We start from the raw sequence: 72089 nt of genomic DNA on the forward strand, positions 1-72089 counted from the left end.
CCCTGCCTAGGTAAACTCTTTCGCCTTTGTCTTTCAACTAGTACCTTTCCTTCTTGCTGGAAGTTTGCTCTCATTCAGCCAGTCCCAAAGAAGGGTGACCATTCCCAACCCTCTAACTATCATCCAATTGCTTTAACATCCTGTATCTCAAAAGTTTTTGAGTCTATTCTGAACAGAAAAATTTTAAAGCATCTTTCCTATCACAATCTTTCTGATCGTCAGTATGGGTTGCGTCAGGGACACTCCACTGGCGATCTTCTCACCTACCTTTCACACTCCTGGTCATCCTCCTTTTGGGACTTTGGCGAAAGCTTTGCCACTACACTTGACATCTCAAAGGCTTTCGATCGAGTCTGGCATAAATCTTTAACTTCCAAACTGCCCTCTTACGGTTTCTATCCTTCTATCTGTGCCTTCATCTATAGCTTCCTTTCTGGTCGTTCTATAGCCGCTGTTGTGGACGGCCATCGTTCTTCTAGATCTATCAACATTGGTGTTCCTCAGGGCTCTGTTCTATCACCAACTCTCTTCCTTTTATTCATCAATGATCTTCTAAGCTGTACATCTAATCCTGTCTGCTCGTACGCTGATGATTCCACCTTTCACCTTTCCATTTGATTTCCGCAACATCCATCTCAGCAGTTACTTCAACAAACAAGGGATGAGGCAATGGCACACCTAACGTCCGACTTGGCTCGTATCTCTGACTGGGGTAAAAATAATCTTGTTTTTAATGCATCAAAGACTCAGTTTTTACACCTATCAACCCAACAAAATCTTCCACAGGAGTACCCACTAATGTTTAATAATATCCAGCTCAATCCTGCATAATCGTTGAACATCCTTGGGGTTTCATTTACTCGGGACTTATCTTGGAAAGATCATATTGCATCTCTTGTAAAATCTGCTTCCAAGATATTAGGTGTGCTAAGCCGACTCCTTGCCTTCTTTACCCCTGCACAATTGTTGACTTTATACAGGGGTTTTATTCGCCCCTGTGTGGAGTACAACTCTCATGTGTGGTAAGGCTCCCCACGTACAGCTGTTCTCAATAGGGTGGAGTCAGATTCGTGTCATCAACTCTCCTCCTCTTAGTGGCTCCCTTCAACCTCTGTCTCTTCGCCACATTGTTGCCTCTTTATCTTTTTTCTATCACTACTTCAATGGTCACTGCTCCTCTGAACTGGCTGCTTGCATCCCTCCACCGTTACTCCCAGTTCGTCATTTATGCAACAGGTCAACTCTGTAACTGTCTCCCTCTATCTGTATTTCCTACATCCCAATGATCTCCAGTCTTTCAAACGTAGTGTGTCCAGGCATCTTGAAATGAATGGGTCATGAATTTTGCTTTGTTTTGTATTTTTGTTTTTTTCTTGGAAGGAATGTTTTGCGGGCTCAGCATTTGGTTCTTTCTTCCTCGCATTAAAAAAAAAAAATCCACATCCACACCACAATGCTCCTTCACTTCCTCATTTGTCAGTCTGTCTCTCCATGTAACTCCACATGCTCCTTTCAGATAACTCATTTCCACAGCTCTCACTCTTGACTTGCATCTCTCCAATAATGTCCAAGCTTCACTTCCATATGTTAGAGTTGGTATCACAATACTTTCATGCAGTAACTTTTTCACTTCCATGCTCACTTCCCAGTTTCTTATCACTGCCTTCAAGGAACCAGAAAACTTTCTTCCTTGCTGTACCCTTTCAAGCACTTCACCCTCTAAACTTCCATCCTTTCTCTTCACACTACCCAGGTACCTAAATGTACTCACATTTTCCATATCCTCCTCATCCAGCCTCACTGTACATTCAGTGACTTCATTTCACTCGAAGACCATAACTTTACTCTTCCCTACATTCACCTTTAGGTTCCATTTCTTACACACACTTCAAAACTCATTCACCAAGCCTTGCAGCTCCCCTTTATCTTCACTTAACAACACAGTATCATCTGCAAACAACAATACAGGAAGTTTCCAAATGCTGCTGTCTTTCATTAGGGTTGCTCCAACATTCACTACCATACCTTGTATCTCTTTTATAACTACATGCATGTACAGATTGAACAACCATGGAGACATGATATATCACTGTTTCAGTTCAACCTTCAAATAGGAAAATGAACTCAGTTTACTATCCACATGCACTGCAGCCTTAGCACTCTCGCACATACTCTTCTCAGCATTCAACAACTTCCCATTTACTCCATTGTATATTCTTAATATTTTCCATTTTCCTTGTCTGTCCACTCTTTCATATGCTTTCTCCTAATCCATGAAGGCATACAACATTCTCCTCTCTAGAAACTTTTCCGTGAAGGACCTAAGGATGAATATCTGATCAACACACCCTCTTCCCTTCCTAAAGCCTCCCTCTTCTTCTCCAGCTAATTCCTCTGTTATTTCCGTAACTCTGTCAACAAGTATCCTGCCGTATATTTTCCTATTACACTCAGAACACAAATGCCCCTATGATTACCACACACTTCTTTTTCCCCTTTTCCTTTGTACATATATATGTTTGTTATATACACCAGCAGGATATACTGAAAACCGACTTTTAAAAAGGTCTCAGGCAGTGGAAAGAATGCTGGGCGATATGTGTCAAGTCAGAAGGGGCCTACTTGAGGGAGATTAGAGTCCTAGCTTAATGAGTTAGTTGTTTATTTTTTAAGAGCCTACAGTCAGATACTTTCTGAACAGACCGTGTATAATCAACCCACCCGTTCCCTACCTACCAACAAGTGGCTTGGCGGATGGTTGTTGCCCGTCCTCGTATAGTCCAGCAGCTAAGGCCAAATTATTAGGTCAGCCGTTCACTTTTTCAGGAGAGCACCAAATTTTGAACAGGTGTAGAATGGACCCATATGATCATTTTTTTAGATGGACCCCCCCAGATTTGGGCCTCCTGGTGGTTACCATCTTGGATTTCGAAATGGCTGCCTAGCAACCCGTATTTTCTTCAATAACTCCAAAAATATGATAAATAGAAGCAAAATTCCAATGGCTACCCCTATGTTTTCAGGGGCTGGCAGTCCAGTGAGGTCATTTCTGGACCTGGCAGAGATTGGCCATCTCAAATCCATATGGCTGCCGGCTGAAATTAGTCTTTCGTTATAATGCAAGACCATAAAAGATACAGTAATCTTCCCATTATCCAATGTAATACAGCCATAGGCATGTCCGAGAAGTGGGCTCATCCGGTAATTGGGCCTTTGCCTCCTGAACTGGTACTTATGGACCCTAACCCAGCCTAACTCAGAAAAACACCTACATAACTCCCTACCGGACATGCATAGCACCTATTTAAGGCCCTATTCACACAAATCACGTACATAAAAGAGTGAAATAAATGCAAAGGAACCAGAGAATGAGGATTTAGAGGTGAGTTGGAAAATATTTAGCAGTATTCGGGTACTTACAACAAGTCCATGGCCATCGCGATGAATAGCCTGCCTCCTCTCAGACTCACAGTAATAAGGTACACTTGAAGCACCTACAGTAATCCAGTGTTGCACTGCACTTAATCCTTTTCACTCTGAATTCTAATTTCTTAACACTGCGCATTCTTTTCTCACTTGTGCTCTACTTGAAACTCACCACTGTTGCACTCTGCACTTAAGCCTTTGCACTTTGAATTCTAATTTCTTAACACTGCGCATTCTTTTATCACTTGCGCTATACTATACTTGACTCTCACCACTGTTGGACTCTGCACTTAATCATTTGCACTCTGATTTCTAATTTCTTAACAGTGCGCATTCTTTTCTTACTTGTGCCCTACTGTACTTTACTTTAAACAATGTTGCAGTCTGCACTTGTCTTTCCACTCTGAATACTAATTTCTTAATACTGCGCATTATGTTCTTTACACTGCACAACACTGTAAATTCCCGTGTGGTCTAGTGGCGCGTTTTTGCTCTTTATTCACTGTCAGAGTCTGGTAACCATAGGGGTATTTGCCTTCTTAGTGTGACTGGTAAAATATATGGTAGAATACTCATTGATAGGGTTAGGCATATGACAGAGGAGCTAGTTGGAGAAGAACAAGGGGGATTTAGGAAGGGAAAAGGGTGTGTAGATCAGATATTTGTTCTAAGATGTTTAGTGGAGAAGTATCTAGAGAAGGGAAGGAAAGTGTATGCTGCCTTCATGGACTTGGAGAAAGCTTATGACAGAATAGATAGGCAAGGTATGTGGAAGGTATTAAGAATATATGGAGTGGAGGGGAAATTGTTGAGTGCTGTGAAGAGTATGTACGAGGGAGCTAGGGCTACGGTGCGAGTGGATGGTGAGCTGAGTGAGTTCTTTGATCTCAGTGTGGGACTGAAATAGGGTTGTGTGATGTCTCCACGACTGTTTAATATATATATGGATGGGGTTGTAAAGGAGGTGCAAGGTAGGGCAGTGGATGTGGGGGTGGCCCTAATGAATGAGGGTGAGATTTGGAAGCTTCCGGTGTTGCTGTTTGCTGATGATACAGTATTGTTGAGTGAAGATGAATGGGAGTTGCAAGGTTTGGTGAATGAATTTGGGACAGTGTGTAGGAGGAGGAAGCTGAAAGTTAATGTAAACAAAAGTAAAGTTATGGTGTTTGAGAGGAATGAAGTCACAGAGTGTGCAGTGAGGTTGGATGGTGATGATATGGAGAATGTGAGTGCATTCAAGTACTTGGGTAGTGTGATGAGTAAGGATGGAACTTTGGGGGATGAAGTACGTGAAAGGGTACAGCAGGGAAGAAAGGTTGTTGGTACACTGAAAGCAGTGATGAGAAATAGGGAGGTGAGTATGGAAGTTAAGAAGTCACTGCATGATGGTATTGTTATCCCTACCCTGATGTATGGAAGCGAGGCATGGACCTTGCGAGAGGGGAACAAGTCAAGAGTGAGAGCAGTGGAAATGAGTTACTTAAGAGGAGCATGTGGAGTGACGTGGAGGGACAGGTTGACAAATGAAGAAGTGAAGGAACGTTGTGGGGTAGATGTGGATGTGGTTGAAAAGATTAGGAGAAATACACTGAGGTGGTTTGGACATGTGGAGAGAATGGAGAATGAAAGACTGACTAAGAGGGTGTATGTAGGTGAGGTGGAGGGAGGGAGAGGGAGGGGTAGACCGAGGATGAGGTGGAGGGATGGAGTTGAGAGGTATATGAGGGAGGGGGGGGTGAGTTGGGGGGAGGGGAATCAAATGGTGGGTGACAGAGTGACTTGGAGGCGTTTTGTCTGTGGCCACCTTTTGCGGGATTAGGGCGTCAGGCTATAGATAGACAGAGTCTGAGAGTAGGTAATGCAGGTGGCCTAGGGGCGCGTTGCTGGGGGGTGGTGATGGACTTCCCACTGCAGACGATTCTTAAGACAGACACAAACTCATGTCCAGTGGCGACTCCACTGTGCCTCATGTGCTGGGTTGTGGCTCAGAGGTGGAAGGCCTGTCTTGGGGAGGCAGCGGTGTGAAGCCAGGACTGGGCACAGCAGGGGTCATGGGCCTAAAGAAACTGTCAGTGGTTGATTGATGTAAGGAACGGCAATTCTGGCGATTGATAATGAGCTGCATGAAAGCACGCACTTCCTCCACACATCCGAAGAGCCCCATCTCCCTGTTGCAGTCCGGGTGTTCCAGGTAGTCGAGAACAAACTCAGCGTGCTCCTGGAGTGCGCTTAGCTTGGGGATGGCTGGAGTATTGGCACACTGAGAGGAGTCCCCATCATGGTCATTGTCCTCGTCAGAATCTTCAAGCTGGGTACTTGTACCTGCAACTGAAGATGCAATCTCAGTATCAGACATGATCTGATACCCAGAATTGCCCTTGTCGTCATCCAACCACTCTCGCACTTCTTACGCATCAACATTGTCGCCAGCCGCATGGAGATGTCCATGGAAGTCATCCACATCAAAACCTTGAAAGTAGTGCACCACATCGACTCCGAGAAGCTGACGAGACCAACCACTTTCCAGTCTTGTCAGAGACTTCCCGCCATGCACTGGTCCAGTTGTAGATGGCTGACTTGATGTTGTAGCGGCAAAGGATTTCCAAAGTCCGCTGGCCTCGCGTGTCCTGTCCCTCCCTGCGCTCGTCCTCGTCCTCAAGAACAACCATCACATCGTCCAGGAACATCCGACTGTACAGCCTCTTCGTTGCCACAATCACTCCTTGGTCCATTGGTTGGGTGAGAGCAGTTGTATTAGGTGGCAAAAGCACCCAATGCAGCCATTCTCAGCCACCAACTTCTTGTCAGACGGATGCGCAGGTGCATTGTGCAAAAGAAGGAGGGCCTTTACCTGGTCATGTGGGATTCCCAGTTTGTTCATCGGGTAATGGATGACCTCCTTGATGAAGCGCTGGTCAAACCAGTCTCTGAAGATCTTGGCTGTGAACCAAGCCTTCACAGAATGGTACCAAACGACAGGAAGGACATCCATCACCCCACGAAGACACTGAGGCTGCTTTGCGCAGCCAACAATAACGAACTTGAGCCGGTGCATGCCGTTAGCATTGGCACAACACAAAGCAGATATCCGTTGCTTGATTTTTTTTTTTTTTTTTTTTTTTTTTTTTTTTTTTTGTGAGGAAGAAGAAACTAAGGCAACAAGCCCGCAAAACTGTTTCTTCCAAGAGAAAGACAAAATACAAGAGAGAGCCAAATTCAAGATCCGATCATTTCGAGATGCTTGGACACATTGCGTTTGAAAGACTGGAGATCATAGGAAGCAGGAAATACAGACAGAGGGAGACAGTTCCAGAGTTGACCTATTGCATAAATGAAGGACTGGGAGTAATGCTTAACTCTTGCATTAGAGAGTTGGACAGAAAAGGGATGAGAGTTTGCTGCTAGACGGGTGCTATGCACCCGTCGTAGAGGTGGAGGAATGCATGCAGACAGTTCAGAGGAGCACTGACCATTGAAGCAGTGATAGAAAAGAGATAAAGATGCAACAGTGCGGCGAAGAGACAGAAATTGAAGGGAGGCAGTAAGAGGAGCAGTGACCAATGAAGCAGCGATAGAAAAGAGATAAAGATGCAACAGTGCGGCAATGAGACAGAGGTTGAAGAGAGTCAGTAAGAGGAGAAGAGTTAATGAGACGAAAAGCCTTTGACTCCACCCTATTGAGAAGAGCTGTATGTGGGGAACCTCCCCACGCATGTGAGTTGTACTCCACACAGGGGCGGATAAAACCCCTGTATAGTGTCAACAATTGTGCAGCGGTAAAGAAGGAACGGAGTCGGCTTAGCACACCCAATCTCTTAGAAGCAGATTTTACAAGAGATGTAATATGATCTTTCCAAGATAAGTCCCGCGTAAATGAAACCCAAAGCATGTTCAAGGATGATGCAGGATTAAGCTGAATATTATTAAACATTAGTGGGTACTCATGTGGAAAATTATGTTGGGTTGATAGTTGTAAAAACTGAGTCTTCGATGCATTAAAAACAATCAGATTATTTTTACCCCAGTCAGAGATACGAGCCAAGTCAGACATTAGGTGTGCCATAGCCTCATCCCTTGTTTGTTGAAGTAACTGTTGAGATGGGCGTTGCGGTAACCGAATGGAAAGGTGAAGGGTGGAGTCATCAGCGTACGAGTGGATAGGGTTAGATGTACAGCTTAGAAAATCATTGATAAATAAAAGGAAGAGAGTTGGTGATAGGACAGAGCCCTGAGGAACACCAATGTTGATAGATTTAGGAGAAGAACGATGGCCGTCTACAACAGCGGCTATAGAACGACCAGAAAGGAAGCTATAGATGAAGGCACAGATAGAAACCGTAAGAGGGCAGTTTGGAAATTAAAGATTTATGCCAGACTCAATCGAAAGCCTTTGAGATGTCAAGTGCAGTGGCAAAGCTTTTGCCAAAGTCCCAAAAGGAGGATGACCAGGAGTGTGAAAGGTAGGTGAGAAGATCGCCAGTGGAGCATCTCTGACAGAACCCATACTGACGATCAGAAAGATTGTGATAGGAAAGATGCTTTTAAATTTTTCTGTTAAGAATTGACTCGAAAACTTTTGAGATACAGGATGTTATAGCAATTGGACAATAGTTAGAGGGTTGGGAATGGTCACCCTTCTTTTGGACTGGCTGATCGAGAGCAAACTTCCAGCAAAAGGAAAGGTACCAGTTGAAAGACAAAGGCGAAAGAGTTTACCTAGGCAGGGTGTAAGCACAGAAGCACAGTTCTTGAGAAAAACAGGAGGGACCCCATCAGGCCCATATGCCTTGTTAGTATTGAGGCCAGTGATGGCAGAATATACATCAGCTGAAGAAATTTTTATGTCAGCCTTGAGGAAGTCAGAGGGGGGGAAGTGATGGAGGAACAGCACCGGAATCGTCTAAGGTGGAATTGGAGGAGAAAGTTTGCGCAAATAGATTTGCTTTATCAGTAGAAGAAATAGCTACAGAACCATCAGAGTAGAAAAGAGGAGGGAAAGATGATGAGGTAAAGTTGTTAGAAAGGTTTTTGGCAAGGTGGCTGAAGGAGCAGGAAGAATTGAAGTTGGAGAGTTGAGAGCATTTAGAACGTATGAAATTGTTTTTAGCAGAGTGAAGACCAGACTTAACACAATTCCAGGCAGAAACATATAAAAGATGTGATTCATGGGTGGGTTGGCTCTGGTACCTTTTGTAGGCCCTCTCCTTGTTGCGGACAGCATTAGAACAAGCATGATTAAACCAAGGCTTTCTTGCATTAGTCAGAGGATATGAGAAAGGAATGTATGCTTCCATGCCTGAAAGAATAACCTCTGCAAGGCACATGGCACACTCAGATGGCTCCCGGCCATGACAGCAATAATCATTCCAGGGAAAATCAAAGTAGTACTGCCTGAGGGCCTCCCAATCCGCAGCTCCAAAGTGCCACAGATGACGTTTCTTTGGAGGGTCCACAGGCTGTACCAGAGCGATAGGACAGGTTAAGGTAATAAGGTTGCGATTGGAGGAGCCCAATGGAGAGAAAAGATTAACAGTGTAAGCAGAAGGATTAGTTGTAAGGAAGAGGTCAAGCACATCCACCGCAAACTGACCTTGAACCTACACACAGAATTGCTATGGGAGGATTGTCTGTCTTTGCTTTGTGTTTCCACCTCTACCAAGTGAATTTTTGGGGCAAGAAGTAACTGGCAACTCCTTTGGTGTTGGCAGGAGGTGGTGAAACACTCAGCACATTAGTGCTTGCCCAGAAGCTCGAGTGGGAGTATATATTCCCGCGTCCGAGCTTGCACCTCCCTCTTTTTTTCGTATGCATTACTGTATGCCCTGTTATTTCCTAGAGTTGAGACGGGAAGAGAGAGAGAAATTGAGGAGATGGAAGGAGCACTTTGAGGATTTTTTGAATGTAGAGAGTGAGAGCAGTGTGAGTATAAGTGGTTGGGGAATGGCTGGGAGAAGAAGAGATGAGAGGAGGGAGGAAGAGATCAGTAGGACGAAAGTAGTGGAAGCGATGAAGAAGATTAAGCTGGGAAAGGCCCCAGGAATTGATGGAGTGTGTGGTGAAATGCTTAGGTATGGGGGTGAGATTGTTGTGGAGTGGATATGGAAGTTGTGTAGATTGGCTTGGGAAGAGGGAAGGGTTCCAGAGGACTGGAAATCAGGTATAATTGTTCCTCTGTACAAAGGAAAAGGGGAGAGAGAAGTATGTGGTAACCATAGGGGTATTTGCCTTCTTAGTGTGACTGGTAAAATATATGGTAGAATACTCATTGATAGGGTTAGGCATATGACAGAGGAGCTAGTTGGAGAAGAACAAGGGGGATTTAGGAAGGGAATATTTGTTCTAAGATGTTTAGTGAAGACGAATCTAGAGAAGGGAAGGAAAGTGTATGCTGCCTTCATGGACTTGGAGAAAGCTTATGACAGAATAGATAGGCAAGGTATGTGGAAGGTATTAAGAATATACGGAGTGGAGGGGAAATTGTTGAGTGCTGTGAAGAGTATGTACGAGGCAGCTAGGGCTACGGTGCGAGTGGATGGTGAGTTGAGTGAGTTCTTTGATCTCAATGTGGGACTGAAACAGGGGTGTGTGATGTCTCCATGGCTGTTTAATATATATATGGATGGGGTTGTAAAGGAGGTGCAAGGTAAGGCAGTGGATGTGGGGGTGGCCCTAATGAATGAGGGTGAGATTTGGAAGCTTCCGGTGTTGCTGTTTGTTGATGATGCAGTATTGTTGAGTGAAGATGAATGGGAGTTGCAAGGTTTGGTGAATGAATTTGGGACAGTGTGTAGGAGGAGGAAGCTGAAAGTTAATGTAAACAAAAGTAAAGTTATGGTGTTTGAGAGGAATGAAGTCACAGAGTGTGCAGTGAGGTTGGATGGTGATGATATGGAGAATGTGAGTGCATTCAAGTACTTGGGTAGTGTGATGAGTAAGGATGGAACTTTGGGGGATGAAGTATGTGAAAGGGTACAGCAGGGAAGAAAGGTTGTTGGTACACTGAAAGCAGTGATGAGAAATAGGGAGGTGTGGAAGTTAAGAAGTCACTGCATGATGGTATTGTGATCCCTACCCTGACGTATGGAAGCGAGGTGTGGACCTTGCAAGAGGGGAACAAGTCAAGAGTGAGAGCAGTGGAAATGAGTTACAGGTAACTCGCACGGAACACGAGGGTTTCGTTCCTACCGTGCTGTGTTAGGTGCGAAATCGCGTATATTTAAACTACTCCGTATTTTGCTCCCTAGACCCCCCAAATGTGTTGTTTTGCTGTTATCTGTCACTAGAAAGCACTTTAAGTGGTTAGAAGGTTTATTTAATGTTATAACTCACAAATACAGTACTCCTGAGCAAAACTTCAACACACAAATACTGTACGTAAACACAAGGAAACATTCCGACGCCGATCATAGGTAATAAATTAGGTTAACTGGTACCAGTGCTTTAACTTAGAAGTACATACCAGAACAGTACATATTTAACTTAGAAATGCAGTACTGTGATATCGAATGATTTCAGTACATAATCTGTTAGGAATAGCTGGAAAAAAAAAAATGTTATGAATACATTTTCACCTTTTTGATATATGTTTATGGTAGTTTCGAGTTATTTTTTACGTTATCGTTGTGCCCATGCTTGGAAAAGGGAGCGAAAGAGTTGAATTTTCAGTCCTAAATGAGAAAACTGCACGTCCTCCAAGGCTACACTCTGCCACGGGAGAATAAAGTGGAGGGTCAGTCCGATTAGCAATAAGGAAGTTGTGTCACAACTTCCAGCTCCCACACCACGAGAATGGCTAAAAATAGAATCGTAATGCAGTTTCAGAACTAACAATAAGTCTAATTATTACGAATACAGATACAAAGCAGAAATAAATACGTTTACAGACAGGGAAAACGTATTTCTTCCGTCATAACATGTTCATCTTTCTCAATCATTTTACGTTCATCTTTATCATTTTACCTTGTTATTTTCGCAATATATATTGCTGTCTCGTAAACAGGGTGGTTGTTTGTGTTTTGCAAGGGAGGAAAAAGGTTGTATTTTCTGTCTGGGTCGAGATAATGGGTGTAACTATGTGTGGTTAGGCATGGCCACGAGCGAAAAAATCGTACATCCACTCATCACGATAGCCGGTGGTGAACTGACAGAGCGACAGATGATACATGAGACGGTGAAGTCAAGGTCATGTCCCAGATTTTCGTTCACTTCCCGAAAGTTTTCACAGTTTTCTACAAGTTGCAAACCATTACAGCAAACCTGAGCAAATAGGTAAAGATACCAAGACAAAAATGTATTTTTCTCTTATTATAAGTCTTTAACGAACAAACAAACAAAAGGCAATATTCCGACGCCGATCATGGGTAATCATATAAATCAGGTTAACTGGTTACAAGGCTTTATTTAATGCTTTAATTGCTTACAAGTACATACCAGAACAGTAAATATTTAACTTACAAATACAGTACTGTAGAAAAGCAGTACAGTAAGAGTTTAACGAACAAACAAAAAAGGCAATATTCCGACGCCGATCATGGGTAATCATTTAATTCGGGTTATCTGGTTACAAGGCTTTATTTAATGATTTAACTTTATTTAAGTGCTTACAAGTACAGTACATACGAGAACAGTAAATATTTAACTTACAAATACTGAACAGCACTGTGGAAAAAACGAACAAATAAAAAAGGCAATATTCTGACGCCTATCAGGTAAACTGGTTATAAGACTTTATTTCTTGCTTTAACGTTATTTAATAGTACTTTAAGTTGCACATAAACTTACCAGAACAGTACAGTTCTGTAAATATTTAACTGACAAATACTGTGCTACTGTACTCGGGAATGTGCCACTCACTGAATAATTTCCCGCTTAGATCGTCACGTAATCAAAACAAACCGCGCGCTGCGGTGACGTTCGAGGATTTGATCTTTCAAAGGCCTCTCCTGCGTTAATTTGTAGTTTTCATAATGGTTTTTTAATCTTACGTTGTCTTATATGTATCCCAGCCCTTACCGTGTATAATTGCGAGCGCGTTCCGTGAGATCGTGTTCCGTGCGAGTTACCTGTACTTGAGAGGAGCATGTGGAGTGACGTGGAGGGACAGGTTGACGAATGAAGAAGTGAAGAAACGTTGTGGGGTAGATGTGGACGTGGTTGAGAAGATTAGGAGAAATACACTGAGGTGGTTTAGACATGTGGAGAGAATGGAGAATGAAAGACTGACTAAGAGGGTGTATGTAGGTGAGGTGGAGGGAGGGAGAGGGAGGGGTAGACCGAGGATGAGGTGGAGGGATGGAGTTGAGAGGTATATGAGGGAGGGGGGGGTGAGTTGGGGGGAGGGTAGTCAAATGGTGGGTGACAGAGTGACTTGGAGGCGTTTTGTCTGCGGCCACCCTTTGCGGGATTAGGGTGTCGGGCTATAGATAGATAGATAGAGTTGTCATGCCTGGAAAGCACTGCTTAATGGATAAGAGGGTCTGTATCATTGCACGGAAGCAGGATAATGTCCCTATCAACACAATTTGTGAACATACTGGACGCTCAAAGTTGGCCGTCACGAAGATTCTTGCTGCAGCTCGCAGCCTGCCACCTGATGTCGTACCAGAGCACAAGCATGGCGATGGAAAGAAGAGGACGACTTCCAGAGGTACAGATACGCTTCTGAAGAGGAAAGTAATCAAGAATTCTTGACTGACAGCAACAGAATTGAAGAGAATGCATCCCCAGCTGTTACAAGTCGTCTCAATTCCAATTACCCAGCACCGCTTGCTGAAGGAGCTGGGTTTGCCAAGCCACACCACAGCCAAGAAACCGCTTCTCACTGACCGCATGAAGAAGCAATGCATTCAGTTTGCCAAGAAGTATGCACACTGGGCATCGGATGAGTAGAGAAAAGTTGTTTTCCAATGAAAGCACATTTCAAGTGTTCCAGGTGCGTTCTGCCAAGATTTGTCGCCTTGCCTCCCATAGTCGATATGACCCTGCTTACACGGTGCCGACTGTTAAGCACCCACAATCAGTAATGGTAAAGGGGTGTTTTTCAGGTGAAATGGGAAGGGGAGGCCTCTACTTTCATCCTAAGAACTTGATGATGAGTGGTGGCCAGTACATTCAAGTTCTGAAAGATCATTTGTTAAACTTTTTTTATATTAATGGGTGCAACTTTTTCATGCATGATTCAGCTCCATGTCACAAGTCAAGAAAGGTGCCAAATGGCTTAAGGATAATCGGATTGAGTTCCTCGACTGGCCTGGCAACAGTCTGAATCTAAATCCGAAAGAAAACTGCCAGGCAAAGATGAAGAAAATCATAGCAGAGAAGAAGACACCCAATCTGGACAACATCAAGACTGAATTGACACATGTTTGGTGCAAAGAAATGTCCTCAGATTACTTTAGAGATCTAAGTGATTCCACGCTGAAACGCATCCAACTGGTCCTGGAAAACAAGGGAAACATGATTCCATATTAACCCAAGGTGTCCCAACAACGTATGGATATGTTGCCACGTTTTGTCACAGTGACACCTGACAACGTATCCATACGTTTTGCAATTGCGAGGTCCATCATTTGCACATTTTTCAAGTTTCACAGATGATTTTTGGTAGGCATGTGTGGGAGACCTTCCTCTACACAACTCCAGGTGGGAATAATGCCTGGCCCCACCTGACCCCCCTCCCCCCCTACACTCCATTTTCTCGGCAACTGACCTGTTAGCAGTGACCTGGCCAGTAAAGATATGTCGCACCACGGTCTCTCCAATGACGAAATTCAAGGCGAAAGTGATTCCCGAGGTGGAGGACAAAGGAAGAAACAAGGCAGAGGAAGAAAGAAGCAGAAGTGATGAGACGGTAATATTGTAAAAGAAGGTGCCATATGTTGATGTGTTTGGTGAGTGAACAACGCTTATATTGCCTTTATTATTGTCTGTAAACCAATATACTCTTGTACTACAAATAAGTTTGTACCTAATAATTAAATATCTAACCAACTATGAATGGTTTAGAATTGTTACCCCTCCCATAGAAAACATTTTCTGTAGAGCCTGGCCTGAGAGAACACAGTACCTAGGTGAAGGCACTGTTAGCTGTACCATATTTCTAAACTTGACTGAGCACATTCTCACTGAATTTTCAGTGTTTCTCGTAAAAAGCGTAGATTTTAGCCAAAAAAAAAAAAAAAAATCAAAAATCTGCTGGGATTTGGGGGTCATTGGTGAAATTTGCCAGGATGCTTTGGGTTAATGAATGGCATTTCGTGAATAAACATTGTGATATACTATGATTTCTGTGTTTTTTAATACCTTGTGGGGGGAGGTCCTAAGTCAATTTGTGGTAGTTGTATGTTGGAGCTCTCTCCAAGGCAGTCAGGGATACGGGTAGGGTGCTGTACAAGCTGCTCTAGGTCATTAAGGATAGAAAAGATGTAGGCTTGTTCACCAGGTGGATCAGTGACAGGAGAGGAGAGCCAAAGGTGGTGGTGAACATTGAAATCTAGAATGGAGATTTCAGAGAAAGGAGAAACGGATAGAATGTGTTCCATCATAGAAGTAAGATAGTCGAAGAATTTTTGATAGTAGAATTAGGGGATAATTAAACAGCACAGATACATTTAGTCAGAGAATGACAGGAAAGCCGAAGCCAGAGTGTAGAGAATTCAGAAGTATCAAGTTCAGGAACACGAGAGCAAGATAGGTTGTTGCGTAATACACACGGCAGCCACCATTGGCTTTGAAATGAGTATAGAGGAAGTAGGAGGAAAGGGTTTGCTGTCAGTTTCTTCAGACAGCTGAGTCTCAATATGGAAGAGAAGGTGAGGTTTAGAGGAGGAGAGGTGGTGCTCAACAGAGCAAAAGTTAGAGGAAAGGCCGCGAATGTTGCAAAAATGAGAAGAAGTAAGTCAGACAGTGGATCCAGGCAGCTCAAAGAGTCGTCACTGGGAGAGGGGCGGAAGGTGGGGTCATTCATGGTCCCCCCCCTTCCCCGGGGACTTCGAGGCATGGTTGTGGTACGCCATTTTTCTTTAATTTTGAAAAGGTAGTGCATTGTGTACTGTGTATGTAGATTGATGTTGACAGAGAAAATTGTATTGGAGAGCATGCTGGCCTACTCTGTGTTACTGAAACAGAAAAAGTTCAGCAAAGGGGGATGGTCACCTGAGGGCTGATGTAACGGGAGCTCCAGCTCTCCCTGTCTTCACCTTTCCATCTACCTTTTTTTTTTTTTTTTTTTTTTTTCAAGGAAGAAGGAACCAAAGGCCATGAGCCTGCAGTAACAGTTCCCTCCAAGAGAAAAACAAAATACAATAGAGAGCCAAATTCAAGATCCGATCATTTTGAGATGACTGGACACACTGCGTTTGAAAGACTGGAGATCATAGGCAGCAGGAAATACAGACAGAGGGAGACAGTTCCAGAGCTGACCTGTTGCATAAATGAAAGACTGGGAGTAACGGTTAACTCTTGCATTAGAGAGTTGGACAGAAAAGGGATGAGAGTTTGCTGCCAGACGGGTGCTACGCGCCCGTCGTAGAGGTGGAGGAATGCAAGCAGACAGTTCAGAGGAGCAGTGACCATTAAAGTAGTGATAGAAAAGAGATAAAGATGCAACAGTGCGGTGAAGAGACAGAGGTTGAAGGGAGTCAGTAAGAGGAGGAGAGTTAATGAGACGAAAAGCCTTTGACTCCACCCTATTGAGAAGAGCTGTATGTGGGGAGCCTCCCCACACATGAGAGTTGTACTCCACACAGGGGCGGATAAAACCCCTGTGTAGAGTCAACAATTGTGCAGGGGTAAAGAAAGAGCAGAGTCGGCTTAGCACACCCAATCTCTTGGAAGCAGATTTTACAAGAGATGTAATATGATCTTTCCAAGATAAGTCCTGAGTAAATGAAACCCCAAGCATGTTCAAGGATGATGCAGGATTAAGCTGAATATTATTAAACATTAGTGGGTATACCTGTGGAAGATTTTGTCGGGTTGATAGGTGTAAGAACTGAGTCTTAGATGCATTAAAGACAACCATATTATTTTTACCCCAGTCAGAGATACGAGCCAAGTCAGACATTAGGTGTGCCATAGCCTCATCCCTTGTTTGTTGAAGTAACTGTTGAGATGGGCGTTGCGGGAACTGAATGGAAAGGTGAAGGGTGGAGTCATCAGCGTATGAGTGGATAGGGTTAGATGTACAGCTTAGAAGATCATTGATAAATAAAAGGAAGAGAGTTGGTGATAGGACAGAGCCTTGAGGAACACCACTGTTGATAGATCTTGGGAGTACTGCCCTGCTCGACTGGTGCTACAGTCTACTCCTACTGTAAAACTGCATGCAAAGGGAACTGCAGGTACTACAAGGCTAACTTGCCGTGTACGTCATTATGTGACTGCAATGGACAGTGTTTTAATATCTGAATTTGATCAAAAAGACATGCAATGGATGTTTGCCATTGTATCAGAGTTATAACAGAAACAGGCTTCAGCAAGTTGCCATCTTGAATTCCAAGATGGCCGACCTCTTCCACATTGGCCAGTGATTCCATTGGATTGGCAGACCCTGAGAACATAGTTAGTCGTTGGAATTATGTTTGTGTCATAGTATTGCAGGTATGGAAGAAAATAGGGGTTCAAAGGCAACCATCTTGAAATCCAAGATGGCCGACCTCTGCCGGGTCAAAAAATCATTCCATTCAATTGCCAGAGCCTAAAAGGCTGGGGTTCACCATTGGAATTATGTTTCTATCATATTATTGGAGTTACTGAAGAAAATATGGGTTGAAAGGCAGCCATTTTGAAATCCAAGATGGCGACCACCAGGGGTCCAAAATTTGTGGGGTCCATCCCAGATAATGATTGTATGGGTCCATGCTGCACCTGTGCAAAATTTGGTGCTTTCCTGAGAAAGTGAACAGTTGTTTGCCTTGTGCACTGGACTGGTGAAACCACTAACTCAAAGACAAACAACCACCCCTTATGGGTTTATGGTTTGGCTTTGGATAGAATAGGGGGCAGGGTGGCTCAGTGGTAGAGCATCAAACTAGGGACCAGGGGGTCATGAGTTTGAGCCACGCCCTGTAGCTGCCTTGACGGAAGGGGTAGCACCTTCTTATTACCTATCAGGGCTGTATGATCTAATAAGGTCTAGCTCGAGGACACATTTCCCTTTTTTTAGATAGATAGATAGACTCTCCTATCACTGTTTCTTAACTTTGCATCATCCCATAACTACCTGGAAGTCATTACTATCATCTAGCTTGGTCTTATCCTTGACCACCCTTGTTTATAAATTACCTGCCATGCCTGACTTTTCTGCTGCCTCTTACTCTTTACCATACCAGCCTCACTTTCCCACTCTTATAACCAGTTCTTTACATGAATGACCTCACCCTTTCTCCAAATTTCTGTACCAAGCCTACTCGCTAAAGTGCAAATTATTTTTAAGACAAGATACATGCAGAATGAGGGCTCATTGGGCAGTGTTTTCAAATTCATAGAGACTCTTGTCTAATGGTAGCTCTTGTTTCAGGTCCACAGCTGAAATCGAATCTGCTAAGCAGACCTAAGCAATGTGGTCATCAGGGAGCTGCCTGAGTAATATATACTGTACATGGTAAAGTGTTGATAGATATATAGGCACATGTTGTGTTGTCTCGGTACAGTACATCCAACGTGAGGTACCCCTTCCAAATGTGTGTGGCTTATACTCTCGGTTCATAATGTCTTTCATTGTAAGAAGTATGAATCATTGGATGAGTGGTAGGAGTTGATCCAGGATCATTTAGCTGTTGTGATATCCTTTGCATTTACTGCTGTGCAGCTGCTGCGGACACTGGATAAGAACTGGTAAAATAAGAAACCCAGTGGTATTTTAGACTGCATTAACAGTTAAAAACTCAGCAGTAAACTATTTATTTAAAAAATATGGTTACATAGTACTTGCAAGTGCAGAAGCAATTATTGTTCAGTATTAATGTCTCTTGTATCAGCAATATTGTTCAGTGGAGAGTAGTTTATGGTAGGAATAGAGTTTGGGGGAATCTTATGACAGGGTGATAGAGGAAGAACCAGATGTAAAGATATATAGAGTCTGAGGTGGATGACAAAATTATGTAGGTGGCAAAAGAAGAACCAGATGTAAATTTAGAGTATGAGATGGATAACAAAATAATGGAGGTGGTAAAGGAAGAAGCAGATGCACAGTCAGGGTGTGAGGTGGGTGATGAAATAATGGAGGTGGTAAAGGAAGAAGCTGATGTACAGTCAGGGTATGAAGTGGGTGACAGAATATTCCTCAGTGACAGTGAGCTTTGCCTGGACACAGTGTCCTCAGCTGAAGTTAAGCAGTTCAGATGTTTAGAGTGTGGTAAAGAATTTCCTTTCAAGAACAGTCTTATCCAACATGAAGTAATTCATTCAGGAGTGAAGAAGTTCAAGTGTGATGAATGTGGTAAACAATTTGCACATAAGAGTCATCTCACCACACACCTATTAATTCATTCAGGAGTGAAGAATTTTACATGTGATGAATGTGGTAAACGATTTACACAGAAGGTTACTCTCACTCAGCACTTATTAACTCATTCAGGAGTGAAGAATTTCAAGTGTGATGAATGTGGTAAACGGTTTGGTTACAAAAGTCATCTCACCAGACACCTTTTAATTCATTCAGGAGTGAAGAATTTCACGTGTAATGAATGTGGTAAACAATTTGCAGAGAAGAGTGCTCTCGCTCAACACCTGTTAATTCATTCAGGAGTGAAGAATTTCAAGTGTAATGAATGTGGTAAAGAATTTGCATGTAAGGGTTATCTTACCGTGCATCTATTAACTCATTCAGGAGTGAAGAAGTTCAAGTGTGATGAATGTGGTAAGCGGTTTGGTTGCAAAAGTCATCTCACTCACCACCTATTAATTCATTCAGGAGTGAAGAATTTCAAGTGTGATGAATGTGGTAAACTGTTTGCAAGGAAGTATGATCTCACCAACCATCTAGTAATTCATTCAGGGGTGAAGAAGTTCAGGTGTGATGAATGTGGTAAACTGTTTGGTTGGAAAAGTCAGCTCACCAAACACCTGTTAATTCATTCGGGAGTGAAGAAGTTCAAGTGTGATGAATGTGGTAAACTGTTTGGTCGGAAAAGTCGGCTCACCAGCCATCTAGTAATTCATTCAGGAGTGAAGAATTTCATGTGTGATGAATGTGGCAAGCAGTTTGGTTGCAAAAGTAATCTCACCAGACACTTATTAATTCATTCAGGAGAGAAGAATTTCATGTGTGATGAATGTGGTAAACTGTTTGCACAGAATGGTGATCTCACCAGCCACCTATTAATTCATTCAAGAGTGAAGAAGTTCAAATGTGATGAATGTGGTAAACTGTTTGCACAGAAGAGTGGTCTCACTGAACACCTGTTAGTTCATTCAGGAGTGAAGAATTTCAAGTGTGATGAATGTGGTAAAGAATTTGCACGTAAGAGTTATCTCACCAGACATCTATTAAATCATTCAGGAGTGAAGGGTTTCCAGTGTGATGAATGTGAACAACTATTTACACACAAGGGTAGTCTCACCAAACACCTATTAACTCATGCAAGAGCAAAGAATTTCAACTGTGATGAATGTGGTAAGCAGTTTCGTTGGAAAAGTCATCTCACTCAACACGTATTAAATCATCATGGAGGGCAGAGTGTCTAGTGTGCTTAATGTGGTAAAAGGTTGAATCAGTTGATGTCATCCAGCGCTGTTTAATTCATCAAGGAGTGAAGAAATTCAGGTGTGATGCATGGCGTAAATGCTTTTATCTGAAGTTCTCTGCAGTATCAGTTCAGGAGTGAAAAAATTTGAAATGTGATGACTGGAAAACTGTGTAGAAAAAATCTGTGTTCACTTGGCACCTGACAGTTCCTTCAGGTGTGAAAACAATTATATAGTTACGACATGTGGCAAAGCTTGAAGAAATCAGCCTTTAACCAGGCCTGGTGCCATTCACTATCAAGTGAGGCAGAAGACATGTGTCTCTTAGGCTGGTTTGCCAGAGTAATGGAAAATTTTATGAAGTGGGCTGCAGAAAAAAAAGAAGAAAAAAAAAAAAGTGAGTGCTTAGGTCTGTAGTGCCCCTTTAGTTACAATTGGTACTTGTGGCAGGCCACCCCTCATGCAGAGTGTCATACAATCTACTGAGCCAAGACACCATTAACCTTGAGTGATAAAATAATGTGGAACTCTAGATACCGTAAACCCTCGATATAACCAACCCTCTTTCAATGAATTTCAGATTTAACACCACTTTGAGTTGGCTGAACGTTATGTTCTCTTAACAAACTTTGTTTGGTAATAGAATGGACGTGCAAGAAACACCCACCAGTGTGGTATCACCCCCCCCCCCACACACACACACACACACTGTGTGTGTGCATTAAACACATGTTTAATGTGCATACAGCTGTTCTGTACTGTTTGCATTGCTGTGCGCTATTATGTAGTACAGTACTTACCATAATGTAACAGTTAATGTACATTGAGTTTACCCACACTTCTGTAAATGCCAAACAACAAATGTACAGTAGTGTTTAGGCAGTGTACAGTATAGTGCAGGATTGTGGTGGTTATCAGTGACTACCTGTGCCAGTGGTGGAATGCAGTTTATGTTTAATGTACATGCAGGTGTTCTGTACTGTTTGCTTTGCTATTCTCTGATATGTAGTTTTTACTCTAATGTAACAGGTAATGTACAGTGTCAGTTGTCTTGACCCACGCTTTCCTTTTAATTACTGAATGACAAATGAACATAGATTTATCCAAGGCCTATTTGCAGTCGTTATTTGGAGTGCAGTTACTTCCAGCAAGGTAAGAATAAGCACATCAGTTAGTAAATAAAGCATTTACTGGGAAAACCATTTAGACCTAACTGTATGTTATTGTGTATGAGTATACGGCCAAACAACGCTGTATATTTAACAATGTTTGTTCGGTAAAAGCCACAACGTCTGGGAAATTACTGAACAGCATGGTGTTGGGCTTTAACGTCAAGGGTCTGGTACCAATTAGTTCATTATATCAAGGGTGCACTGTATTAGGAGAGGGCTGTTCACCATGATAGTTGCACAGCAGTACAGGGCATTCAATTAGTACACAGTAAACTGGGCAGCAAGGTGCACTATAGCCTGCACAGCATCTGTACACAAAGATATTGTACATGTTTGTATTGTTGCTCCATATAGGCAGCAACTTATTGTATGACATTTATTATGGGTTAATGATGTCTAAGCACATGGCAAGTGCTTCACCTTGTAGTGAGAGTAATCCTTGTTTACACATTACTGGGGCACGTCAAATGGAACACAATTTTTACAGTACTTTTGCCTCAAGTTTTATTTTTGTCATGGGGGGTGTACTTTAATTGCAAGGTAGGGCACTGGCTGGGTGCTTAGATCATTAACCCCTAAACTGCGGGCTTGTTTTGCTTTGACTTGCAGCTCCCGCGGGCATATTCGCGCTCTGACAGACTCTCTAAAAATATTTGCCAAAAATCAGTTATTAGTCCTAGAATATTTAAATTACATTTGCATATGGCACATACCTTCAGCTTTCTCCTGGGATGTTTGTTGAGCCTTCATCAAGTAGCATAGGACTTGTGGAGACCTCTGAAGTTGGGTAACAAAGTCTCCACTTTACACTTCCCAACAACCCGTGATATGATTACCACAGCCTGATATTATCACTAGAAACACTATTCTATGATTCTCAAATAGTTTGGAATCCATACTCCAAAAAAAAAAAAAAAAAAAAAAAAAAAAAAAAAAAAATACTGTGAAAGCAATGAAAATTACGAGGGTGTATGACCATCCCACTTCCGATCGTTCGCCACTGGTGTTGTCATTTATTATTCATAAAAACACTGTTACGGTGGCGCCAGCCCGGGGCTATTACAAAAAAGACAACAAGTCAGCCTTAGATGATCGGCCTCCACTGCGTTGCAAAAATAACGCAGACCCCGGCACTGACACTCCGCAAACTAGAGAAAAACTGCGCAACGGAAAAGTATTTACTTAACCCGTCACGTCCCGAGGCTTTCCGCACCTCCGACATCCCCCAGTCCCGAGGTATTTTCGAAATTTTTTTTTTTGGCTAAAACCTTCGCTTTTGGTGAGAAACATCGAAAATTCATAGAGAAATCGCTCACCTGAGGTTTAAAGTGCCCAATCCAGGTAGGAGTTCCTCCTTACCTGAGTGGGTTTTCTAACATGCTGGCACCAAAGAAAACGAGTTCTATGGGAGGGTAACTATTTTATCCACTCATAAACGGTACTTATTTATTTACTTGGTACGAATGTATATGTAGTATGACAGTATATTGGTTTTCAAGCAGTAATAAAGGCATTATAAGCATTGTTTCACTCACTAACTAATCACCATACCTGACCTATTTTTGCCACACTACCTGATCATTATTTCTGGCTGTTTCTTCTTCTAATGCTATGTAAACATTGTCCTCCACATTGTCATCGATTGGGGAATCACTCTGGCCCTGAATAACTTTACTAGCCAGGTCACTGGTAACAGGTCCTTTGCCAAGACAATGTCGTGAGGGGGGGAGGGGGGAGGTTATGCAGTGTAAGGCATTGTCCCTGCTTGGTATCTTGTACAGGAATAGAGGAAGGTGTCCCGTGTATACATACGAAAAATCACGTGCGAAAATTGAAAATTGTGCAAATTAGCAACCTTGCAATTGCACGACGTACTGGTACGTCGCCGGGACTGGCAAATGCAAATCGTGGTGACGTACCCATACGTCGTCGGGACGGGGCGGGTTAAGAACGCAACACTCTGTACTTTGATAATAAAACGGAACAACCTACCTATAGATCTAGCCTACTATCGTCACTACCGGAAGTAATACCGCCCGAGACAGTATACAGGAACACCTCCCACTTACTTCCGGTGGTGACGACTTTCTACTTAACCCGTGTCCAAGGGGGAACGCAGTTAATAGCTCACGATAGTTCTCACTAGCCTTGAGCAAAGAGATGGGATTAACTGTGTAGGGGTTAGGGGTGTGTGTGTGTATGTACGTGTGTTGGGGAACGTTAACAGAGGCAGCGAGAAGACCACGGTGAGCCAAACTGGCCCTCCAAAGACAACACGGTTACAAAACAAAATAAAATAACTACTTTCCTCAGTCAGCAACAAAAAGAATAAAAATAAACTTAAATGAAAACGCCACCTCGGCATAAAAATAACTGGGGAGAGAGAGAGAGTGTACAAACACCCGATACTAAAGCTGGCTGGGAAGATACTGACTCTGATCAAGGCTCGCGCACGGCCAAGCGTGAACGCATAATCAAATTAATTAATAAGAACTTATATTCGTGCCCCTCTCTCTCTCTACAATAAACTGGTACTTCTAATGCAAGCAAAATCATTAAATATACTGGTAGCTCACATAAGACAACCAAAATAATCAAATGCATACTCAGCATGGTATTAAATAAAATTGCCCTCAGTGGCAGGAACGAAAGAAACAAAAGAACTTGTAACACTCGCTAATGTAAACTCCGCGAATGACACGGATACATACTGCATAATCCCCCTAGCCCAGCTGTAACGGCTGCATCCGTGGGAACAGAAAGGCGGACAACGTAACACGCCCTTCCCCAAGGGAAAATTTTGAGCCCTGGATCAAAATTTTCGAATCAAGACCATCTTGTCCACGGAGTCATCGACCCGAGGTAAAGGATAAGCATCGGTCTTAGACAGTGAATTAACTTTCCGGAAGTCCACACACAACCTAACCTTCCCATCTGGCTTCGGCTGCAAGGTAACTGGTGAACTCCACTCACTGAAACTCCTCTTGATCAATCCATGGTCCAACATATACTTGATCTCATTATCGAGAGCTCTCTGTCTGATAGGGTTGATGCGGTAAGGAGCTAATTTTACAGGCTTACTATCCCCAACGTCAATGTCATGAGTAGCCCAAGTTGTCAATCCCGGTGAATCTCCAAAAACTTTCGGATGTTTCCATAATCTGTTGCACAGCTCTTCTCGCTTTACTGGCTCAAGGTGTCGCAATTTCTCCACCAGAGCTGCATAACCATTGCCCTCCCATAGGTCAGCTGGTAACATCTCACCACGACTAAGCACTTCCTCCTGCTCCTCCAACTCACTACCAACCACCAAAACTACAGGAGCGCTCTTATCCCTGGTTCCCTCAACGTCCACTCCAAAGTCACCTTCCAGGGACTGTGGCTGTAACCCTGGTCCACTACTCACATCACCGGCACCAACAGCTCCCTCCACAGCACGTTCCCTTGATGCCACGTCCTCCTTTCCCCGTCCTTCACATCCCAGGTGAGAGACATCAGCAGTCATCCCACAGTGAGAATCAACTGGGCGGTAGTATGGCTTCAACATATTAATGTGGCACAACTGAGTACTCTTCCGCCTATCTGGGGTAACAATTAGATAGTCAAGTTCCCCAACTCTCTTCTTCACAATATAAGGACCAATGAATCTAGCTGCCAGAGGTTTTCCTTGCATGGGCAGCAGTGCCAAAACTTCATCTCCTTGCTTAAACTCACGACTTCTGACCTTCTTATCGTAATGAGCCTTCATTTTCGCTTGAGCCCCGATTAGATTGTCACGGGCAAGCTCTAAAGCGCAATGCAGTCTCTCCCGAGTGCTGCAGACATAGTCAAGCAGGGATTCCTGGTTGCCAGATTTGTTGTTACTCCAGGCCTCTCGCACCACATCCAAGGGACCACGAACTCTGTGCCCAAACACTAACTCATTGGGTGAAAACCCTAACGACTCAGTTGGTACCTCTCTCACTGCAAACATAACAAAGGGTACCGCTAAGTCCCAATCCTTTCCACTATCATAGCAGAAGGTGCGCAGCATTGTCTTTAAGGTCTGATGATGCCTCTCCAGGGCACCTTGTGACTGCGGATGGTAGGCACTGGACAAAATGTGTTTGATGCCCAACTCTGTCATTGTCTGCTTAAACAAATTAGATGTAAAATTCACTCCACGGTCTGACTGCAACTCCTTGGGCAGGCCAAAATGAGTAAAGAACAGGATAAGTTGCTTGACTACTGACTTCGCCTGCATGCTTCTGATTGGTATAGCCTCTGGGTATCGAGTTGTAACATCCATTATGGTTAACAAATACTTGTTTCCAGCAGAAGTAGGAGGTAAAGGGCCCGCAATATCAATGATTACCCGGGTAAACGGAGGTTCAACTGCAGGAATGGGAGTCAAAGGGGCCACAGGAAGAACTTGATTAGGCTTGCCCACTATCTGACACGTGTGACAGCTCTTGATGTACGCAGCAACTTGTCCCGGCATACTTGGCCACCAAAAGTTATATCTTAAGCGCTGCACTGTCTTCCTGTTTCCCAAGTGACCTGCTAAAGGTCCCTCATGTGCTAACTGTATTAACGGCACCCTATACTGCACAGGAACCACCACCTGCACTAACTCACCCACTCCTCCATCCACCGTGGCGCCAGTGGGCGTCCATCGGCGATGTAAAACATTGTCTTTAATCAGGAACTCCTCCTTACCACACTCCATACTTCTTTCTTCCCCTACTCGAGCAAACAAGGGCTTTAATGTTACATCCTCCTGTTGCTTCACCCTCAATTCTGCTGGCCCAACACCCGCCAGCTCTACTGAGGACTGAGATAAGGGACTGGTCGGGACACTGGATTGCGAAGGGCGATCAATCTCAGCGTCACCTCTAGTACACTCGACAGGGGGAGGAATGTCAGACTCCACACTGACATCATCATCACCTCTACCCTCAACAGTGACACTCTGTTCCTCAGGCGCGTGTGACGGTGGTCCTGCATCCCCGCAGTCGACCCCAGCGTCCTGAAATTCTCCTAATTCAGTCGATGGGCTGGGTTCAGTCTCCACACAGACACACTCAACACCACCTCTAGTGTCCTGAGTGGGAAGTGGGGCGGCGCCCATGCACGCATTCCCACTCTCCTCACCCACCACAGCAACACTCTGCTCACTAGGTTCCTCCATTGGTGGCCCTGCCTCACCACAGTCGACCCCAAGAACCTGTGACTTCACCAGTTCTTCCTCCCGGGCTGCAACCTGTGCCATAGATCTTGTAATTGCACAGACCGGGAACATGGCTTCCACTTCTGCATCAACTTCAATACCAATTTCTGGGGCGTCAAAACACTTCTCTGCCACAACAACTGGTGGGGGAAGAGATGGAAATACTTTCTCCCCAGCCAGGTCGTTCCCCAGCAGAAAATCAATCCCCTCTACTGGCATTACATCAGCAACAGCTACTTGAGCTGCAGCCTGAACAATGGGGCAATCGAGTTCCACATGAACATAATCATAGTATTCATCTGAGTTCATGCCTCTACACAGCACATACTTCCCTGAGTTTACAGGCCCTCCAGTCACGTTTCTGCACACAGACTGTTGTGCACAGGTATCACGAGCCACAGTAACTGGATAACTGATCCCATGAATTTTCACTGTGCCGTGACATATAAAAGGTTTACACCAGTCTAGGGACGAGTTCTGAGGCAGTTCATCCGGAGGTGGCGTAGCATGTTGGGTAACCTTTTCAGCCTGAGCTGGCAGCGAGCACAGCCGGCTGCACTCCAGCTTTCCACAGACTTCTCCCTCACCGTTACCACTCTCCCAACTCCTCTCGTTCACCTGACTCGAACCTACAATTAGTGCCACTGGTTTGGCATTTTGGGAGGCCTTCCACTTAGGGCAGTTAGGCTTGATGTGCCCACTCTGTTTGCAAAAGTAACAAACTAGCTTCGAACTGGATACAGAGCTCTTTCTCCCTGAATTCTTTTTCTCCTCTGAACTTCCCTTGGACTGATTCACGGGAGATTTATCCCAGGCAGGGCCACTCACAGTCCTCTCCCTGGAATACTGAAAATTAGCGTACTTGACCCCCATACTCCGCAAGGCAAACACCCGGTCATCAGCCCACGTCGCTGCTTCCTTCACGGTCTTGAATCTCTTCTCCCTAATTTTAACACCAATTTCTTTGTCAGCCATGTTGGTAAAATGTTCCATCAAAAGCAGTTCACGCACCTCGTTATACGAAGTGGCGCTCTCACTCAGCAACCACTCGTCTAACCTCTCCTCCAGATACCTAGCGTAGGCCATATAGGTGTCAGCAGGCCTTTTCCGAGCACCACGGAACAACAACCGATAAGCCTCTGGTCTAAGTTCATATGCCTTCAGGATGGCTGTTTTAAATTCATCATAATCATCTACATCCTCAGGGCTCAACCTATTATACACTTCCAAGGCTTTTCCCTTCAGCACATTAGATACCAACCCCACCCAGCGCTGCCTTGGCCACTCAAACTCCCTAGCCTTCTTCTCAAATCTAACAAACCATTCTGTCACCTTCAACTCATCAAATGCTGGCACTAATTTTAGACTCCTTGAGAACCAACTCTCCCTATCCTCTGCACGGCCTGAGGTTTGGGTATCTGAAGTTGGTCTATTAGCAGTCACCTCCAAGCGAGTCTTCTCCAGCTCAAATCGCATTTTTTCACGCTGCAACTCCATCTCCTCTCTTGCACGCTGCATCTCCATCTCCCTCTCTTCTTTTGCACGCTGCATCTCCATCTTTTTCAACTCCAACTGCAACTGAGCCTCCGGTGACAAGACTTCAGGGTATATGGGAGTGGAATGAACAACTCCAGGGAAAGCACTAGACATACCTGGGGGAACTGCTCTAAACTGGCTCGGCGGCATCATAGATGGTAATAGCGGGGTAGCAAAACGAGGCATTTCAGCACCATAGTCAAACTCAGGGCTCACACGGGGAGTACCTTTGCTATGTGCCTCTCGTTGTTCCATATTTTCCATATCCACAGGTGACTCAGCACGTACGCGATCTGGTGTAGACACGCGTGACTCCATGGCGACAATTCAATGGCAGTACTGAATAATGAAATACTAATGCTGACTGAGAAACTACACACACATCAACTCACCTCAAAGCACCGAGAACGCCAAGGTAACGATATCCTAGCAAGAAGAAGGCACTGTTAGGATATCCTGATGCGAGGTCGCCACTGTTACGGTGGCGCCAGCCCGGGGCTATTACAAAAAAGACAACAAGTCAGCCTTAGATGATCGGCCTCCACTGCGTTGCAAAAATAACGCAGACCCCGGTACTGACACTCCGCAAACTAGAGAAAAACTGCGCAACGGAAAAGTATTTACTTAAGAACGCAACACTCTGTACTTTGATAATAAAACGGAACAACCTACCTATAGATCTAGCCTACTATCGTCACTACCGGAAGTAATACCGCCCGAGACAGTATACAGGAACACCTCCCACTTACTTCCGGTGGTGACGACTTTCTACTTAACCCGTGTCCAAGGGGGAACGCAGTTAATAGCTCACGATAGTTCTCACTAGCCTTGAGCAAAGAGATGGGATTAACTGTGTAGGGGTTAGGGGTGTGTGTGTGTATGTACGTGTGTTGGGGAACGTTAACAGAGGCAGCGAGAAGACCACGGTGAGCCAAACTGGCCCTCCAAAGACAACACGGTTACAAAACAAAATAAAATAACTACTTTCCTCAGTCAGCAACAAAAAGAATAAAAATAAACTTAAATGAAAACGCCACCTCGGCATAAAAATAACTGGGGAGAGAGAGAGAGTGTACAAACACCCGATACTAAAGCTGGCTGGGAAGATACTGACTCTGATCAAGGCTCGCGCACGGCCAAGCGTGAACGCATAATCAAATTAATTAATAAGAACTTATATTCGTGCCCCTCTCTCTCTCTACAATAAACTGGTACTTCTAATGCAAGCAAAATCATTAAATATACTGGTAGCTCACATAAGACAATCAAAATAATCAAATGCATACTCAGCATGGTATTAAATAAAATTGCCCTCAGTGGCAGGAACGAAAGAATCAAAAGAACTTGTAGCACTCGCTAATGTAAACTCCGCGAATGACACGGATACATACTGCATAATCCCCTAGCCCAGCTGTAATGGCTGCATCCGTGGGAACAGAAAGGCGGACAACGTAACAACACTCACATTTTATATTTCTGTTATAGCACTTATATATATCTACAGTCTTTATCCATAAGTTTCCTTCAGTAATAGTAGTTTATTGTCACTGTAGGGATTCAATTTCTCTTTCAGTAAAATACGAGCATTCACTTTCTCGTCCTGTATACTAGCGTTGAGAGTGAATGTCACTTTCACGTTCACTCTCATAACTCATAGTATTCATATATGCTAGAGTGAAACTTTCACATTCGTTATTCCTAGTATATATACTCGTATTCTTATGTTACTACTCATTTACATTTCTATTTACGTTCTCTATTTTATTTATATTACAGTATTTACATTTCTATTTTATTTACACTGTGTTATGCACTGTCACTTGCAGTAACTTATAAAACTATTATCCATTGTTCACTTATATTTACGTTCATTGCTTTCACTTGCTGTTTACACATTATTTACACATTATTTACATTTCCACTTGCACTGTTTTACTCACCAGAAAGATCGTAGTCACTCTCCTACATTTGTCAGCCCTTTACCTCTTTCCACACGAGGTTTAGTAGGGGATAGAGGTCACAGGGCCCTTTGCATGGAGTTAAAAAGCAGCGGAATTTGACAGGCGCGAATCCGACGTACTTTCACCTTGAAAGACGACAGTAAACTGATACTCGTGGCCTGCCTCTAAGTGGAGTGCAATACTGCCAACGTCAGCCTCGTGAGAGCTGCTAATATATAGCTATGAAATGATTGGCAGGAAACCTAGCCAATACATAATAAATTAGGTAGTTCCAGGTGAATGTAAATATCACTTAGGCTTCTCCCTTCCCTCCTTATGTATATTTTTTTACGAGAATAGATTATATGGCATATTTCAAGGGGAAATAAACAACGAAAATTAGCGAACGAGTGCACGTGAGGTGTTGTCAGGTGATAATTAGCCAATTCCAGGTGTATGGCACTATCATTTACCTTATTTCTTTTTTGTATATATTATTTGGTATAAGAATAGGGCATAGGGCTTATTTCAATGGATGAAATCAGTGGAAAATTCCAGGGAAGATTTACTTAGCGTAGCACGGCCGGGCAGGCGAGAGGAGAGGGTAATGGAGGAGAGGTAGGGAGGGGAGTCAGGAACGGGGAGAAATGGCTAAATTGTCAACAATGGATGGGAATACAGATGAGATTAGGAGTGCTGACTAGTGTTGGACATTGGCAGTACTGATAGATGATACAAGCCACCACTTGAAAGCCCGGGCGAATTCAAAATAACACAGAATCACAAAAGTGACACCCCGTGGTATGATCCCTTGCTCCCAAGCATCACGAAAGTGACGCCCCGCAGTTAAGGAGTTAATGTCAAGTATCCCATGAAAAATATTGGGCAGAAATAGAGTGAGAGATGTCACCCTTAATAGCATTAGTACATTACAAGTTTGCGGTGCACATTTTTCACCGGCATGGTGTATTCTCACCCAAAGCACCATGCACCAGGAGATGTGCTGTATGATAGGAACAGCTGACATCCACATAAATGCATCATAATATGAAGGCAAATAATCAGAGGGTATGATGGAACTTGGCAGATGAGCAGGATATGATAAAGTTTTAGTGGCTGTGAAAGAAAAAGCCCTGGGAATCTGTTGAAAGTGTATTCATCCATCATCCAGTCCTGTGTTGCCCCATGAGGAGCGTAGGAGCCCAGGGCTAGGCAAGTTGGTCCTGACATTTAAGATGAGAGTGACCAGCCTCACTCATCCCTGAGTGGCATTACATGAGCAATAAACCCCAACCACCCCTTGGATATAAACCTGCACCCACTAAACCACCCCTCCCACTTCTCTGTTATGTTAATATTCTTTCCTGAGTGCAATTATAAGTTTCAAAGACACCATGTTCTGCGCGACACAGATGGACACTATCTTAGAATACAATTTTTTCTCACACATTTTCCCTCATCAGTGGTGATTTGGCCAAACCCAGCCCAATGATTGTAACCTAACCTCATTCCTTCTGGCCTGCCTATACCCTACCTAACCTAAGAAAACCTTACCTAATTTAGCCAGACCAAACCTATTTTAACCTAACCTTCACCATCTGTCCATCTATCTATTGTCAGACGCCGTAATCCTGTAAGGGGTGGCCACAAACAAATCGCCTCCATGTCGCTCTGTCCCCTGCCATTTCACTGCCCTGCTCCCAGCTCACACCCCACTCATATACCTCTCCACTCCATCCCTCCATCTCATCCTTGGCCTCCACCTCACTCACACTCTCCTCATCAGTCTCTCACTCTCCTTTCTCTCCACATGGCCAAACCACCGTAATGTGCTTCTCCTAATGCTTCCGATCACATCCACATCACCATACCTCACCTAAGTTTGCCTAATGCTACCTAACCTAACCTATTATAACCTAACCCTCACTGAACCTTACAACATTCATCTTATCCTAACAGTTTTCCCTAACCTAAATAATCCTCACCTGCTGGGTTTGGCATGTATAGAACTGTCCCGCCATGGTAGTGCAGCGCAGGAGGCTGGCCTATTTAGCCCCCTGTTGTGTTGGTGAGAGTAGCTTAGTGGTTTATACTCTATATTCAGGTTTTTTTTTTTTTTATGCTAGGAAGAAGGAACCAAAGGCCATGAGCCCACAATAACTGTTCCTACTAAGAGGAAAACAAAATACAAGAGAGAGCCAAATTCAAGATCCGATCATTTCGAGATGCCTGGACACACTGCGTTTGAAAGACTGGAGATCGTAGGAAGCAGGAAATACAGACAGAGGGAGACAGTTCCAGAGTTGACCTGTTGCATAAATGAGGGACTGGGAGTAACAGTTAACTCTTGCATAAGAGAGTTGGATAGAAAAGGGATGAGAGGTATGCCATAGGATAAGTTGATGGTTTATATCTGGAGGATCATTCTAGAAATTATATGTCATAGGATTAGGTTAATATTTAATGTGTAGAGTTGTGAGGAACATTCTATAAATTGAGTATTATGCCACAAGATTAGGCTAATGGTTTAAGTCTGGAGAGGTGAGGAACGTTCTAGAAATTAAGTGTTATGCTGTAAGATCAAGTTAATGGTTTATATCTGGAGATGAGGAACAGTCTAGAAATTATATGTTGTGCCTTGGGATAAGCTGAGTAGATCATATGTGGCGTTGGGAGGAACGTTCTAGAAATTAAGTTTTATGCCATAAGATTAGGTTAATATTTTATGTCTGGTGATATGAAGAACATTCTTGAAACATGGACATGTCTTACCTTATGAATTTGTTCTTGTCATTGTTATTATTATTATTATTATTATTATTATTATTATGTACTGTGGATTTTTGGTGTATTATTATGTGGTAAAATGTGAGTTCCTTCCCAGGCTGTGGAATGTCCTGTGTTGGAGATGGAGTCGGCGGGGGGGGGGTATATAAAGGGACCATTGTGCCTTGTACTTTAGTGTGTGTGTGTGTGTGTGTGTGTGTGTGTGTGTGTGTGTGTGTGGCAGCCAACAGACAGCAGTACAGAGTGGAGGGTAGTCAATCAGACAGTGAGTGTTAATTAGTGAAAGGCAGAGTAGTCAGTCAGTTATCGGACAATGAATATTAGGGAGTGATGATGAAGGTAGTGTGAGAGAGAGAGAAAAGCCACCTTGGATGGAATAAAACCCTGGAATGTTCAGTGGCCTTTGATTAATGTCCTGGCTTGTGTACTCGTTGTTCTGACACATCAACAAACTCTGCAGTGCAACAAATTGATGTCAGTAGTGGGATACGTTTTGAGAGAGAGAGACGCACAGACAGGTTGCCAAAACGACAGACGTATCTCCGGAAGACATACATGCAGTGTTTGGAGCACAGCAAGAACAAAAGATATACATGCAGTGTTTGGAGCACAGCAAGAACAAAAGATATACATGCAGTGTTTGGAGCACAGCAAGAAGAACAAAAGATATACATGCAGTGTTTGGAGCACAGCAAGAAGATCGAAAGATATATATACATGCAGTGTAGAGAGAACATCATGAAGAACAAAGAACTTCAAACCTGTTACACACTTCCTGTCTTTATTTTCCTCTATACAGGTCACCTCTTGCCTCACCTTTCTCAGCTGGTCACTTATTCTCTCAGCCTTACTGTTTGCCACCTGGTGTTGCTTCAGTTTCCTCACACAGCTGGTGAAGGTCCTGTCCACTCATCTCCTCACACAGCTGGTGAAGTTCCTATCTGTCCACTCATATCCTCACACAGCTTGTGAAGGTGCCATCTGCCCACTCAGCTCCTTACACAGCTGGTGAAGGTGCCATCTGCCCACTCAGCTCCTTTTTGTTCTTGCAGTTTCTTCTGGTCTGGATCATTTTTTTGTTCAAGATATATGCTGTGTTCTTTGTGCTGTGCTTCAAGGCATTTAGTTTGTTCTTAATTTCCTTCTATTTCCTGTGCTTGATTTTTTTTTTTCGTTCATAATATTTCTTGGTGGTAGGTGGTGGCGACCATCATCCACTCACTTGATGTAGTGCTGCCTACTTCTTCCCTCACCTTTATCATTCTTTTTCTGTGCCTGTCCTCCTCTCTTCCTGTATCTCCCATCTTTCCTGTCACTTTTTATTACTCTTCTTTCCTTTATAGGTGGCTTTACATTGAGTGACTAGCCTGATGGTTTCCTTAAATCGTATACAATGCTGGGTGGTAACCATATAACCAACCCATACGTTTTCCCTACGTGTCAACAAGTGGGTTGGAGGAGGGATAGTGCGCCTCCCCATAAAACAACTAAAAGAAAACGTCCACCCATTGCAGGATCATTGCATCTGGCTACATATTGTTTTGTGTCATTTATAAAGGCTGCAACGTGCCTGCTGGCATTGGCCTTGGTCCTCTGATGCCGGCTGGTCGTGCTGCTCAACAGGTTTGCCAAAAACCAGTTGTTAAAAAATATATATATATTGTTACGGTGGCGCCAGCCCGGGGCTATTACAAAAAAGACAACAAGTCAGCCTTAGATGATCGGCCTCCACTGCGTTGCAAAAATAACGCAGACCCCGGCACTGACACTCCGCAAACTAGAGAAAAACTGCGCAACAGAAAGGTACTTACTTAAGAACGCAACACTCTATACTTTGATAATAAAACGGAACAGCCTACCTATAGATCTAGCCTACTATCGTCACTACCGGAAGTAATACCGCCCGAGACAGTATACAGGAACACCTCCCATTTACTTCCGGTGGTGACGACTTCTACTTAACCCGTGTCCAAGGGGGAACGCAGTTAATGGCTCACGATAGTTCTCACTAGCCTTGTGCAAAGAGATGGGATTAAACAGTGTAGGGGTTAGGGGTGTGTGTGTATGTACGTGTGTTGGGGGAACGTTAATTAAGGCAGCGAGAAACTACGGTGAGCCAGACTGGCCCTCCAAAGACAACAAGGTCACAAAACAAAATAAAATAACTACTTTCCTCAGTCAGCAACAAAAAGAATAAAAATAAACTTAAATGAAAACGCCACCTCGGCATAAAAATAACTGGGGAGAGAGTGTACAAGCACCCGATACTAAAGCTGGCTGGGAAGAGACTGCCCCTGATCAAGGCTCGTGCACGGCCAAGCGCGAACGCATAATCAACTTAATTAAAAAGAACTTATATTCGTGCCCCTCTCTCTCTACAATAAATTGGTACTTCTAATGCAAGCAAAACATCATTAAATATACTAGTAGCTCACACAAGACAAACAAAATAATCAAATGCATTCTCAGCATGGTATTAAATAAAATTGCCCTCAGTGGCAGGAACGAAAGAAACAAAAGAACTTGTAACACTCGCTAATGTAAACTCCGCGAATGACACGGATACATACTGCATAATCCCCCTAGCCCAGCTGTAACGGCTGCATCCGTGGGAACAGAAAGGCGGACAACGTAACACGCCCTTCCCCAAGGGAAAATTTTGAGCCCTGGATCAAAATTTTCGAATCAAGACCCTGACCCCCCCTGGATAGACAGTGAATTAACTTTCCGGAAGTCCACACACAACCTAACCTTCCCATCTGGCTTCGGCTGCAAGGTAACTGGTGAACTCCACTCACTGAAACTCCTCTTGATCAATCCATGGTCCAACATATACTTGATCTCATTATCGAGAGCTTTCTGTCTGATAGGGTTGATGCGGTAAGGAGCTAATTTTACAGGCTTACTATCCCCAACGTCAATGTCATGAGTAGCCCAAGTTGTCAATCCCGGTGAATCTCCAAAAACTTTCGGATGTTTCCATAATCTGTTGCACAGCTCTTCTCGCTTTACTGGATCAAGGTGTCGCAATTTCTCCACCAGAGCTGCATAACCATTCCCCTCCCATAGGTCAGCTGCTAACATCTCACCACGACTAAGCACTTCCTCCTGCTCCTCCAACTCACTACCAACCACCAAAACTACAGGAGCGCTCTTATCCCTGGTTCCCTCAATGTCCACTCCAAAATCACCTTCCAGGGACTGTGGCTGTAACCCTGGTCCACTACTCACATCACCGGCACCAACAGCTCCCTCCACAGCACGTTCCTTTGATGCCACGTCCTCCTTTCCCCGTCCTTCACATCCCAGGTGAGAGACATCAGCAGTCATCCCACAATGAGAATCAACTGGGCGGTAGTATGGCTTCAACATATTAATGTGGCACAACTGAGTACTCTTCCGCCTATCTGGGGTAACAATTAGATAGTCAAGTTCCCCAACTCTCTTCTTCACAATATAAGGACCACTGAATCTAGCCGCCAGAGGTTTTCCTTGCATGGGCAGCAGTGCCAAAACTTCATCTCCTTGCTTAAACTCACGACTTCTGACCTTCTTATCGTAATGAGCCTTCATTTTCGCTTGAGCCCCGATTAGATTGTCACGGGCAAGCTCTAAAGCGCAATGCAGTCTCTCCCGAGTGCTGCAGACATAGTCAAGCAGGGATTCCTGGTTGCCAGATTTGTTGTTACTCCAGGCCTCTCGCACCACATCCAAGGGACCACGAACTCTGTGCCCAAACACTAACTCATTGGGTGAAAACCCTAACGACTCAGTTGGTACCTCTCTCACTGCAAACATAACAAAGGGTACCGCTAAGTCCCAATCCTTTCCACTATCATAGCAGAAGGTGCGCAGCATTGTCTTTAAGGTCTGATGATGCCTCTCCAGGGCACCTTGTGACTGCGGATGGTAGGCACTGGACAAAATGTGTTTGATGCCCAACTCTGTCATTGTCTGCTTAAACAAATTAGATGTAAAATTCACTCCACGGTCTGACTGCAACTCTTTAGGCAGGCCAAAATGAGTAAAGAACAGAATAAGTTGCTTGACTACTGACTTCGCCTGCATGCTTCTGATTAGTATAGCCTCTGGGTATCGCGTTGTAACATCCATTATGGTTAACAAATACTTGTTTCCAGCAGAAGCAGGAGGTAAAGGGCCCACGATATCAATGATTACCCGGGTAAACGGAGGTTCAACTGCAGGAATGGGAGTCAAAGGGGCCACAGGAAGAACTTGATTAGGCTTGCCCACTATCTGACACGTGTGACAGCTCTTGATGTACGCAGCAACTTGTCCCGGCATACTTGGCCACCAAAAATTATATCTTAAGCGCTGCACTGTCTTTCTGTTTCCCAAGTGACCTGCTAAAGGTCCCTCATGTGCTAACTGTATTAACGGCACCCTATACTGCACAGGCACCACCACCTGCACTAACTCACCCACTCCTCCATCCAGCGTGGCGCCAGTGGGCGTCCATCGGCGATGTAAAACATTGTCTTTAATCAGGAACTCCTCCTTACCACACTCCATACTTCTTTCTTCCCCTACTCGAGCAAACAAGGGCTTTAATGTTACATCCTCCTGTTGCTTCACCCTCAATTCTGCTGGCCCAACACCCGCCAGCTCTACTGAGGACTGAGATAAGGGACTGGTCGGGACACTGGATTGCGAAGGGCGATCAATCTCAGCGTCACCTCTAGTACACTCGACAGGGGGAGGAATGTCAGACTCCACACTGACATCATCATCACCTCTACCCTCAACAGTGACACTCTGTTCCTCAGGCGCATTTGACGGTGGTCCTGCATCCCCGCAGTCGACCCCAGCGTCCTGAAATTCTCCTAATTCAGTCGATGGGCTGGGTTCAGTCTCCACACAGACACACTCAGCACCACCTCTAGTGTCCTGAGTGGGAAGTGGGGCGGCGCCCATGCACGCATTCCCACTCTCCTCACCCACCACAGCAACACTCTGCTCACTAGGTTCCTCCATTGGTGGCCCTGCCTCACCACAGTCGACCCCAAGAACCTGTGACTTCACCAGTTCTTCCTCCCGGGCTGCAACCTGTGCCATAGATCTTGTAATTGCACAGACCGGGAACATGGCTTCCACTTCTGCATCAACTTCAATACCAATTTCTGGGGCGTCAAAACACTTCTCTGCCACAACAACTGGTGGGGGAAGAGATGGAAATACTTTCTCCCCAGCCAGGTCGTTCCCCAGCAGAAAATCAATCCCCTCTACTGGCATTACATCAGCAACAGCTACTTGAGCTGCAGCCTGAACAATGGGGCAATCGAGTTCCACATGAACATAATCATAGTATTCATCTGAGTTCATGCCTCTACACAGCACATACTTCCCTGAGTTTACAGGCCCTCCAGTCACGTTTCTGCACACAGACTGTTGTGCACAGGTATCACGAGCCACAGTAACTGGATAACTGATCCCATGAATTTTCACTGTGCCGTGACATATAAAAGGTTTACACCAGTCTAGGGACGAGTTCTGAGGCAGTTCATCCGGAGGTGGCGTAGCATGTTGGGTAACCTTTTCAGCCTGAGCTGGCAGCGAGCACAGCCGGCTGCACTCCAGCTTTCCACAGACTTCTCCCTCACCGTTACCACTCTCCCAACTCCTCTCGTTCACCTGACTCGAACCTACAATTAGTGCCACTGGTTTGGCATTTTGGGAGGCCTTCCACTTAGGGCAGTTAGGCTTGATGTGCCCACTCTGTTTGCAAAAGTAACAAACTAGCTTCGAACTGGATACAGGGCTCTTTCTCCCTGAATTCTTTTTCTCCTCTGAACTTCCCTTGGACTGATTCACGGGAGATTTATCCCAGGCAGGGCCACTCACAGTCCTCTCCCTGGAATACTGAAAATTAGCGTACTTGACCCCCATACTCCGCAAGGCAAACACCCGGTCATCAGCCCACGTCGCTGCTTCCTTCACGGTCTTGAATCTCTTCTCCCTAATTTTAACACCAATTTCTTTGTCAGCCATGTTGGTAAAATGTTCCATCAAAAGCAGTTCACGCACCTCGTTATACGAAGTGGCGCTCTCACTCAGCAACCACTCGTCTAACCTCTCCTCCAGATACCTAGCGTAGGCCATATAGGTGTCAGCAGGCCTTTTCCGAGCACCACGGAACAACAACCGATAAGCCTCTGGTCTAAGTTCATATGCCTTCAGGATGGCTGTTTTAAATTCATCATAATCATCTACATCCTCAGGGCTCAACCTATTATACACTTCCAAGGCTTTTCCCTTCAGCACATTAGATACCAACCCCACCCAGCGCTGCCTTGGCCACTCAAACTCCCTAGCCTTCTTCTCAAATCTAACAAACCATTCTGTCACCTTCAACTCATCAAATGCTGGCACTAATTTTAGACTCCTTGAGAACCAACTCTCCCTATCCTCTGCACGGCCTGAGGTTTGGGTATCTGAAGTTGGTCTATTAGCAGTCACCTCCAAGCGAGTCTTCTCCAGCTCAAATCGCATTTTTTCACGCTGCAACTCCATCTCCTCTCTTGCACGCTGCATCTTCATCTCCCTCTCTTCTTTTGCACGCTGGATCTCCATCTTTTTTAACTCCAACTGCAACTGAGCCTCCGGTGACAAGACTCCAGGGTATATGGGAGTGGAATGAACAGCTCCAGGGAAAGCACCAGACATACCCGGGGGAACTGCTCTAAACTGGCTCGGCGGCATCATAGATGGTAATAGTGGGGTAGCGAAACGAGGCAACTCAGCACCATAGTCAAACTCAGGGCTCACACAGGGAGTACCTTTGCTATGTGCCTCTCGTTGTTCCATATTTTCCATATCCACAGGTGACTCAGCACGTACGCGATCTGGTGTAGACACGCGTGACTCCATGGCGACAAATCAATGGCAGTACTGAATAATGAAATACTAATGCTGACTGAGAAACTACACACACATCAACTTCACCTCAAAGCACAGAGAACGCCAAGGTAACGATATCCTAGCAAGAAAAAGGCACTGTTAGGATATCCTGATGCGAGGTCGCCACTGTTACGGTGGCGCCAGCCCGGGGCTATTACAAAAAAGACAACAAGTCAGCCTTAGATGATAGGCCTCCACTGCGTTGCAAAAATAACGCAGACCCCGGCACTGACACTCCGCAAACTAGAGAAAAACTGCGCAACGGAAAGGTACTTACTTAAGAACGCAACACTCTATACTTTGATAATAAAACGGAACAGCCTACCTATAGATCTAGCCTACTATCGTCACTACCGGAAGTAATACCGCCCGAGACAGTATACAGGAACACCTCCCACTTACTTCCGGTGGTGACGACTTCTACTTAACCCGTGTCCAAGGGGAACGCAGTTAATGGCTCACGATAGTTCTCACTAGCCTTGTGCAAAGAGATGGGATTAAACAGTGTAGGGGTTAGGGGTGTGTGTGTATGTACGTGTGTTGGGGGAACGTTAATTAAGGCAGCGAGAAACTACGGTGAGCCAGACTGGCCCTCCAAAGACAACAAGGTCACAAAACAAAATAAAATAACTACTTTCCTCAGTCAGCAACAAAAAGAATAAAAATAAACTTAAATGAAAACGCCAGCTCGGCATAAAAATAACTGGGGAGAGAGTGTACAAACACCCGATACTAAAGCTGGCTGGGAAGATACTGCCCCTGATCAAGGCTCGTGCACGGCCAAGCGCGAACGCATAATCAAATTAATTAATAAGAACTTATATTCGTGCCCCTCTCTCTCTACAATAAATTGGTACTTCTAATGCAAGCAAAACATCATTAAATATACTAGTAGCTCACACAAGACAAACAAAATAATCAAACGCATTCTCAGCATGGTATTAAATAAAATTGCCCTCAGTGGCAGGAACGAAAGAAACAAAAGAACTTGTAACACTCGCTAATGTAAACTCCGCGAATGACACGGATACATACTGCATAATCCCCCTAGCCCAGCTGTAATGGCTGCACCCGTGGGAACGGAAAGGCGGACAACGTAACAATATATATATATATATATATATATATATATATATGTTTAAAGTTGTTTTTTATTCCAGCAATTCTACCCAGTTGCACATCAGTCTGACATGCAGGTACTCATAGGTGTAATATAAAGAAGGATTTAGCAAGCTGTCATTGCGATTACCATATATAAAAAAATGAAAATACAGTAGCTGATTTACAGAGCCAGCTTTTGTCAGGCAGGCGTTGTAATCCCTAAGTTAACCCGTCATGTCCCGACCTATTTCGCACCTCTGATACCCCCCAATCCCGAGCTATTTTGGAAAAAAAAATTTTTGGCTAAAACCCCCGCTTTTGGTGAGAAACATTGAAAATTCATAGAGAAATCACTCACCTGAGGTTTAAAATACTCGATACAGGTAGCAGTACCTCCTTACCTTACTGTGTTTTCTATCAGGCTGGCTGCAAAGAAAACAAGTTCTATGGGGGGGTAACTATTCCACACCATTCTAAAACGTTATTTATTTATTTATTTGGTACGAATTTATATGTAGTACGATAGTATATTGGTTTTCACACAGTAATATAGGCATTATAAGCATTGTTTCACTAACTTATTAATGTCTATCTATCTATCTATCTATAGCCCGACGCCCTAATCCCGCAAAGGGTGGCTGCAGACAAAACGCCTCCAAGTCGCTCTGTCACCCACCATTTGACTACCCTCCCCCCAACTCACCCCCCCCTCCCTCATATACCTCTCAACTCCATTCCTCCACCTCATCCTCGGTCTACCTCTCCCTCTCCCTTCCTCCACCTCACCTACATACACCCTCTTAGTCAGTCTTTCATTCTCCATTCTCTCCACATGTCCAAACCACCTCAGTGTATTTCTCCTAATCTTATCAACCACATCCACATCCACCCCACAACGTTCCTTCACTTCTTCATTCGTCGACCTGCCCCTCCACGTCACTCCACATGCTCCTCTCAAGTAACTCATTTCCACTGCTCTCACTCTTGACTTGTTCCCCTCTTGCAAGGTCCATGCCTTGCTTCCATACGTCAGGGTAGGGATCACAGTACTATCATGCAGTGACTTCTTAACTTCCATACTCACCTCCCTATTTCTCATCACTGCTTTCAGTGTACCAACAACCTTCCTTCCCTGCTGTACCCTTTCACGCACTTCATCCCACAAAGTTCCATCCTTACTCATCACACTACCCAAGTACTTGAATGCACTCACATTCTCCATATCATCACCATCCAACCTCACTGCACACTCTGTGACTTCATTCCTCTCAAACACCATAACTTTACTTTTGTTTACATTAACTTTCAGATTCCTCCTCCTACACACTGTCCCAAATTCATTCACCAAACCTTGCAACTCCCATTCATCTTCACTCAACAGTACTGTATCATCAGCAAACAGCAACACCGGAAGCTTCCAAATCTCACCCTCATTCATTAGGGCCACCCCCACATCCACTGCCCTACCTTGCACCTCCTTTACAACCCCATCCATACTCTTCACAGCACTCAACAATTCCCCTCCACTCCATATATTCTTAATACCTTCCACATACCTTGCCTATCTATTCTGTCATAAGCTTTCTCCAAGTCCATGAAGGCAGCATACACTTTCCTTCCCTTCTCTAGATACTTCTCCACTAAACATCTTAGAACAAATATCTGATCTACACACCCTTTTCCCTTCCTAAATCCCCCTTGTTCTTCTCCAACTAGCTCCTCTGTCATATGCCTAACCCTATCAATGAGTATTCTACCATATATTTTACCAGTCACACTAAGTAGGCAAATACCCCTATGGTTACCACATACTTCTCTCTCCCCTTTTCCTTTGTATAAAGGAACAATTATACCTGATTTCCAGTCCTCTGGAACCCTTCCCTCTTCCCAAGCCAATCTACACAACTTCCATATCCACTCCACAACAATCTCACCCCCATACCTAAGCATTTCACCACACACTCCATCAATTCCTGGGGCCTTTCCCAACTTAATCTTCTTCATTGCTTTCACTACTTCCGCCCTACTGATCTCTTCCTCCCTCCTCTCATCTCTTCTTCTCCCAGCCATTCCCCAACCACTTATATTCGCACTGCTCTCATTCTCTACATTCAACAAATCCTCAAAGTGCTCCTTCCATCTCCTCAGTTTCTCTCTCTTCTCCACCAACAATCTGTTATTCCTATCTTTCACTCCCCTACTATTTCCCCTTTCACACTGCCTTACTTTCTTTACCTCCTTTCAAAACAATTTCTTACTCTCCCTCCATTTCACACTCAGATTCCTCCCAAACTCTTCATCCACTTTCTCCTTACTCTCCTTCACCAGTCTCTTAACCTCCCTTCTCCTGCTCACATATACCTCTCTCTTCTCTCTCTCATCTTCTCCCCTACCTCTACTCGCTAACCATTCACTATATGCCTTCTTCTTTTGTTCCACAGCTCGTTTCACCTCATCATTCCACCATGCTGTCCCTTGCACACCCTTGCATCTCCTCCTCACTCCACAAACCACCTCACACGCTGCACCTATCTATTCCGTGAATATCTTACGTCTTCCACCCCTTCCATCTGCTCTGTCTCATACCTTCCCAATCTTTCTTCCACTATGCTCTTATACTCTGTCATTTTCTCACTATCTTGCAATTTCTCCACTCTTCTCACAGGAGTTGCTTCCTCCTGTCTTCCCCTTCGTCTCCTCAACCACTTTCTTTGCAGCTCTACCTTGACCATCACTAAGTGGTGGTTCGAGACTCCATTCCCCCACCCTCTCCACACTCTTGCATCCAACACTTGTCTTCTCATTCGCGAAACATGCACATTGGAAAAAATATTGCAAATGCATAAAAAAATACAATGTGTATTTACACATCAAGGGGAATTATTTATTCAATATTTGATGATACTAACATTATACAATTGATTTGACACGTGCCATAAAACTTTCAGGTCTTGATGATGATGTTTGACCCCCTTAAAAAAAAGTACAGCTTGCGTTAAAAATCTGCGATGTATAATGACAGCCAAGATTTGTGATTATTTGCTATATCATAATACGATAGGGGTAGGTGGTGGCGACCATCATCCACTCACTCGATGTAGTACTGCCTACTGCTTTCTTAGCCTTTATCATTCTTTTTATGTGCCTCCCCTCCTCTCTTCCTATTTCTCCCATCTTTCCTGTCACTTCTTATTGCATTTCTTTCCTTTACAGGTGGCTTTACACGAGTGACAAGCCAAGAAACCATTTACAATGCTGGGTGGTAACCATATAACCAAATCATACGTGCTCCCTACTTGTCAACAAGTGGGTTGGTGGAGGGTTAGTGCCCCTCCCTGTAAAACAAATAACTCAAAGTCAAATGGCCACCCCTTATGGGATTATGGCGTCTGGCAATAGATAGATAGATAAATAGATATCAAAATATATGAAGTAAGGTATATACCATGAACATTTCAGTTCTTGGATGGAAAATAACAAAATAAATGATGTGCCTCTGCGTCATCAGCCTGGAATGGTGTTAAACAGCTGAGTTAAGATTTGCCTAATGTTATTTTGCCTTTACAGATGGATGTGACTGGACTTGGCTGGTTGTACCTGAGGGAGTCCTAATGTTGCTGCCATCATTGGGTCAGAAGTCAGCAGGAAGGCAAGAGTCATCAGGGAGAGCAGGAGGAAGTCAAGAGAGTCAGCAGAGTCATCAGGGAGTCAGCAGGAGGTCAACAGAGAATCTTCAAAGAGTCAACAAGCTAGGGAGTCAGCTGAGTCATCAGGGAGTATATACAGTTGACTCATTCCTCCTCCCTCACACCCAGTACAATAAGTGTGTGTGTGTGTGTGTGTGTGTATTTACCTATTTGTAGTATACAGGAATTGAGCAATGCTCGTGTTGTCCTGTCTCCATATCCACATTTTATCTAGTATACTTTTACACACATGAATGTTTTTCCCCTACACCACCTCTTCGTCTAAGTCGTTCCAAATACTTATGTATTTACCTAATATACCTAATTGTGATATACAGGAAATGTGCTGTGTTCATGGGTTCCCAGCGCTGTTTTTCAATAAGTCAAATTTAGCTTTAAACTCGTTAAAGTTTTTAGACTGGACGATCTCTTTGTCCAGGCTATTCCACAGGTCTGTACATCTATAAGGAAAACTATATTTCTTGATATCCTTCAGGCAGCTTGGCTTCTTCAATTTCCTTCCATGTCCTCTTGTTACTGTCTTATCCCTTACAAACAGATCTTCCCGGTCAATTTTATCTACTCCTATCATGGTCCTGAACACTGCAATAATGTCTCCCCTCTTTCTCCTTTCCTCAGGCAAATCCATCTTTTCCAGCCTGTCTCTGTATGACAGGTCTGTCAGACTGGGGACCATCTTGGTTGCTGTTCTTTGTATTCTCTCAATCTTGTTTATATCTTTCTTTTTGTGTGGGCACCACACTACCGCTGCATATTCTGACCTGGGGTGAATCATGGCCACTATCAATTTTTTCATCATCTCCTCATCCATATAATGAAATGCTACTCTTACGTTAGTCAGGAGTTTATACGTCTCTCCAACTATCTTGTTAATGTGTTTTTCAGGTGACAAACTGTCCTGGACCAGCACACCCAAATCTTTCTCTTCTCTGGCTTTTGTGATTGGTTCATTACCCATCAAATAATTCAATGATGGCCTCTTGGTACTTTTACCCATTTCCAATATTTTACATTTCTTTGCATTAAATTTCATTTCCCACATCCGGCTCGAATCATGTATCCTATCCAGATCCTCCTGCATCATTTTACAATCCTCCTCAACCTCTACCTTCCTCAAGATCTTTACATCATCAGGAAGTAGACTTGCATAACTGTTCACTCCATCTACCATATCATTTATTTATGTAAATCAGGAACATTACTGGCGCCAACACTGAGCCTTGAGGGACTCCACTTGTTACTTCCCTCCATCCAGACATCCTGTCCTTCATTACTGTCCTCATTTGTCTGTCTCTCAAAAAGTCTCTCATCCATTCCAGGAGTTTCCCCTTCAGTCCTCCTATATACTCTAGTTTCCACGTTAGTTTCTTATGAGGTACCTTGTTGAAGGCCTTCTCCAAGTTGAAATACACACAATCCACCCAACCGTCTCTCTCCTGTACCACGTCAATCGCTCTTGAGTAAAAGCTCAACAAGTTGGAAACACATGACCCTCCACTTCTGAATCCAAACTGACTTTCAGCCAAAATATTCATCTCTTGCAGATATTTTATCCATCTGTCTTTCAGGATTCTCTCACACAATTTTGCCACCATGCTGGTTAGAGACACTGGTATATAATTCAGGGGTTCTTCCCTGTTTCCTCCCTTATAAATTGGTACCACATTTGCCCTCTTCCATTCTTGTGGCACTTTCCCCTCTTCCAGAGAACACACAATTAAACTGTGAATCTTACCCGCCAGTTGTTCTCTGCATTCCTTCAGTACCCAATTAGAAATTCCATCTGGTCCTGGGGCTTTCCTTACATCTTGAGTTTTCAGTAATTTATACACTTCCTGCACCTCCACTTTTATATCTTTTATCACCGGTACATTTCTAATCACTCCCTCCCCTTCCACAAACTCCCTTTCATTAGTGAAAACCAATTGGAAACATTTGTTCATTATTTCAGCTTGCATTGCTGCATCTTTATAGACCTCTCCTTCTACTTTCAGTTTGGTGATTCCTTCCTTTTGTTTCAGTTTGCCATTAACAAATCTATAAAACAGTTTGGGTTCATCCTTACATTTGTCTGTTATGCCTTTTTCAAAATTTCTTTCTTCTTCTCTACGTATTCTTGTGTATTCATTTCTAGTTCTTTTATATTCTTCCTTTGTTCTGTCGTTACCTCTCTTTCTCCAGTTGTTCCACGCCTTATCTCTCTCTTTTTTTGCTATCATACACCTTCTATTAAACCACTCCTTTTTCCTGTTTTCTTTCCCTCTTACTCTTGGTACAAATTTTTCCACTCCCAAATTATAGAGGTCTAGAAAGATATTCCACTTCCTCTGTATCTCTCTTGTTTCTCTGAATTTTCTCCAATCCGCATTATCAAAAAATTTTCTCAATCCTGTAAAATTTGCTTTCCTAAAGTTGTATCTTCCCTGCCTATAAAGCTTGTCTCTTGGCTCCACGTGTGTGTGTGTGTGTGTGTGTGTGTGTGTGTGTTTATCAGTGTGTTGTTAGGCGTGTGTTTGGTCATTGTCAGGCCAGTGTAGGGAAGGGTAGGGCAGGCTTGGGAGAGTCATTAGGGTGGCTCTGTGTACGATGCTGATCATATTTTTTTCCCATCGGCTCTGTGTCTTCCTTAGCGTTTTTACTGTTGTGGCTCTACCCTGGTCTATGTGGCTGAGCAGACCCATCAACCACCAGGAAGCAGCTGCATTTGTGTGTCAGATGTGCTTTGCTGGGGTTGGAACATGGCAGGGTGGAGGGAAAATGGAAGAGGCCTAGTGCCCAAGAGGATGATGTGTGTATGAGAGATGATGTATATTCGAATTTCCACTCAGTTAATGCCGGCGTGCCGCAGGGATCAGTTCTGGCGCCAACCCTATTTCTGGTTCATATTAATGATCTCTTATCTGTCACTCACAATCCCATTCACTCATATGCAGATGACTCAACACTACATAGTTCATTCACACTCAGACCCCCATTTACAAAGTCTAATATCTCTACCTCTCAACTCAGTACAGCCATCTCCATAAATCAAGATCTATCTACAATCAGTGAATGGGGACAAAACAACCTTGTCTCTTTTAATGCTAGTAAAACTAAATATATACAGTTTACTAATAGACAGATATTGCCAGATTCGTACATTACCTTCAGTGCTACTAATATTCCCATCTCCAAAAGTATTGAAATTCTTGGTGTCTCACTTAACAGTGCCCTCAGCTGGACCTCTCATGTCAGATCACTTGCTAAAACCACCTCAAAGAAACTTGGATTTTTGTACAGAGTCCGTAACTTCTTCGCCGATGAGCAGTTAGCTATAATTTATAAGAGTCATGTGCGCTCTCAGCTTGAATATTGCTCACCCTTGTGGAATGGTTGTGGAGAGGTTGCATTAAGACAACTAGACAAAATTCAGAATAAAACTGTTAGAATCATTAACAACCCTGCCATTACATGTAAACTACCTCCCCTGCAAGTAAGAAGGAATGTTGCCTCCCTTGCATTATTTTACAGATATTTTTATGGCAAATGCTGAGACGAAGTTGCGTCCATGGTGCCACCTCTCTATGCCTTCCCTCGTGCTACACGGGCATCTGGTAGCGCTCATGACTGGAATGTCACACAGCCATATTGCAGAACTTCTGCCTATCAGAATTCTTTCATTCCCCGAACTGCATCTCTCTGGAACTCGCTTCCCCAGAGTTGTTTCCCTCCAAATTTCAACCCACAACTGTTCAGGTCTAACTGTTACAGATATTTTATGAACAGAGGACACCAGTAATCTGGTGTATGGATTATTTTTTTTTTCCCCATTTGTTTTTCCTTCCTCCGTTCTGTTAAAAAAAAAAAAAAAAAAAAAAAAAAAAAAAATGGAGGAGTAGTCTCTGCCTGGACTTGGACTGCTTGATGCCAGCCATGTTTAATTTTCAGAATTGCACTGTATTTTGAACCTCATAGATTACATAATACACTGTACCCCTAATGAGTTGAATCAGTTGTCTGCTGCAGCAACCATAAAGTAAATGTTTTGGGATGTCACCCTGATCCCACAGCATTTTGTTTCGGTTATAAAGGCTCCAGTATGCTTGCATGCATCCGCCTTGGTCACCTAATGGTGGCTTTCCCTGCTGCTCAATCTCCGGCAGCCTCCCTATTCAGTCCCTTATTCCTGAGGTCACTGTGACCTCGTCCCAGGTCTTTTTCAGTCTGCCTCTTGCAGCCATACTCCTAACATTAACACTTGTCACTTGCTGCAGACAGTTGCTAAATATATGAGTAATAAAGAAAATATTTAGGTGTAATACACAAAATATATCATTAGAGGAGTTATTAGATTTTTCCCTATTTTTCTCTACTAATTATTACCCCTATTTCAGAACACTGGCAGGAGAGAGAAGGTGTTGAAGAGAGGTGGGGTGGAGAGGTATACGAGTGAAGATGGATGGAGGCTGGGTGGCCTGGTAGCGGAGGGAAGGTTGACACAGAGGAAGTGGATGGAGGCTGGGCAGCCTGATAGCGAGGAAAGTGTCATCGTGGCCACCTGCTTTGGGATTAAAGCATCTGGCTGAAGATAAAGAGATGCAGTGAGATAAAGTGAGTAGATAAGAAAAAAGATATTGTTATATTGGTAGTCTGTTTGTATTTATGATGTTAATTTGTTAACCTGCTTAGAATTTATTGTATTTGATAAAAGTAGTAGTAGTAGTCGTTCCCTAGGCAGTCTGGCCGAACAGCCCCGAGTCCCTTAGGAAGGCCATGGCCGAGACCGGGCTTTCCCACAGAGCTCTCAAAGAGTGTATGTTGTGTTGTTGGTGTAGGTGATTGTGTGCAATGCTGTCTTCTATAATGTGCTTAATAGTATGGGGTGCTGTGTTGCATCCCGGACAGGCATCAGCGACGGAGTCATCCAGCCTCTTCTGGTAGCTTAAGAAGGCTGGATGGTGCCCATCTCAGCCTGGCCAGGTGGTCCCTGTCCTCATGAGGGAGATAAGATTCAGACGGGTGGATGTCAGGAGGCCGTGCATGCAGCTGTGTGTTGTCTTTAAGTGACTGAATGGAGCGGCGAGTGATCTGAGTGTGGATATGCTTCTGGAAGCTGGTCTGAGGTGGGCAAGGGGGGAGAGATGACAGTATTTGTGTATGGTATCGTGTGCTGGGTGTTGTTTTGATGTTCCTTGGTGTGGGTGGATGTGCTGCCACATACTGTAGTGGATGTTGTGGGTTTGTGGAGGCTGCAGCAAGAATCTGGGTGCCTCTCATGTCTAGGTGATCCTTGACCTTGAGGACTTTGGTTTCTTGATGTAGGTGGTCTGTGGTTGTAGTAGCTGTGAAGGGTGTGATTATTTTTAGGGCCTTGTTCTGTATGGTATGTAGAGTGTTGTAGTGTGTTTTGGTGAGGTTAGAAGCCCAGGCAGCGCTAGCATAATTCATCACTGAACATATGGATTGTTTGTATACTGTGGTGGTGGTTTCTTTGTTGTGTCCGAATGTTGTATGGGCAAGTGACCTCAAGGCATTGAGTCTTGGTGTTATTTTATTTTTAATGTTTGTTATGTGTTGTTTAAATGACATTGATGTGTTTTATGTTACACCAAGGATTTTTTTTTTTTGTGTGTGTGTGGTAGGGGAGTGTTGTTTATGGTGAGGTGTGGGATGTCACTGTGTTCTGCTGTACAGTTTGTGAGAAGAGTCACTGTACAGTAGTTTTGGCTGTGGCTATTTTGAGCCTGTTTGTGGTGAACCATTCGTGTAGTGTGTTGAGGTAAGATTGGAGGATGTGTGCAGCTGTTTGCATTTTTGTGCGTACATATAAGTGTTATATCATTTGCATAGGAAACTATGTGTATCTGTGGTGTGTGGGGTGTGGGTATGTCGTGTATGTATAGGTTAAAGAGTGTAGGGGACAAAACAGGTCCTTGGGGGACACCATTTGTGAAGTTTCTGATGTTAGAAGACTGACCGGCAAATGTTACGTGTGCACATCTGCCTGCTAAGTAGTTTGCCAGCCATCTTTTTGTGTTATTGTGCATGTTTGTGTTGAGTATTTTGTTTGTGAGGTTGTGGCGGGGGATGGCATCAAAAGCTTTGCTAATGTCTAGTGTGACCAGGAGTGTTCTGTGTGGTGGCCTAGCTGAATTTATGCCATCGAAAACTCTCTGTGTAAGGTCTGTATGAATGGTGTTTGTGGAGTGTAGTGGCCTAAAGTCATGTTGTGACTGGGCTAGGGGAATGTGAGGTGTGACTAGTTGTAGTACCAGTCGTTCAGTGACTTTAGAGGGGGTGCAGAGGAGTGTGATGGGGCGATGTGAGGAGGGTAACATGGGGTCTTTGTTGGGTTTAGGGATAGTGATGATATTGCCATGCTTCCAGATGTTGGGTATTATGTTGTGTGAGTAGTTGTAGTTTGATATGTTGGTGATTGCTTGTATGCCTTGTGATCCAAGGTGTTTAAGGTGTATGTTGCTTATGTTGTCTGGTCCACAGGCAGATGAGTGCTTAATGTTGCTAATGATGTGCTTCGTCTGGTTGTAAGTGAAAGGTGCGTAGTCTGGGTCTGTGGGGAACTGTCTCTTACGTCTGATGATACGTCGGTCTTCGGGATGGGGGTTTAGATGGCTGACTTGTGAAAAGTGAATGATGAGAGTGTTTGCTTGTTGTTTGTTTGAGGGTATGGTGTCTGTTGTTGTGATGACAGCGTGTGATTGTGTGGTGTTGCTGTTGGAAAGTGTGATGCAGTTTAGTGTTTTGTGGAGTTTACTGGTGTTTGTTTTGTGGTCAAGTGTTTGGAGATAATTATTCCAGTTTAGTGTTTGCTGTTCTGATATTTTATTGTTTATTTGAGTGTTGAGTTCTTGTATTTGTTGTACGGTGTCTTGTGTATGGGGTGTTGGGGAGTGTCGCAGTGTGTCCCGTTGTCTGATGAGGCCTTGAATTTCTGGCGTGAAGTTGGGGTTGTGTCTCTTTCTGTTGCCTCTAGGGATGTGTCTTTTGTCTGCGTTGTGTATGATTGTATTGAAAGTGTGCACAGCGGTGTTGATGTTTGTGATGGGTGTACTGTTTAGTGTTTTGAAATGTTGTTCTGTTTCAGTTACAAAGGCCTCCCAGTTGGCTCTCTTATAATTAGTGTATGTGTGTTTGTGGCCAGCTGGGGTGATTCTGGTTTTGATAGTGATGATGACTGGGAGGTGATCAGAACGTAGGGTTTTGACCACTCTCCATGATGTAGGGGGGGCGAGGTTTGGGGAGCAGAAGGTGATGTCTGGAGATGATGGGAGGAAGAGGGCTTGGTGTGGGATATGAGTATGTTGGTCTAGATTGTTCAGGATGAAAAGATGATCTGTCTGGGATTGTAGTACCAGCCCTATGTCTGTGTCAGGGTTGTTGCCATGCCAGGCTGATGACTTGGTATTGAAATCACCACCCAGGATGATGTTGGGTATGTTAGTGATGTGTATCGGTGGAGAGTAATTGTGTGGTACTGTGGGGGACGATGTGATTTGGCTGTAGTCTCTTGTTGTTGTTATTATTATTATTATTATAATTATAATTGTTATTATAGGTGGTTACTCTTATCTTAAATGTCAGGACCAACTTGGCTAGCCCTGGGCTCCTCACGGGGCAACACTGGATTAGATGATGAATGAATGAATGAATTGTTATTATTGTTGTAGGTAGGGGTGCTCACCATCCACTCACTCAATGTAGTGTTGCTCTCAGGTGCCTCTCCTTTGCTCTCTTCCTTCCTTCTTTCCTTCCTTCCTCTTCTGTCTTTCTTTCTGTCATTTTTTCCTCTTCCTTCTGCCTGTGAGTGGCCCTACACTGACTGACAAGCCAAATGGTTTCGTGTACACCAGGAAACCATTTACTACGCTGGGTGGTAACCATATAACCAAATTATGGCGCCTGGTGGTTTAGTGTGCAATTAAGGCGCTCCAGTTGGATTGAGCCGGTGCAGGTTTATATCCAAGAGGTGGCTGGAGTTTATTGCTCACATAATGCCACTCAGGGATGAGTGAGGCTGGTCACACATCATAAATGTCAGGACCAACTTGCCTAGCCATGGGCTTTTCTGCTCCTCATGGAGAAACACTGGATTAGATGATGAATAAATGAATTTTTATTGTTAAATGGCAGGACCAACTTGCCTAGCCCTGGGCTCCTATGCTCCTCATGGGACAATGTAGGATTGGATGATGGATGGATGGATGAATTATTATTATTATTATGAAAATGAGTTATTTAAGAGGAGCCTGTGGAGTCACATGGAGAGACAGGCTGACGAATGAGGATATAAAGGAGCGTTGTGGTGTGGATGTGGATGTGATAGGAAGTGTTATGAGGAACACACTGAGGTGGCTTGGCCATGTGGAGAGGATGGAGGGTGAAAGACTGACGAAGAGAGTGTATGTGAGTGAGGTGGAGGGGGGCAGAGGGAGGGGGAGGCCGAGGATGAGATGGAGGGATGGGGTGGAGAGGTATATGAGAGAGGGGGGTGTGAGTTGGGAGCAGGGCAGTGAAATGGCGGGGGACAGGGCGACTTGGAGGCGATTTGTTTGTGGCCACCCCAAACGGGATTGAGGCGTCTGGCAATAGATAGATAGATAGATTATTATTATTTTTTATTATTATTATTTATTATTATTATTATTATTATTATAGGAAACAAAATAATGTAATTCATGAAAGATGTGGAGTGAGGAAGTCTGTGGACACCAGAATCGAAGAGAGAGTATTGAGATGGTATGGTCTTGTGGAGAGAATGGATAACAATAGAGTGGTGAAAAAGGTATATCTGAGCGAATTTGAAGGAGGGAGGAGGCGAGGTAGGCCAAGGTGAAGGTGGAGAGATATGGTGGATGAGTGTGTGAGGAAGAGAGGTTTGGAAGTCGGTGAGGCTAGGGAACTGACAAGAGATTGAGCTGGCTGGCTGGATGTTGTGAGGAGAAGTGCATGATCAGGGATTTGGCACCCCTTTATAACATGGCAGCGTCTGGATTGACTCTGTCGGATATGTTTATGTGAAGCTACAGAATGTGGTGAATGTTTTTGGCATATTTGATAGAGCCAGGATTCTGGGGGCTTGAATGATGAGTGAATGGAAGTGTGGCCTAGTGGATTGGGCAAATGTGGGCTGTCTGGACACTGCTACTCCTCACCCTGCCCTGGGGTGGGAAAGGAGGTCTGGATGATGATGATGATGATTATTACAGTATTAAAGTGGTTGGTGGAGGCACTCGCCATCCACTCTCTCGATGTAGTGCTGCTATTGGGTGACTGCCCTTTCCTCAATTCTTTCCGTCTTTCCTTCCTTCCTCTTCTGTCTTTCTTTCCTTCATTCTTTCCTCTTCCCTCTGCCTATAGGTGACTCTGCACGGAGTGACAAGCCAAATGGTTTTCTGTACGTCAGGAAACTACGCTGGGTGGTAACCATATATCCCAATTATGGCACCTTGTGGTTTAGTGGGTAATTAAGGCACTCTAGTCGGATTGAGCCGATGAAGGTTTATATCCAAGGGATGGTTGGGGTTTATTGCTCATGTACTGCCACTCAGGGATGAGTGAGGCTGGTCACTCATCTCAAATGTCAGGACCAACATGCCTAGCCCCGGGCTTCTATGCTTCTCATGGGATTAGGATTAGGTGATGATGATTATTATTATTATTGTTATTATTATTATTATTATTATTATTGTTATTATTATATTAGTTATTATTATTATTATTGGACTGAGTCAGTGAAGATTTATATCCAAGGGATGGTTGGGGTTTATTGCTCATGTACTGCCACTCAGGGATGAGTGAGGCTGGTCACTCTCATCTCAAATGTCAGGACCAACTTGCCTAGCCCTGGGCTTCTATGCTCCTCATGGGACAATGTAGGATTAGGTGATGATGATGATTATTATTATTGTTGTTGTTATTATTATTATTATTATTATTGTTATTATTATATTAGTTATTATTATTATTATTATTGGATTGAGTCAGTGAAGGTTTATATCCAAGGGATGGTTGGGATTTATTGCTCATGTACTGCCACTCAGGGATGAGTGAGGCAGGTCACTCTCATCTTAAATGTCAGGACCAACTGCCTAGCCCCGGGCTCCTACGCTGCTCATGGGGCAACACAGGATTGGATGATGATGAATAAATGATTATTATCCATCCATCCATCATCCAATCCTATGCCGCCCCATGAGGAGCGTAGGAGCCCGGGGCTAGGCAGTTGGTCCTGACATTTGAGATGAGAGTGACCAGCCTCACTCATCCCTGAGTGGCATTACATGAGCAATAAACCCCAACCATCCCTTGGATATAAACCTTCACCAGCTCAATAAACCACCAGGTGCTGTAAGTTGGTAATATAGTTACCACCCAGCGTAGTAAATGATTTCCTGGTGTACAGGAAACCATTTGGCTTGTCACTCAGTGTAGAGTCACCCATAGGCAGAAGGAAGAGAGGGGAGGGCAGACATCCAAAGCAGCACCACATTGAGTGAGTGGATGATTACCGCCCCCACCTACCACATATTAGACACCCAAAGCAGCACTACATCGAGTGAGTGGATGTTGACTGCCCCCACCTACCACATATTATTATTGTTATTATTATTACTACTATTATTACTATTACTACTCATACTACTACTGCTGCTACCACAACCGGTACTACCACTATTATTATCATAATCATTATTACTGTTACTGTGTTTATTATTATTATTATTATTATTATTATTATTATTAGGCCTATTCATCATTCTTTTCTCCTCCCCCACAGGTGAAGTGAAGTGATGTAAGGTCCAGAAAACAAGGAAAAGACAGACAGACAGACAAAAGTGTGAAGTCAGCTTCCAAAAACAAAGTTTCAGAGAAGCAGCCTGTCATCTCGATGATGCTTTGCCTTGCTTATCTCATTTATGATGTTCTTTGCTGTGCTGTGCTGTGAGCTTCTAAAAACTAAGTTTTAGAGAAGCATTCATTTATCTCATTAATGATGTTCTGTTCTGTTCTTGCTTGTCTCATGCATGATGTTCTGCTTTTGCTTCTCATTTATGATGCTTTGCCTTGCTTGTCTCATGCATGATGTTCTGCCTGTGCTTCTCATTTATGATGTTCTGCCTTGCTTGTCTCATGCATGATGTTCTGCCTTGCTTGTCTCATGCATGATGTTCTGCCTTTGCTTCTCATTTATGATGCTTTGCCTTGCTTGTCTCATTCATGATGTTCTGCCTTTGCTTCTCATTCATGATGCTTTGCCTTGCTTGTCTCATTCATGATGTTCTGCCTTTGCTTCTCATTTATGATGCTTTGCCTTGCTTGTCTCATTTATGATGCTTTGCCTTGCTTGTCTCATTTATGACGCTTTGCCTTGCTTGTCTCATTTATGACGCTTTGCCTTGCTTGTCTCTTTGATGACGCTTTGCCTTGCTTGTCTCTTTGATGACGCTTTGCCTTGCTTGTCTCATTGATGTCCTTTAGTCTGTTGTGAGCATCAGAAAAAAATACTAAGTTTTAGAGAAGCATCCATTGATCTCGCTGGTGATGCTCTGTGGCTTCTCGTTTATGATGATGCCCTGCAGTCTTCCCGTTTTTTATGATGCCTCGCCTAACCTGAGCTTGAATATACTAAGTTTTAGAGAAGCATCCTTTCATCTCGTGTATGATGCTCTTTGGTATGATGCTTGCCATTGTATGTCTCGTGATGCTCTTTCAGTGTTTGTCTCCTGCTGCTGCTGTCATAAGTGTAGCATCCATTATGTCATTGTCAGGTGTATTGAAACTATCAGGTTTATGATGCAATTTATTGGAGTTGCAGTCACGTGTGTCATACTCATGTCACTTACCTTTTATAAGTTCTTTTGTAATGTCCTTCCAGTGTCTCCTCTTGGTGACACAGCACTAAGAAACATGTCCTCTTGGTGCTGTCTCACTAAGAGGACATGTCTCCTCTTGGTGCTGTCACTAAGAGGAGACACACTGGAAGGACATTACAAAAGAACTTATAAAAGGTAAGTCACTTATAAGACATCTTAAAGACATAATAAAAGACAGTGTTCAATTGACTTAGTTTTATTCTCACAGCATGGTATACAGGGGAGGCCGTAAGGGTGAAAGTGGCAGACCATCGAGATAGGTCCTGCTCCGGCCCCAGATACCTCTCGTTGCGCCCGGAGCCCGATCATCCATTACTACCTGTCTATGTCTTGCAATACCCCATACTGCTGAGATCACATAACACTCCAGCAGTAAAGGAGTACCAAGACATAGGCAGGAAATACAGCATGAACAGGGTTCCATATCAATTATGCATTGCTGATACAAACACCACCAATGCATAAATATACATTAACACAACCAAAAATGACTGCCATACATCAAACCATCATTGGGAGAAACTCATTTCTATTAATTTATATAATACCTACCTAAGACTACCTATGTTAATTCATTATAGCAAGTTTATGTCTGTACTGACGGCTGTATCAAATTTAATATTACCATGTGGCAAGGCATTCCTTCAGCAGACTGATAACCCTGATTAACACCTGAAAGACTGGCATCCAAACGTTTTGACACGCTCGGGACGGGCATACTGGCGTGTGGGGGAAGGGGGCCATGGGTGGAAGGGCGAGGGAGAGGCAATAGGTGACGGAGAGGGGCGATGGGTAGCAGGGTGGTGGTGGTGGGTCTGGGTAGGGGTGGGCTGGGGGTGCATGATCACATATGCAGACGTCAGTCTTCTCGGAGTTAAGATTCAAATATTTTCATCTTATAAAACTATATTCTCTTAATTTATTCAATCCCTTATCTCACCCATACTATCACCAGAAAACCTCAGCTAGGTAAAGTTCTCTTGTATTAAAATATAACTATCATCAAACCCAGAAAAACAATACAAACTCTAAAATCCGATGTATTAGTTTCAAGTACCTCCTGTTTACCAGTATTTTTTCTTGCAATGTTAATCTTATATCTATTGTCCTCAAACTTGTTATAAATTACTGTTAACCTTTAACCTGCAACATTAAAGTTTTTACCAAGACATTACAGCTTATTTGCCAATTTTTAGGTATACAGTATCTGCAATAATGAATGGGAGTCAAAGAGGACTGTACCCATGATTACATCAGGCGGGGAGGGGGAAGATCTCAAGTACGAGGCAGTGATCAATAACAACCATTTCCAATAATAAATACTTCAGTCACTCAAAAGCAAAGAAATAAAGACTATGTTCTCAGGGTAACAGTGCTTACTATACACTCACATTCCCTTATCTCATTTCAAAACTTAATTTTCTATTAATCCTCTACATCCAAGCATTACAGATTTCAGAGTTTGCATTGTAGGATTTAATTTATCAAGAGTTTACTAATGTATGTATCCATTTATTGACAGAACCCAAATTTTCTGTTAATCCTTACAAGTTTGCACTGTAGAAAGTAATTTATCAGGAATTTACTAATGTATGGTTTACCAATATAGGTGTGAATGCCTTTGTAAAAATACCTTTCCTCATGCAATTAAATTCTCAAAATTAGCTAATGGCCATATTTGTAAAACTGAGAGGGCAGAGATGGACAAGCACCAAATGCAATACAAGCAGAAGCCATGTGTGATGTATTACCTTTGCTTCATTGTACTAACATGTTGCAATATCAAAATATCTTCAGTTAAAGACCATCTCTGCTCAATCATTTGTATTAATACAACCATAAACAGGCTACAGAACAAACATATTACTCGCCTTCAAGACTTTCTGTTAAACATATTGCATCCATCCATCATCCAATCCTACATTGCCCCATGAGGAGCATATAAGCCCAGGGCTAGGCAGTTGGTCCCATCATTTAAGATGAGAGTGAACAAATCTTTGAAACATTTACCAGAGCTGGGGTTACCTCCAGTTCTTACAGTAAGAAATCCCTTGTACAAGATGATTCCTTTTAAAAAATCCATTTATTAAATTTATGCACTGATTATGTATTAACTGCCAATGACATTTGTTTTAAAAACTGACAAGATTAAAAGAGCGGCTAGTGCTTTATTTCCAATCCTCAGTTTATAGAGCAACATCAAGATTACTCAAGACAGTCTTCCCAGAATCATTCTTCCTTAAAGCAGTTTTATCAACAATCATTTAACTACTGTGTAAAGTTTTTTTCTCCCAGGGATCTTTACTGCATTTTAAAATCTAATTCTTTCACAAAACAGGATCTTAAAATCCATAGTCATGATTCCTCAAAAATATGTGTTAACATCCTAAAAGTTAATTCAAAAGATCAAAACAGCCTTTCCAAAAATCCAGGTACCGGTAGCTATCTTTCACACTGCAGTCTTGTAAAGGCGAAAAATATATTACCGTTCTGCACCTCACCTAACCAATGCATTATTCAAATACCTCACTATAATCAAAGTATTTATTGGAAAAATTTTAAAGCCTGGCATATGTAGAGGTTGTTTAAGTATACAGCACATCCTAATACAGTAGTTATAACAGCCATACAGTCAGACATCCTATAATAATCTTTCATGACTATTAAATATTTATTATCTATTATTAAAGCTGAGCATTCAAGATTGATATTTGGATATTTTACGTTGTCAAAGTCAAAACAATGTGTGACATCACCAATATTCTTGAGATGTAACTTGTTCTGGCCAACACATGGCAGTCTTGAACCAAACATACATCATACCTGCAATAACAAAAAAAAAAAAAAAGATTAGTCTCTTGGGAGTAGGCCTACAGTAACTACATTCTATGGGTGGGAGGGAGGGTTACGGATTTAGAAATAAGGGAAGGTTACAGTGAAAACAAACTTATGCTTTGGAGTGGGATAAGATTTGTTTCAATATAAACCTCACTGATTACCTAAGACAGGCTGGTTTATTCTTGCTGCCTCCATACCTATTTTATTCAGCTCTGGAAATTATGTCTTGGAAGGGTTTTATATATACAGTAAACTCATTACCAGTATGTGGCATGTAACAGCTAAGGGGATGTCAGGGGTGTCTGAAGGGGACATATTGATGGGTGGTGATGTAGTACCCCACAAAAGGATATCTAACCCCCTATAAAACCCAGTATCTGTACTGTTTTTAACTTAATACTGTAATAAGCATAAGTCTTACTGAACAGCTGCCACAAAACTGTCTGGGTGGAGATATGGTAGATTTAAACTTCTGGTCTTCCCTGGGATAATTCAGCCATTTTATGTCTGATAAGCCAGAAGATGCAAAGAACCAAATTTACTGTATCCTAAAACTCAACAGCTGCCACAAAACTGTCTGGGTGGAGATATGGTAGATTTAAACTTCTGGTCTTCCCTGGGATAATTCAGCCATTTTATGTCTGATAAGCCAGAAGATGCAAAGAACCAAATTTACTGTATCCTAAAACTCATTTCAAACTGTCAGTAGAATATAACAGAGGCAGCAAGAATGAAACCTGAGTGACTTGTCTTGAGGGATCCGAGGGGGCTAACTTCACTGCAAGAGACAGCAAGCAATGACTTCCAGAACCCAGTTATGCTGTCTGAATTAAACCTGTAGGCAGAGTTGGTGGAGCATCACTACCTATGCACTACAGTTCAAGAGGTTACAGGAGGCTTCATCAACACTACAAGAAGCATACATCGCTATCCTTACATGTTCTCTTCTAGCCTTGGGGTCTGTGTTCTAGAGGGTGGCAAAATGAGGATAAATATACTGTTTTCCAATGTGGCTATGCAGCTGGGTACTTCAGATGCCTATACATCTATATCCAGACACCATCCTGCAAGGAGTGACCACAAAACTGCAGAAGTGAACATGAAACATCCATTTTAACCAACACTCACTCCCAGTTTAGAAGCTTTCCTTGTTAGATCACTACAGACTACCCTAAAAACAGCTGAAACTTGACAGCACTGCTAACATTACCCCTTTACAACAATCAGCAACAGACCTTTTACAACAGACCAAAACTACATTTACAAAAGGCAAAACCAACAGTTATGAAGAGCAGGACAAATCATTTACAAAGAGCAGGGCAAAACAGACATTCACAAAGAGTAGGGAAAATGGACGCTTACAAAAGAAGGTAAAGCCGACACGCAGAACATGGCAAAATGGACATTTAGGAAGAACAGGGAGGTGAAGCCGAGATTGTTAGGTGTGAAAGGATTCATTTAGTTGGAGTCGTGTGGAAGAATTTTATTTGGGGGACACGTTATGTGCTGGTGCTGGCTCTGTGGCTAGGGCAGGGTAAGGAGTGGCTGAAGGAAGTTGAAGGGGATGTTCTACTGAAAGAGGATTCTCCCTTATATGCTATGGGATCTCAATGTGGCATGTTAGGAGTGTAATGCTGTATAGTAGCAAGAACTGCGCAGTAGAGGAAGAGAGTATCTGTAGGCTCAAGCACACAGAAATGGCAATTGGATGGATGTGTAGTGCTTCCTCGAATGTGATGCGTGGGGAGCCAAGGATTGCGAACGAAGAGCTGAAGGGATGGATGTGACTAATGTATTGGTGTTGTGACAAGGAGGGTTGGACAGATTGGGAATACTGAGGGGATGGAGAATTACAACTGGGTGCGGGTGAGAAGTGTGAATGTCTTGGGGAGGGGTACGGAAACAGGCAGGCAGGCAGGCAGACACACACACACACACCTGGGATGAGGTCATAAGAGTGATCTCAGGGATGAGGGACAAATGGGAGGCTGCCAGAGATTGAGCAAAAGTGCCATTAGGTGCCCAAGGCTGATGCATGCAAGCATATTGAAGCCTTTATGAAGGATACGACAAAGGGCACAAGTGACATTTACAAAGAACGGGGAGGAAAAAAAAGGGAGGGAGGGGGGTCAAAGCCAAGATACTTACAAGAAACAGCAAACAAACATTTACGAGAAACTAGGCAAGGGCAAGACATGAGAAACTGTACAAAACCATTTATGATAAACAGTAAACCATGAAACAGGGCAAAACATTGACAAGAAACAGGGCATAATAGGCACCTTCACCACAGACCAAAGTTCATCCTTACAAACTGGAAAATGTAAATATCTTCCCAAAGTATGATGAACACAGCAAAATATTTGAACCATCCGAAACACGCAGTAGAAGAAACAGTCATTGTATTTTGCCGGTTTTAAATTTACAGACAGAACTGGACTGAACAGATGGTTATTTCTTTGACAACCTCATACAACCATAGCAAAACTTTTACAGCAAAATTTACCTTTCATCCATCCAATCCACAAACATGCAAAAATTTAACAGACCAAAATGAACCTTCATATCAAAAATATCTATTGCCAGATGCCTTAATCCTGTAAGAGGTGGCCACAAAGAAACCGCCTCCATGTCACCCTGTCCAACGTTATTTCACTGTCCTGCTCCCAGCTCACACCCCTCTTCTCTCATATACCTCTCCATCCCTCCATCTCATCCTTGGCTTCCCTCTCCCCGTTTCCACCTCACTCACATACACTCTCCTTATCAGTCTCTCACTCAAAACTGGCCTTGATTATTATTTATCTTCTTGTGAGGCATGTAAATACTTTAGCCACAGGTACCTCAACAAAGACATAACCTCAAAACTGCAACACTGGCCTTAAACAATGACCTATGAGCATGGCAAGTAAGGCAGAATTTACCTATATAAATAATGCAGAATGTAACTTATGAACATGGCAGGATTTATCTCCTATTAAAGTTATTACAGGAACTCATTACAAAACAGCAAACAGACCAAACATACCACTGACAAGCCAAACATCCCCCAAACACAATGATTACAGCCATGATATACCCTACACCAGACCCCCCAAAATACCTAAATTAAAATACCAGGACATACCACACCAGCCCCAAACCTAAAATACTGCACCATACCAACACTAAAATACCAGGACATACCACACCAGTCCCAAACCTAAAATACTGCACCATACCAACACTAAAATACCAGGACACACCACACCAGTCCCAAACCTAAAATACTGCACCATACCAACACTAAAATACCAGGACATACCACAACCCCAAACCTAAAATACTGTACCATACCAACACTAAAATACCAGGATATACCACAGCCCCAAACCTAAAATACTGCACCATACCAACACTAAAATACCAGGACATACCACACCATTCCACCTACACTAAAAATACCAGGACATACCACAGTCTTAGACCTAAAATACTGCACCATACCAACACTAAAATACCAGCACATACCACAGCCCCAAACCTAAAATACTGCACCATACCAACACTAAAATACCAGGCCTTACCACACCACTCCACCTACTCTAAAATACCAGGAAATACCACAGCCCAACACCTAAAATACTGCACCATACAAACACTAAAATACCAGGAAATACCACAGCCCAACACCTAAAATACTGCACCATACCAACACTAAAATACCAGGACATACCACACCATTCCAAACCACCTACACTAAAATACCAGGCACTAGCCAACACCACACCTATACACCATAACCCTACACATTAATTAACAGAACACATGCAACGTTTTTAGCAATGTCCCATCCTTAAGTATTCTGGACTACAGTAACCTTGCCTCTAACACTATGGCTCAATCTCATCACATACGCAAGATCCCAACACCTCTTCCCGTACGATTTACTTTTGGATGTGGTCGGTTAATCTTTTTTTTAAACCAAGGAAGGAATCAAAAGCCACAAGCCAGCAAGATTGTTCCCTCCAGAAAAAATAAAGCAATGAACAAATTCAATCCATTCATTTCAAGATGCCTGGATACACAGTTTAAAAAAGGAGATCATAGGCAAAGGGAAATACAGAGGACAGTTGCAGAGTTGACCTGTTGCATACAAAGACTGGTATTAACTGTTAACTCTTGCTTTAGTGAGTCTGCCTGAAAAGAGATGCGAGTTTGCTGCCAGATGGGTGCTATACACCCACCATGGTGAAGGGATGTACGCTGACAGTTCAGACAGCAGTGACTATTGATGTAGCGATATGAGAAAGATGTAACAGTGTGGCAATGACAGACTGAAGGGTAGCAAGAGGGATTAATGAGAAAAAGCCAGCAAGAGGAACGCTGAGATGAAATGCCAGCAAGAGGAGAGTTAACGAGGCAAAATCCCTTTGACTCCACCTTGTGAAAGGCTCTGTGGGAAGCCTCCCCACACAAGTTGTACTCAACACAGGGGTGAATAAAACCAGTGTATAAAGTCAGCAACTGTGCAGGGGTAAAGATGGCATGGATTTGGCATAGCACACCCAATCTTTCAGAAGCAGATTCTACAACAGAGGTAATATGATCTTCCCAAGATAAATCCCTTAAGAACAAAACCCCTAATGCATCAAGTTTGATATTAAAATTAGAGCAGGAGTTGGCAATTTGGGGTTAATTACTCCCTTCAGGGTAATTTCAAGTTTTCTGGGGGTAAAGAGACCCATCCGGCTTTCAGTAATTAGTATGAATGCGACGTATGTCCAGAAAATGAGTAGTCAATTTTGGCCGGCTGATGGCACATCCCTCACCTGCTGCCTTCCACACAGTTCAAGATGAAGCCACAACCCACCCCACCTTCAATCAGATTAATTCTGTTAACACCATTGGCTGGCTGGAATTTCTATCTATCTATCTATTGCCAGACGCCTCAATCCCGTTTGGGGTGGCCACAAACAAATCGCCTCCACGTCGCCCTGTCCCCCGCCATTTCACTGCCCTGCTCCCAACTCACACCCCCCTCTCTCATATACCTCTCCACCCCATCCCTCCATCTCATCCTCAGCCTCCCCCTCCCTCTTCCTCCCTCCACCTCACTCACATACACTCTCCGTCATTCTCCCCCCCCCCCTTTTTTCCCACTACCACTTTACCACAGCTTAACATCAGGAGGGCAAAGATTAGCTGAATTTGGGTTTTAATCAGTTTGTCTTGTATATGAATGTATATAAATAAAACATCTTTGTCAAGTTTTATCAATATAACCAAAGTACATGTAGTTCCTATTGGCCAGGGTAACTGCAATGCTCCAAGCTCTTGACATGGGTATTAGTCAAACCTAACTGCTGACCCTTAATTAGAGAATACTACTGCAGGAAGATTTTGACAGGTCTAAAGATGTCAGGACACAGATGCATTAAGAATATTACATTTACCTCAATCAGAGATGAGCCAAGTCAGACATTAAGTGTGCCACATCCTCAATCCTTGTTTGATGTAAATGCTGAGATGGTCGCTGCGTTAAGTGGACAGAAAAGTGGTGGGTGGAGTCATCAGTGTACAAGTGAATGGGGTTAGATTTACAGCTTAGGTCACTGATGAACAGAAGGAAGAGTTGGTGAGGATACCCTAGGAACAGCACTACTGACAGCCGTAGAAGAACAGTGGCCATCTACAACAGCAGCTGTAGAACGACCAGAAAGGAAGCTAGAGGTGAAGGCAGGATAAACCTTAAGATGGCAGTGGAAATTAAAGATTTATTCATGAACAGATTGAAGGCTGAGGTAAGCGTAATTTATGCAGAGTATGGCCATATTAGATGGATTTATCAAAGTGATGGACTGGAAGGTGTAACAGGCAAAATAAATCTCATGGGAAAAGGTGTTAGGGAGCTTCCTTAACCAACCAGAATACAGCCTGTAGTCTGGAAGGGGAAATAATTGTGGTGGCCTACACTAGCCTAGTCTTGTGCATTTAGTCCTGAAGGAAGGAGAGGTTATGGCATATATTACTTCAGCTTCAGATACAATACTGGGTTTTGGAAGTCTTGCTCTCTGTTTATGCCCTAAGTCTGCCATGGGGTCAGCTGGAACACTGAACCTAAGCTCAGGCATCGTGAGGCTATTGGTTTTAATCTAGCTTTGTCCTGATTTTTTATCCCCATACTGCTAATATCAGACTATCCTATGGCTGTACATCCTCTTCACAGCAACTGATGACAAGGCTAGTCTAGTAAATACTGCTACAGCTCAGCATTAAAGATGGATACTGTAATTGTGCACAACATTACAGAAAAGAATCTAGTACAATAACCAGGACACTGCAGCTTTATACAGTCCTCAAACCATGGCTGGTGAAGCAGCCTCTCACTGTCACACACTGGCAATGTTCTGGTACTCTCAGGTATCACTAAAACATGTACAATTCAAGTAAAAACACCAAGATCTTCCCTCACATTGCATGTATAAAACTGAGTCCTTATACTGTACAGGAGTCAGGAGTGTTCCCTCACACTGCATATATAAAACAGAGTCCTTATACTGTACAGGAGTCAGGAGTCAAGGAACAGAAGTCCAGGGAAATAATTCAATGTAATTTTGACTGCACTTAGGCCACTGGTACTTTTAGCACCAATGCAACTTGAAAGCAGCCTCTTAATTCATGGGTGTCTGGCTGACTTTTGTTCATGAGAAGGAGCTGCAGTTTACAATTTTGCTGCTTTGATAATTTAAGTCCATTTATGCCTCTAACAGACATTTATTTTATTTTTTACATGAAATTAATCTTGTAGTCTGCTTAATAAAGAGTTACAGTGTACAATTTTGCTGCTTAATTTTAGTCCTATTTAATTTATGCCTCTAACAGACATTTAACATTTTTTTAAACAAGAAATTAATATCCTGGTTTCATTTTCCAGCAAGTTTAGGCAGCAAGTGGCAGGACCTAAGTGTGCCAAGATTTAAGAGAAAACCCTAAAGTGTCCTCACCTTTTTAGCAGCGGGACGACCACCTGCCTGGAACCAAGACACCGGCCATGGTAGTGGTGGTGGTCTTGGCTGGTAGTTGTGGTCTGGAGAAGCTGAAATACAGTAAATCACTTAGCCATCTATTTTAATGCTATCAAATACAAAATACAGCTTCCACATCATTCCTAACCTTATTCTAAATGTTAAATGCTAAGCAAATTTCAACTCATTTATTTCTAAATTATAAGTGTTTGAATATTGCTTGAATGTAGTGCTGCCTACTTCTTCCTTTATCACTGTCTTCTTACTTCTCCCCCCATCCTTCCTGGCACATCACTTTCCACTTCAGGTGCCTCTACACTGAGTGTAGAAGTCAGTTTCCTGTAACCCATGAAACCATTAACAACGCTGGGTGGTAACCATATAACCAAATTACAAAGTTGTGTGTGGCCTGGTATGGTTGTCCTGTTAACTGGGTGGAGACCCATGTGTCATGCCTCCAATAACCACACCACACTTCCCTGTGCCTGTCATGAAGCACTGTACACCACAAAGCAACATCACTGCAGGTGACAGCCATGCAAGACTGGTTAACTTGCCTGCAGCTGCTGGTTTGCTTGGCCACACTGGTTAATAACGTTGTTCTATATCCCTAACAAACTGCTGCTGAATGGAAACTTGATCTACCTATAAAGTAAATCTGCCAACAGACAGTTTACTGGGCAGTATTGTGACCATATTCCTTGTATTGTAGCTGACATGTGGGCATGTTAACACACAGTTTACTGGGCAGTATTGTGTAACCATATTCCTTGTACTGTAGCTGACATGTGGGCATGTTAACACACAGTTTACTGGGCAGTATTGTGACCATATTCCTTGTATTGTAGCTGACATGTGGGCATGTTAACACACAGTTTACTGGGCAGTATTGTGACCATATTCCTTGTATTGTAGCTGACATGTGGGCATGTTAACACACAGTTTACTGGGCAGTATTGTGTAACCATATTCCTTGTACTGTAGCTGACATGTGGGCATGTTAAGACACAGTTTACTGGGCAGTATTGTAACCATATTCCTTGTATTGTAGCTGACATGTGGGCATGTTAACACACAGTTTACTGGGCAGTATTGTAACCATATTCCTTGTATTGTAGCTGACATGTGGGCATGTTAACACACAGTTTACTGGGCAGTATTCTGTAACCATATTCCTTGTACTGTAGCTGACATGTGGGCATGTTAACAGACAGTTTACTGGGCAGTATTGTGTAACCATATTCCTTGTACTGTAGCTGACATGTGGGCATGTTAACACACAGTTTACTGGGCAGTATTCTGTAACCATATTCCTTGTACTGTAGCTGACATGTGGGCATGTTAACACACAGTTTACTGGGCAGTATTCTGTAACCATATTCCTTGTACTGTAGCTGACATGTGGGCATGTTAACACACAATTTACTGGGCAGTATTCTGTAACCATATTCCTTGTACTGTAGCTGACATGTGGGCATGTTAACAGACAGTTTACTGGGCAGTATTCTGTAACCATATTCCTTGTACCGGTACTGTAGCTGACATGTGGGCATGTTAAGAGGATGGGGGATGACAATTTAGGGAAGGCGGTGGCTCAATCGGTAGAGAGTTGGCCTGCAGTCTTAACGGACCCGGGTTCAAATCCCGCTGGTGCAGGGAACAGTTTAAGGATTTGAATTTCATAAAATCAGACTTTACCGTTCTACCAGAAGACCCGCCGACATGTCGTAAAAATACCCCCGCTAATACCAATACACCAGTCCTGTATGAGACAGCCCTAGTATGTATTCAGTATGGAAGGTGGGTGTTAGCGCCGAAGTGGTGACATGTAGAGGTGTGCGGTACGCAGGAGGACTACTGGGCCTTGAAAGCAGGCTGTGAAGCCTATGCCCGGAGTCGGTCATAAAAAAAAATAAAAATAAAAAAAAAATTAATAAAACCTGGCTGCACAAAATGAAGTGTGAACATCAGGGGAGGGTTGTGAAAGGCAGACCGCAAAAAAACCTAGAACAAAGTCAGTGTGTGACCTCAGGAATAAGACTGAATGAGGAGGCTGCCAGACTGGGCAGCATGGACAGCCACCATTAGGTGACCAAAGCCAAAGAATGCCAGAATGTTGGAGCCTTTATAAATGATACGAACGATACACCAGTATGGATGGTCAAGGAGTTATTGTGGGGGAAAGGGATTATTCCCCTGAGCTACACCTAGATATATCATATAGCCCTGCTGGGGTGACAGTGTTACCCCTCCCAGTAAGGCAGCTACCCAGGCAGGGCACGCACTCTCAACCTCACAGTCTGAAATCAAACACTACCACTGAGGCACCTGCTCTGTAGTGGGGGAAACCTTACTCCCTTACTCTCACATTCACAGGTAAGTACTGATAGGTAAGCATATATAAACGATGCTGTGTTTGCTATTATGCATTACCTAACCTGACAATGGCTTAGGTATTCCATAGACAGGAGGTAAAACACATGCCAACACTATACAGCCAGGCAGAGCTAAACGACCATCCACTACACCAGACACCGATACAACACTGGCCAGAACTGGACCTAAATTCAGTGCTGCCAGCCACGTGTGTCAAGCTAAGCCTGTTTTGCCCCAAGCTCTATACTCTGCTATACAAGTGTCACCATGGATTTTTATACCGTATCTATAGCCCTACACCTTAATTCCGCAAAGAGTGGCCACAGACAAAACGCCTCCACGTCACTATTTTGCCCCAAGCTCTATACTCTGCTATACAAGTGTCACCATGGATTTTTATACCGTATCTATAGCCCTACACCTTAATTCCGCAAAGAGTGGCCACAGACAAAACGCCTCCACGTCACTATTTTGCCCCAAGCTCTATACTCTGCTATACAAGTGTCACCATGGATTTTTATACCGTATCTATAGCCCTACACCTTAATTCCGCAAAGAGTGGCCACAGACAAAACGCCTCCACGTCACTATTTTGCCCCAAGCTCTATACTCTGCTATACAAGTGTCACCATGGATTTTTATACCGTATCTATAGCCCTACACCTTAATTCCGCAAAGAGTGGCCACAGACAAAACGCCTCCACGTCACTATTTTGCCCCAAGCTCTATACTCTGCTATACAAGTGTCACCACGGATTTTTATACCGTATCTATAGCCCTACACCTTAATTCCGCAAAGAGTGGCCACAGACAAAACGCCTCCACGTCACTATTTTGCCCCAAGCTATATACTCTGCTATACAAGTGTCACCACGGATTTTTATACCGTATCTATAGCCCTACACCTTAATTCCGCAAAGAGTGGCCACAGACAAAACGCCTCCACGTCACTATTTTGCCCCAAGCTATATACTCTGCTATACAAGTGTCACCACGGATTTTTATACCGTATCTATAGCCCTACACCTTAATTCCGCAAAGAGTGGCCACAGACAAAACGCCTCCACGTCACTATTTTGCCCCAAGCTATATACTCTGGTATACAAGTGTCACCATGGATTTTTATACCGTATCTATAGCCCTACACCTTAATTCCGCAAAGGGTGGCCACAGACAAAACGCCTCCACGTCACTATTTTGCCCCAAGCTATATACTCTGCTATACAAGTGTCACCACGGATTTTTATTCCGTATCTATAGCTCTACACCTTAATTTCGCAAAGGGTGGCCACAGACAAAACGCCTCCACGTCACTATTTGGCCCAAGCTATATACTCTGCTATACAAGTGTCACCATGGATTTTTATACCGTATCTATAGCCCTACACCTTAATTCCGCAAAGGGTGGCCACAGACAAAACGCCTCCACGTCCTTATTTTGCCCCAAGCTATATACTCTGCTATACAAGTGTCACCATGGATTTTTATACCGTATCTATAGCCCTACACCTTAATTCCGCAAAGGGTGGCCACAGACAAAACGCCTCCACGTCACTATTTTGTCCCAACCTATATACTCTGCTATACAAGTTTCACCACGGATTTTTAGACCGTATCTATAGCCCTACACCTTAATTCCGCAAAGGGTGGCCACAGACAAAACGCCTCCACGTCACTATTTTGCCCCAAGCTATATACTCTGCTATACAAGTGTCACCACGGATTTTTATACCGTATCTATAGCCCTACACCTTAATTCCGCAAAGGGTGGCCACAGACAAAACGCCTCCACGTCACTATTTTGCCCCAAGCTATATACTCCGCTATACAAGTGTCACCATGGATTTTTATACCGTATCTATAGCCCTACACCTTAATTCCGCAAAGGGTGGCCACAGACAAAACGCCTCCACGTCACTATTTTGCCCCAAGCTATATACTCTGCTATACAAGTGTCACCATGGATTTTTATACCGTACCTATAGCCCTACACCTTAATTCCGCAAAGGGTGGCCACAGACAAAACGCCTCCACGTCACTATTTTGCCCCAAGCTATATACTCTCCTATACAAGTGTCACCATGGATTTTTATACCGTATCTATAGCCCTACACCTTAATTCCGCAAAGGGTGGCCACAGACAAAACGCCTCCACGTCACTATTTGGCCCCAAGCTATATACTCTGCTATACAAGTGTCACCACGGATTTTTATACCGTATCTATAGCTCTACACCTTAATTCCGCAAAGGGTGGCCACAGACAAAACGCCTCCACGTCACTATTTTGCCCCAAGCTATATACTCTGCTATACAAGTGTCCATGGATTTTTATACCGTATCTATAGCCCTACACCTTAATTCCGCAAAGGGTGGCCACAGACAAAACGCCTCCACGTCACTATTTTGCCCCAAGCTATATACTCTGCTATACAAGTGTCACCACGGATTTTTATACCGTATCTATAGCCCTACACCTTAATTCCGCAAAGGGTGGCCACAGACAAAACGCCTCCACGTCACTATTTTGACCCCAAGCTACATACTCTGCTATACAAGTGTCACCACGGATTTTTATACCGTATCTATAGCCCTACACCTTAATTCCGCAAAGGGTGGCCACAGACAAAACGCCTCCACGTCACTATTTTGCCCCAAGCTATATACTCTGCTATACAAGTGTCACCACGGATTTTTATACCGTATCTATAGCCCTACACCTTAATTCCGCAAAGGGTGGCCACAGACAAAACGCCTCCACGTCACTATTTTGCCCCAAGCTATATACTCTGCTATACAAGTGTCACCACGGATTTTTATACCGTATCTATAGCCCTACACCTTAATTCCGCAAAAGGTGGCCACAGACAAAACGCCTCCACGTCACTATTTTGCCCCAAGCTATATACTCTGCTATACAAGTGTCACCACGGATTTTTATACCGTATCTATAGCCCTACACCTTAATTCCGCAAAGGGTGGCCACACACAAAACGCCTCCACGTCACTATTTTGCCCCAAGCTATATACTCTGCTATACAAGTGTCACCATGGATTTTTATACCGTATCTATAGCCCTATACCTTAATTCCGCAAAGGGTGGCCACAGACAAAACGCCTCCACGTCACTATTTTGCCCCAAGCTATATACTCTGCTATACTAGTGTCACCATGGATTTTTATACCGTATCTATAGTCCTACACCTTAATTCCGCAAAGGGTGGCCACATACAAAACGCCTCCACGTCACTATTTTGCCCCAAGCTATATACTCTGCTATACAAGTGTCACCATGGATTTTTATACCTATCTATAGCCCTACACCTTAATTCCGCAAAGGGTGGCCACAGACAAAACGCCTCCACGTCACTATTTTGCCCCAAGCTATATACTCTGCTATACAAGTGTCACCATGGATTTTTATACCGTATCTATAGCCCTACACCTTAATCCCGCAAAGGGTGGCCACAGACAAAACGCCTCCAAGTCGCTATTTTGCCCCAAGCTATATACTC

General features: G+C 43.5%; 1 protein-coding gene across 1 annotated transcript; it reads left to right on the top strand.

The window, feature by feature from the left end:
• The first annotated feature begins 18585 nt into the window (after window positions 1–18585).
• Window positions 18586–44565, top strand: LOC145403074 (uncharacterized). The gene is made up of 5 exons (XM_080274909.1): window positions 18586–18781; window positions 19256–19465; window positions 19516–19525; window positions 19560–20041; window positions 44378–44565. Exons 1-5 carry the CDS (start codon window positions 18586–18588, stop codon window positions 44563–44565), a joined length of 1086 nt encoding a protein of 361 aa, XP_080131035.1.
• Window positions 44566–72089: the final 27524 nt, after the last annotated feature.

Source organism: Coenobita brevimanus, chromosome 60 (assembly GCF_032717465.1).
Source record: "Coenobita brevimanus isolate Jiangsu-jjx chromosome 60, ASM3271746v2, whole genome shotgun sequence".
In the NCBI taxonomy this organism is placed as follows: Eukaryota; Metazoa; Arthropoda; class Malacostraca; order Decapoda; family Coenobitidae; genus Coenobita; species Coenobita brevimanus.

Excerpts from the sequence above, each read along its gene's own strand:
- LOC145403074 (XM_080274909.1), top strand. The coding sequence starts at position 18,586 with ATGGAGGTGGTAAAGGAAGAAGCAGATGCACAGTCAGGGTGTGAGGTG. Across the intron at positions 18,782-19,255 it reads GTTCAGATGTTTAGAGTGTG|GAGTGAAGAAGTTCAAGTGT; the intron begins GTAAAGAATTTC and ends TAACTCATTCAG. Across the intron at positions 20,042-44,377 it reads TTTCAACTGTGATGAATGTG|GGAGTCCTAATGTTGCTGCC; the intron begins GTAAGCAGTTTC and ends GTTGTACCTGAG.